The following is a 72,089-nucleotide window of genomic DNA, read 5'->3' on the forward strand; positions in this document are numbered from 1 at the left end:
CACAATAATACAAAAGCAGTTTGTTTTAATTGACTTCATATTTTTTACGTATTTTTCATGCTGCTTTATTTGCAATGCCCATATGCTATCGCTTATATTCAGAAAATAAACAATTTTTATTGAAAAAAAATAATTGGAAAATATTACTCAATTAGATTTTAAAAATATTATTCAATTACCCTTTAGATTTTCGATTTCAATACTTAATAAATTGCCTTCGTAACCACACTCTTTCAATAAGATTTCGGCTCTTTAACCCCATACCTGTAATGCATCATCCATATATGCATTCTAAAAGAATCATAAAACTTTAAATTGAAGTTTAAATTGAAAACTATAAAATATTCAATAAAAATACAATCATTTTATGTTATATAGGTATACTTACATTAATTTTACATGTGTACATAAATATTATATTCTGAATTGATGTATCAAATTAAATAATTAATTTCAATGTGATTATAATCTCAAAACATTCCCATAAACAATAATAATAATCCCAGAGTAACACATTCACATATAGTCAATAAAATTTCAAATAATTTCATTATTATATAAAATTTCTACACATACAAATTAAAAATTTGTTAGGGATTATAGAAGATAATCATATGTCGATAATCTGAATCAAATTTTTAAAATTTTATAAAATTTATTTTAAAATATTTTATGAATTAATAAAATATTATTATAAAATCCAAAGAAAACATAATTAAAATAGTTTCTTTAAAATATCATATTTGGTTAATCTAAATTTGATTTATAATTTAATGAAATAAAGACTTATTTTGTTTAAAATATGAAAGGAAGTATAAGGTTATTTATTTGAACATAATGGAAGGGTTATAAATATATTCGAATCATCCCAATGGCTTGTAAAGTAGCATTAATTTTGTCTTAAATATTGCAAACACTTTTTCCGAAAGACAATGTACAGCGTACCTTATTTTTAATTTACTTCCATTAGAATACCAAAATATATAAAATTATTGCATACATTTAGGATAACAAAAAAAAATTTAAAATGACACGTTACATAATGGTTGAATTCGACTATTAGTTGCGTGAGATAAATAATTTCTGAAAAGCCTACAGCTCCTCGAGATCATCGAAAACTCAAATTTTACCAATTTTGACAAGAAAATTTTCAGAAAACAAGTTGGTATCAAGAATTAATAACTAAATATGGAAATGAATATTACCTCATAGGCTAAAACATAACAATCTAATAGATTTAAGTGAGGCAGAACAAAAATGGGGAATTCATTAGCTTTCTTACATATATTAGAAATTTGATATATTTTTCAATTTCGTCCATTAGGCTGTTTAAAATTTTTAGCGCAATTCCTTTATTTTGAAATAATAATTGTTCTTATACAATAATATTAAAAACCACTTTCCTACGTAGCCGTAAATCAAATTTGACACTAATTATTTACGCCTAAATTCTCTATCAAACGAGAAGAAGAAGTTATTGGACGTATTTAAAATATCAAAAATTTTCCCACTTTTTTCAATGAAATTTAATTATCGTTTACTTATTTACTTACAACTCAATAGAAGCGTTATTTTTACAAAAGACAATTATAAAGATAATTTTTAATTGTTGAAATTTTTCAATTAAAATAAAATTCAAAAATAAATTTATAATAAAAGGCTCTTGACTCTTTAAACTAATTAAATGAATCCGGTTAAAAAATATTGGTAACATAAAGTAAAAGATAAACAAGAGAAAGAACTAAAGGAAAATAAATTGACATAACAGTAACAAATGCCGTTATTATTATAAAAGTAAATAAATAAAATATATTTACCTACATATATAAAAATCTATATAGAAATGTATGTAAAAATGTTAGATAATTTTACTATTTTATTAATAGTGCACAATATTTCAAAAGAACTTTTTTGAGTTAGATGTTTGATGAAGTTTTGTAAAACATTTTTGAGAATTTCAATTTTATCCGTCTACTTCTGTTACTGTTATTGCAGCTATTATCAACTCAGATTTCTTTATAATTTATTCAAAAGAAGAAGAAGATAACACTTTCAAACTTTTCTGGGTGCATTCAAAATACTATATGCAATCTTATATTATTTGTATAGAATTGTCGCTCTTTTGATCAGAGTACAAAAAAATTAAAAATAAAAGTTTTATTTGCCTTTAAAGTGAATCGATTCTGCTTGACGAATAACTAATTTGTACTCTTATTTTTGTTCTTCATCAGCTTAAAGTGATACGTTTTCCGATTTTTTCATTTATAAAATCATAAGAGAGACGCTCCTCAATTATACAATAGTGCCCCATCTATAATGAGAAGTTTAAGTAAAAATATATAAAATTAAATCAAACCCTTGTTTTGTAAAGTAACAAGTTTCCCTTGAAGAATTCAAATGTACTTACTTTTTTAAAATGCAAGCAGACTACTTAAATCATTAAAGCTATAATTACTATATAAATGATACTACGAAAAAGTTTTCATCTAACAAAATTAGTTACAAATTGGTGTCAAGAAGTTGCTTAAATTTCAGAGAAGTAGAAGCCCGTTGGCACTTTTCTTCACGTAATCCAATAAATTATCGAAGTTTGGTATTTTTAGGCCTTTGGGGGGTCATAACTTTTAAAGGGAGTGAGACAGGTAAAGATTTTTTTCAAGAGAAAGAGATTTTTTTTTTAAGAATCTAAACCGCTAAAAATTTTTTTTTCGAATGTTGTTGGAAAAGTGCTGAAAGGGATATCGGAAAGACCAAGTATAACATTTTGTGTGTTTGTTCAAGTTCGTTGTTTTTTATTTCGATAAAAGAAAGTTGGCTAATATTTGCAGTTTGTATAAGGATTAATAGAAGAGTTATTGTCATCATTTTATGTAAATATAAATTCAAATACAAATACAAAGACGGCAGCATAAAAAAAAAACAAGAACACAAAAACAATACAAAAAATTGAAAAACAAAAAAATCAAAAATTAAAAGAGCCTGAAAACAGGATGAAAAATATTGTTTTTTTTTTCCATTTTGTTTCATTTTCGTTCGTTTTTTAGTTTATGTTTTTTAGACTATCAGAAACATAAGATAAAAAAAAATTGTTATTTTGTTTTCTTTCTTTTTATTGTTGGTTGTTAGGTCAAGGATTAAATTGTTGTGTAAATAAGAATGAAAAACAGTTTCAAAAATTTTTTTATTTTTTTTTCATCCTTACTGTTTTATTTCATTTTTAAGTAAAATAATAAATAAATAAATAAGAAAAAACGAGAAAAGTAAACTCTTGGGTAAAATTTCAATAAAATCCCATTTTCATTGAGGAATTGATAGAAAGCAATAACCACAATAATAATAAATAAAAACACCAGTAAAAGAAAACAATAATTTTTTTTTTTATTTTTCATTTTTATTCGAATTCGTTTCATGAAAATCATCGGCACTCTTATATTTCTCTATATACCTATGGGTATGTGCATACATAAAGAGTTTTTATCCTTTTTATGGTCCTTTCATTTTCATTTTTGCAACGAATTTCTATTGTTTCTTCTCGTTCTTTTTTTTTTTTTTTTTTGGATTATCAAGAGAGTAATAGAAATATCAATAGAGAACGATTCGTAAACTTAGAATTTTTCATTTGGGGTTTTGTATTATCGTATTTCATTACATAATTTAAGTCAAAACGATACAAGAGTATATTAATTTTCTTTTATAAATTATGAAAAGGAAAAAAAATATGTCCTGATAGAAATTGGAATTTATTTTTTCATAATAAGATTTTTTTAATTAATTTGTTAATGAAGTTTTTGTTATTTTAAAATTAATAAGATTGAATTCAAAGAATATTTTTATTGTTATCGCTTGACAAATATAAAGAAGGTTACCTTCTTTAGCATTTTGGCCACTGGATACTTCGAATTTAATTCACGAAATATCGAAAGAAGGAATAAAAATATTAACTTCAGTTAAATTGATTTCGAATAATGACTAATTTGAAATTATTCATTATATTTTAAGGTATTAAATTAAAGGAATTTCCTCAATTTTCGTCTTTGACAACTTATTACAGAGGATTTAGTGGGAGCAAAATGGGAGAAAAAGCACTAGTTTTCAGCTACAAAATTCGTTCACAATTACTTCTGGTCAGTAAATATAGATATTGAGAAAAACCCAACTAATTAATTGTTCTCTACGATATATTTTTACAAACTGTTTTGCTTTCCTTTTACAGTTGAGAGTTTGTAAAGGTAATAGCTATGTTGTTGAACACAAAATAATTATTTTTCCATGCAAAAATGTTAAATCGTCTATCGAAGTTATGTATATGTACGTACTCTTTACAGTGCTATATACCTTTATGTGCAACGCTATAATACATTATATTTTCTCAAAACAAATTTTCTTAATTCTTAAAAGAAAACTTCAAGATGAATGCACATAGAGTTAGTTTAATTTTTTAAATTATAATTTTATTTCCATATTATCTATATGCGAGTATAATATGAAATAAGAATAATATTTTCGTAAAATAATATATTAAGGATAAATTTAAAATTTGAGTGTATTTCAAGAAAAAATAAAAAAACAAAATAAGTTACTAAAAATGAAAACAACCAATTAAAAAAGATTAAACATAACAATAATTTTAAAATCAAACTTTTAACATTAAAACACCAAGTAAGTTCCTTATATAATATTAAGCATATTCAAGCATAAGAAAATTAAAATGTCTATGAGTGTTTGTTTGCGTATATATAATATAGGCAGCGGCGGATTTACCATATATGCAAAGTAAGCATTTGCAATGGGCGTCAGAAAACAGGGGCTCCATACGAAAATTAATAAAATAACTAGATTTTAACAACAAAAGTTCCAAAAAAAAATTCTTCTTTGCATCTGAGGCGAAAATAACATAATAACATATATCTACAAACAAACAAAACCAATCTAATTCAAAACTTGTGATGAAATGACTCGAAAGTAATTTATTATGTACAATTGACTATATGGGGGAAGGAGGGAAGCGGACTGTTTAAAACCCGCTTAGGGCGCTACACAAAGTAGACCCGGCCCTGTATATAGCATACAATTATACTAAAAATAAATTTGTTTTATTATTAGATATACGTTAGTGTTATTAGAAATAGCTAATATTTATATTAGTTTTTAGAAATAAAAAATATATACATTGTACACACATATGTACATTTAAAGCTATAATAATATTAAGGATAATATAAGGAAAAGAAAAATATGTATGTAAAGTACATTTAATTAGAAATTTGTTTATTAGCAACAATTTTAATAACATAATAAATTTTTAAAGTGTTTTCTTTAATTTCTTTCCTAAATATTATTACTTTATTATTCTATATTATGTTCTTATGTATATATAATGTATATAGAGATATGTATACACATAAATAAACTTATAAAATAAAAGTTTACTTTTATAATGTTTATAATGTGTATATTATGTAAAATTTTGTTATTATAATATTAAATGAAATTTATATTAAATGCAAACTCCATAAATCATAAATTTTAAAAGATAATATCGAACATTATAACAATAAAATAACAATAAATGCAGACTCACATATACATTATTTATATAATATTGTGTGTACACTTATATTATAAAATGTATACATAAATACATATTGTATATCTAAAATAATTTAAAATATTGCAATAGATGATTTTAAATATAGTTATTTTGTTGCAATTATAACAATATTATTATATCCTTTTTGAAAAGCAAAATAAATTACACAACATAATATACAATATTATATATAAAATAATATATTAACTATAATAACAACAACAACAATTATTATCTTAGTGTTTAAGTGTTTTTATATCCTTTCGTTCTATATACGTAAATTGCAAAAATAACAATAACAGAAATATTGTAATAAAAATGTTTATCAGTTCTCTTTAAAAAAAAAAATAAAAAAAAAACATTTATTCCTAATATTTATCTTAATATTGTGTGAGCTATGAAATTCAACATTAAGTAACAAGTATGGTCCAAAAATATTCGAGAAGTACAATATTCTATAATTATTTAAAAATTTCACGAAATCAAACGTAATTGAAAGAATTGTATTATTTGCAAACCCTAATTCCTAAGTTATCCTAATGTCATTAAATTATGTGAAATGCATGATTGATTTGTAAAGTTTGTCCCTGACTCCCACTTCTCATGCTCCATCACGATCTACCAATCAATCAATTCGACTATTTTGTGGGAGTCGATTTCTCTCGGCACTTTAATTGTGGGGACATAACTACACAGGGACTCCTCTCTTTTGTGGATAAACTCTCCATATATTCATTGAGAAGGTGCATCGAAGTCTCCTCCATATTAAAAGCACACAATTATATTTTCAATTGAATTAAATAACGTTATTGAGCATTATCGTGGCTATTGAGCAATTGAGTTATTAAGTAAAACAGGAAAATTATTTGAACGATAATGTTCGTATTTCGAAACAGTTAGAATCAAAATATGTGACCTTAATGCTATAGTAACAGAAACATTTTAGTTTTTAAAATTTAACGAAGTGAAAAATCTTCCAAAGCTTTGAGACAAACGATTGATTTTAAGTTTATATTTTAGAGAATACCAAATTGTAAATTCTTATACAAAAGTAACACTAGCACAAAAATAAAATTGGATTTTTCGTCCAAAATTAAAAAAATTTAAAATTTCAACATTGTCCGCCTACAATTCTATCTTAAATAAAATTTTCATTAAACATTCGCACAATTAGAAACTTATCGACCTTCATTGTTATTGCAATAAATTATTTTGAAAAATTAAAAATATTTGGAAAAATAAACATTGTACTTTCTGTCTAAACTCTATTTAACTTTTTGTATGTATTTTCCAAATAATATTCAAAAAGTAAAGAAAATAAAAAAATTATATTTTAAAATGATAATCTCAAAAACCATAAAACTTTCTTCAATTCCCTAAAATTTTCTCTTTTTCTTGATATTATAAATGAAACTTTCTTATGAAATTTTCAACTTTTGGCATTTATTGTTAAATAATAAAATATAAAATATCCTTTTTCTTAATTTTTTAATTCCAAAATTGAACTTAAGAAATGAAAAATTCTTCTTTTACAAGAAAAATGGAAATATGAGAAAAATAAAGATAAAAATATTTTTGTAAACTGCATGCATTTGAAATATCATGACTGGAATAATGAAAATTAATCCCACATTGCACGTGTTCAGCCGGATGATACGTGAAAATGCGTGGTATAATAAAATTGTTCACTATGAACGTTTTTGAGAAAATAATTTTTAACAAATTATTTCATAAATAAATTTACAATGTCTGCGAAATGAAATTTTAATTATTTTTGAAGAAAATTTTTTGGTTTCTTCGAAAACCGAGTATTCTAAAAACTATAAAAGAATTTAGTTTTATGAATTTAATTTATGAGGTGCGGATTTTATAATCGATAGTTTCAAATGTTTTTGAAATTCAGAATGTAAATTGAAAGTTAATTACAGGACTGCAATATTGAAACGTTTTCAAAACTGAGCTTCAGTAAATAATTCACCTAATTCAACTAGAAGATGACACTACTGCATCCCTAGATTGGAACTTGACAAAACGTTTCGTGTTAAGTTTCTGTATTGAGAAACAAATCGGTGATAGCTCAGGTCGTCTTTAGATGTTCTAAAACAATTTTTATATTTTCACACAAACAAGACAAGCTCATTAAATTTTTTGATATTTTCATTCGACCATATTATACAAGCTGTTTAATGATTCCTTGATCAATTTTCATTTGTATATCTTGTTATTAAATTCCATTAAATTCTTCACTTTTGAAGGGTACCTTTCTACAACATCACATAGATACATACCTACATAAAGCTATATGAAATATAATGTGTTAAAATAAAAAACCTCAAATTAATTTTCAACTTTTATCGTCCATTTCATTTTATTTTTCACAAAACATTAACAAATACTATTAAACATTTTAATTTCGAAACTACAAATTAAGTATCATAAAATTGTATTCAATTGAATTTACAATTGAATTCTTTGTTACAAATTTAGATGTACAATATAGGATCAGGTGTAAACAATTCTAAAAATTACTTTTATTGCAAATTCAATTTCTTTTTTATTTTTTATTCTCAATAATTTAATTAAAATGTGGAGGGGGGGGAAGCAGCGGGGCGACAACAGAAAAAATTATTTTGCCAAAAGAAGTAATAGAACACTTAATCAATGTTCAATTGATCTCTCTGTTGTTCTCAATTCAAAATACCATTTTTCTTTAAATTGTCTACTTATATAACTTATTTAATACATGAGGCACATATGTATGTATATATAAATAATGTACATATAAGAATAAATATTCAAACTATATTTTATTGTCATTTGGCACAATTAAAGAGCATGTATTTTTACACCTGTATAACATTAGGTACCTACTTTGTAATGGTCATTGATTTGTTGAAATGTTTAAAATAAAGGAAAAAGGAAAACTTTTTTTAATAAAATGAATGTGTAAAAATTTCTGAATAGTGAAATTACTTTTATTTTATTCCTTATTTTTGCCTTTTTCTATGTCCTTTCGCTTTTATCTTTTACTTTCTATATTTAATATTGTCTTGATTTAATCTTTTGATACTATACGTTAAATAAGTAGATTTTTAACTATATGTTCTTGCACTCATATAATATAAAACACAAACTTATACATTACGTAATTTATAGTATAGAAACTATAAAGTGCTTTGGAAATAAATAACATGAAAAGAGTCATGAACAGAAAATTTTATTTATACTGTGTGCATATGGTGAGCACTTTTTGTATGCCCAGTAAACTTAAAATATAAAAATTTGCGGGAATTTCATTGTTAATTTTTGGAACTAAAATTTAAGGAACCTGATATTAATCATTGAATTTTTCGCTCTCAAATTTTAGTTAGACACTAGATTTCCTACAGAAATACTTAGAATTAATTCTATTACTATTTAGAATTAATTTTAAATTAATCTCAAACTCTTTTTATTAACAATATTGTTTGATTACTATAAAATCGGAAGGATGTGGTAACACTTTTCCGTGAACTAGTTTGCTGAATATTAAAATCGCATGCAAAGCATACAAAATGGTGTAGTACTTAACAGTACAGACCTTTATGAATTATTATTACATTGGGCAAGAACTGCAAATTAAAAATAAACCAATTCTACTAACAAAATAATAACAATGATTAATAATTTCTTTAGTGTGGTGCTTTAAAACGCATTCTTGAAAATTTGATTGTCGCACATTGTACACACCAATAAAATAATCGAATTGAAATTAATTTTCACCCTTTGATAAAAATAAACACATTTTAGTTTTTTTCTTCCTGGGTGGATATAAGCAGTATGATACAAAGAACAAATAATAAAGAAACCAAAATTCACACAATAGGATCCTAAACCATTTATAGCCTTTTATATACATACATAATTATTATGTTATAGGGTAAAAGTATATGTGTATATCGTAAAAATTTATTAAGAGTTGTGAAAATAATTATTATACAAGTATATAATGTTATAATATTGTGCACACAATATTTATGTGTGATTTTAATAATATATTGCATATATGTAGGCTAATCATACATACATATACAAAACAATAAGCACCTATATTACATTTACAATTTATAATAAAATAAATTACACCCTGTATGTGTATATACATGTATATATATATATATATATTATATGTTTAAAAATTTCTTATGAAAATTGGTGTAAACGGATTTATATTATGTAGAATGTTATATAATACGGATCTAATATTGTGACCACAATCCAGGTCAATTAAAAATATGTATCTCTTCTTTCTGTGATTGGAAAATTTATAATCTTGTTATACAAAGAGAAAAAGTATGAGAGTTTTGTTATTTAATTGATATAATCGTAGTAATATTGAAGAAATTAAATTATAGAAATAAAAGGATATTGTTTTCGACTTTTGATATTTAATTATTAAAATATATATATATGTTTATGTGAAAGTGTTATATATCAAGTATATGTACATATTTATGCATAACGAGTCTAATTATATATTGAATTAGGTTATGATGTCTTGATGAACAATAAAGCCGGACAAAATACAAAATTTTAATTGCAACAAATAAAATTAAATGGAACATTGATCAATTGTGAAAATAAATAGAAATGATAGGAAATAATCTTTTAAATAAAATGTTATTGAATAGATAGGAAATTGCATGGGTTGCTTATTGAGGAAGCGTGCATCATTGTGTTTATTTTAGAAAACAAAAAACTTTTTCTTTTTAATAGGATTTCAATATTAAATTTTATTTAATTTAGGCAATGGTTTTTAAAAATTTTTAAATATTTAATGCGACTGATGGTGCCAATTTGTCTTTATTGAAAAAATTTTTAAATTGAAAACATACAAATTATTTATATGTAGTTTTACGCAGGAAATTAATTTTTAATTACAATGAAAATAGTGTGCCTTCTACTGTATATAATGCATTACAAATATTAAGTACAGAGACCAGACTCAATTTGTTAACACTTTCTCTTTACGAAATTGCAGGAGTCCAAAGATCACACAAAGTATAACTTTTTAAAAATTTACTAAAATATTTTTATTTATCAAATACAAAATGTAAAAATTCATGACTACATTTAATTAATAGTGTATTTTCAAATTTAATTGGTTTCCCATTTTCTCAGTCGAATCAACAAGTCACTATTCTAATTTAACAAGTTAGTCTGAGTAATTAAATTTAGATAAAAGACAATTTTTCAACGGTAACACCAGTTTCTATATCATAAATTAAAATTTACGTTCTTTTCATCGTTTTTCCTCCCCTCCATTCTATATACAATTATATAACTACCAGCTATTTCTATAATACTGAATTATCAATTCTCAATCTTTAGAAAAAAAAAAGAAAAACTTTTGACAACACTGAATGGTTTGTATAGTGTGATATCTGATTATAAATTCTGTGTCTCTTTATAAATCTCTTAGGAATCGTTTAGGTCAATTTCAAAGAATAGTTTAAATTTTATTAATTAAATTCTTATTTATACATTTTGTTTGTCCGTCCGTTTGCCTACAAATATGCGTTTTCGAAAATTCATATAGAAAAATAATTATTTTTTGTATATTCTATTTGAATTTTTATACCCAACACTTCAGTGAAGAGTTTATTAACTTCGGTATGGAGTTTCTAATCCATTGAATGACAACTGTGAACATGTATTGTCATATTCTTGTTCATAGTTATATTCTGCGTTGATCTAGACAATGTTCGATCGGCCATTCGTATACGATACATTAAAAACGAAATGAGAAACCCCACAAAATTATTAAAAAATTGTTTCTTTTGTATCAAAAACGAATTGTTGAGTATTATAATTGTATCATTTTGAACCGCTTAGGACCATTTTATGGAATATTTGAATTAGCAAACTAATATAAAATCAATTATATAGTTCAAATTTATCATTAAAATTTTAGTGGAATACCTTGACAAGTTCAGGTAGCTGCCATACCATTCTGAGAACTAAACTTAACGGTACAAACGGGACCTTACATAAATGGTAAGAGAGTTCCGATTTATACACGTCTAGAAGCTATGACATGGCATATACTGTATATGATTCGGCTAAGGTCGACTATAAAAGGTTTTAATTTGTTTTATTGATACTTGATATACCAAGTTTACTTGGGAGTTGAAACACTGGTTTTTGTTGAACAAAATTACTATTGGTTATGAAGGATGAAATAAATTCAAATGAATAATAAGAGAATTCAACAAAATATTAAAAGCTTGGAGCCTCAGTTAATACAACCCAGAGTCTGGAATATTTAATTTAAATTTATATTCAATATTTCCTAATATTGTATACTCACCTACTATCCAGAATTTCTCCATGACATATAGGTATTAAATATAAATATTTCTTACTCATCTACCTATCTTATATTAAAGACCAAGTATAGAAATTAAAAAAATTTCATAAAATTGAAAATTAAAAAATTATATTTATAATCATTGTTATGGTATTTTATTGCAAGTAAAATTACAATTTTCTTATATTAAACTAATTCAACTTACGCTCTTACATTGGTCGTTTTAATAATAATATTTTCCATATAATGTTCACTTTGGAGCAGAGGAGTAAACTTTCATATCGTAAGGATAACACAAAAAAAAAAAAATGAAAACAAGCAAAAAATATTTTGTTGTTAAATACTTGTAAAAGTTTAGATCATAATTTTTGAAGTGTCTCTCTTGGGGTGTACTAGAAATCATACATATACAATAACTATATATATATATATATATGTAGTACCAGAATATAAGGGTAATATTATTATACAAGGACGCATATACACGTTTCATTTTCAAAATTTTTTTTTATTTTTTACATTTTTTTTTGTGTAGACAAAGACAAGTTTCTGTAAAGATGCGACTTGTAATTTCTGATTGTATTTATATAGAGTATACAAAAAAAAAAAAAACGAAAAGTGTACATAATTTTACTGTTTCCTATAATTACTTTTATATTAACTGAACTTGTGCTTGTGATATTTACTCTAAAGTGAGTTCAAAATAAAATAAAAAATTTTTATCATCAAAATTTATGTCCCGAAGGAATGTAAATTAAACAAAATAAAGGTAAAAAGTTTAGTAGTATACAAATGAAGAAAATTAAGAACTTGATTTTTTTTCTTTTTGGATTTTGTTCTTTTGCTGCTGTTACCACTGGTTTTTCTTGTTGTTGTTTGCTATTTTTGTTGGTTGAACTCGTGTTTTTACTTTCATATTTCATTATACTGTCGTTGTAATGAAAACTTCACTTTAACCTCTGCGCTATATAACAATATTGTATATAAAAGTTTGGGAATAAGAAAACTCTAGTGGTTACTTTTTTTTTTAATCTATACATACCTACACCTATACATGCGTACATGTAAATCTATTCCGTTTTTTTTTAATAATATTATTTAATATAACTATATGTAAGTATTTAAGTTAAAAAAAAAGCGTACGCATATAGTTAGGGCAAAAAAAATAAGTAAATACAAGATTTTGGAATAGTTAAAATGCTGAAAGAATAGAAGAAATAAACTAAATACATAAAAATGAACGAAGGGAGGAAAAAGAATTTTTATTTTTTTGTTTTCTTTTTCTTTAAATCACATGATTCTCATGAAATTCTGCTGAAAATGTCTTGAAAAACCACAACAGGATTTTCCATAACCAAATTCTGTATATAATTTTACATATACATAAGTTTTTGGGGGGACAATATTGAAAAACGAGAGTCTCTTGATGATATTTAATGCATGCAACAACAAATATTAAAATTTGTAATGCAAATGTTATAGCAAGAATATATTCAGAAAAGAGAAGAGAGCAAAAGTAAACAAACGTATAGTTTACGGCAAATATGAGAGGTACATTACTTCTTATACATACTAATAGATGTAGCTGTATCCACTCTGATATTATTATACAAAAACTTATTAACAGATAATTTAAATAAACAGAATTTAAATAGTGTTATTTTATTATAACTTGTCTTTTGATATAATCTTTAGGGAACTATATAAAAAATGTATGTAAGCACGTTTATATTTATTTGAGTTTAATAAAAAAATCAGCAAAAACAAACTGTTTCACCTTACTGTAACTGTAATTGTGTTTTATAAAGTATGCAAAATTTTATACCATAAAATCAGATTGTATACATTAGCCATTATATTTCACACAATAAACCAAAGATATATAGTCGATTGTTTTAAAAGTAAAATCTTAAAGATTTCACTAATTAACACTGTAACAAAAGGCAGACATGACAATCTGAAAGAAATCTAAAGAATTTCTGAAACTTTTTTATTATACTATAAAAGTCAAATTTTTGTGTATTTACTTTTGTATGTATGTATATATAATAAGTATAATAACATTTATTATTAAACGTTATAAACGACCAAGTAAGTTGAATATACAATTAGATTGTGTAATTGTACTGTTATATAATGTATATAGAAAAGTTTATAACAGAAATAAATATAATAATAATATAAATTGTAAGTGAATGTCCTTTTTGTTTTGTGCTCGTTTTTTTTTTTTTTGCTTTAATAATTAAAAACTTTAAATATGGGAAACATTTAAATTAAGTTTGAAATTTATTTTATTTTTTGACTTAGTTCTTGAATTTTTGTTTGAATTCTTGTGGTTGATGTTATAAAAGTTAAGAAAAAAAAAATTATTTTTTTTTTTTTACTTAATTAAGAATTTATAATGAAAGTTTTTAGTATAAGAAAAGAAAATTCTTAAAATTTGTGTAAAAGTTTTTGTTACACTGTACATGAGTAGAATTTTTGTGTTTTTAATTAATTAGAGAAAATGTTAGCGACTTTTTTCGTTTTCTTAAATTAATTTAAAATTTGTTATTTAGAGTAAATATGAAATTTTCGAGTTCTGCGGGAGGGGAGGGGTTCTGTATACAAAAATAAAGTTGTGTCAAACTAATGGTTTGTAAAATAGCACTTTTCCCTTCAATATGTGAAAATGCTGCTTTTAAAATCAGTCTACTACAATATTAAAATTACTTTCATTTATTTAACAAAAAATTTCAAAGATTGCATACCTTTAGGATGAATAATATATGCAATAAAACAAAAAAATTTTAAACAGGATTTAACGTAACGGGTTAATTGGGTGAGTTAAGAAGAATAATATTATATTTTTTATAATGGCATGGCATATGCCATTAGTCTTCAGCATTTATAGAAATTTGAAAATGCTTGCAATTTCGGAAACATAAGGTACTTGAAATTCAAATTTTACAAATTTTAAGAGGCGATAACTTAAAAGGAGGCCGCGGTAAAAGAAGCCATCCACTATTTTTCTGCATTAGCAAAATTTTAGAAAAGGTTTTGCTACAGTAAATATAAGGTCAGTATAAGTTCTGTATATATGAAATTTCGGATTTCTATTTTCAAGGGAGTAGAAGTTTTATAAACATGTCCACGGACAGACGGACAGAGTAAAACTACTAAGCACTTTTTTTCAAGTTTTTTTTGGAAAATCGTAAAATATATATATAAAATATAAATATTTTGATTTTTAATTTAAAATCAATGTAAAATTTTGTTTCAAAAGTACTTTGTACAAAATGAAGTACTCAGATTTGATATGGGAATTTTCATAAATTAAGTTATTTAATTAAGCATAGTTAATATTATTTTGTTCAAAAATAGTTTTCATATATGTGGCGCACTTGAACAAAATATTCACAAAACTAGGTAAAATACTTTCTTATTAATTATTTTAATTGAGTTTAAGATATTTTCTTATATAAACACAATGTTTCTATGATTTTCAGGAAAAAAATATTCTCATGTCAAAAAATTGATTTTCAAGAAAGAGGTGCAGCAAAGCTTAGACTCTGAGCACTATTGTACCAAACACTTTTTAATTTTTTGGAAAAAAATTAACAAAGTATGGTAACAAAACAAACACCTTTTAAAAAAATTGGTTGCACGTAAAAAATTTTGCTTTTTGTTCATAATTTATTCATAACTCCCGAATTAAATGGGGTTTTTAAAGCAAATTACAGTATAGAAACAATAGAAATTTGAATTGGTCTGAGATTTTTTGTAAAAATTAAAATTATTCGTAATTGAAAGTTGTAATAAGCCCGACTTTAGATGAGATTTCCTTTAGAAACACAAGCCACTTTTATTATTGGATGAAATGGAAAGACTTCTCTTTAAGAGCACTTCTTGATGTTTAAAATATTTTAGTACGATACGTTCAACAGCCATAATATGGCAGCAAATGATTTAATCCTTTTTTATATTGTGTTATTAAAGTCTTAAGTATCGGACAATAGTCAACCGAATTTCTTGAGAATTTTCAGTTTAAATTTTTTGCGAAAGCCGGTTGCCAGAAACGAAAACTCTTGTTCAGATAGCTGAAACTTTAATTTTTTATTTAATATTAAGCTATAAATTCGATTAAAAATTGTAAAAGTAAACGAATCAAATCTTAACAAAATGTTACACGTGCAGAAAAATCAATTCGATCTATTTTTCACTTTATATATTTGTTTATATCATATTTTCATATGTACATATTTTATGTACATATTATACTCGTATTTTCTTACCTACTTAGATTTTTTTGGCGTTGAATTTTATTAAATTGTTTTCCGTATTTTCTTTTTGAATTTCGTGTCCCTGTAAAATGAAAATCTATTTTAGCAATGAAGACGAAGGAATGCATATTCTCACTTCAATATGCTGCAATCCCACGTAATAACAATAAAATATACAATGTTTAAAAACAAAACAAAAACAATTTCACTTTTGATAGTATATGAGAAAATATTACACTTAAAATGTTACGACTCTTGAAAATTGCATCCTTGAATTTGTATTTGATGGTTTTCTTTTTATTTGGACAACATCTGGTTGTTTATTTTGATGAAAATTAAAGTGGTCAGTTAACCAAAGTTTTTGGAAAAATAAACTTACATTTTAGCAGCATTAATCAATATTTCAAAGTAGTTGCAACTGCAGTTCTTCAAAATATGTTAAAATTTTGATAGTTCAAATGGAAAATGTGAAATTCATCCTTAAGTGAGCAACATTTTAAATTATTACGCAGCAGTTTTATTGTTATTGATTTCTGATAGTTGGGCTGTTCTATTTTTCAATTACGGTAAACTTCAGAGAACTCGCACTAGACTTTATTTTCTTATTATACTTGTTATGTAATTTGTATTTTGGATTTCAGCTTTAAAATTTCACGGTACTTGAAACCACTCCATTTGATTTTCAAAATTAATATTGTGTTTATTGCATGAATTTGTTTTAATATGCATGCAATATATTTTTCTTAATGTTAGTTATATAACGTGTTAGTTTCCTTAAAGAAACTACTGGAATCCGATGCTGGATACAGCTATACTTATGCACATATGTATTTTATTCAACTATTTTGTAATGTGTTGATTCCCACTGTGATGAGACTGAAAAATAAAAAAATTTATTATTTCGTCTAAACTGTTGTCTACATAGTGAGAGTCCAAGATTATGGTATACTTTGATACTTGTAACAATTATACTGAAAAAGGAAAATAAAATTAAAAAGGATCTTTTAAATTTAAAACTATAAAAATTAAACGTAATTTTTTTTTTGTTAAATCTTGAGGGGTGATAATTTGCAAGGTTTTTTAAAAGTTCAAAATCCTGGAAAACTTAAATGAGGCACACAATATTGAAAAGTACAAAGCTTACATGATACTCTTTGGGCGCAACATTTATATTAAAATGCAAAATTTAAATTGATATTGACTAATGGGAAAGGCCCTCTTCCGCAACCTATATAAGTGTTGTTAAGCCAAAAATCAGGCGGTTCAGCATTCAGGCGGCGTATTGAAAATATTTTGTATAATGGTCTACTATAAGCTATATTTTCTTCCCTGTCGCAAATCCTATAGTATTGCTCGTATTCTTTAGTGAATTGCCTTGAAAATTGTATCTGAAAGGAAATATTATGACTTTAAATAAGAAAGAATTATTTTGTAAGTCTACACTGAAAAAATTTTCACTATTATTTTAATAAAATTGATATCAAATTAATAAAAATGTCATTAAAATACATCCAATAATGAATAACTATCAAATTAATAGCGAATTATTAAAATAATAACATTTTAGAAAAGAGAGAATAAAAAATGAGAGAGAATTAAGTTAAGAGTTGTTGTTGTAAATTAATTACAATGATTATTAATTTAATGAATAAAACTTTTATTTTAATACTTTATATTGTTAATTTAACAATAAAAACAATTTTTTTGATAATTGATGCTGTCTATTTAATAGCACCTATTATAGATTCAATAATAAGATTACTAACATCAATAACGAAATTTATTAAATTGATCGGTCGATTTTTCAATTTAATAAAAAAGGATTATTTGTTTAACAGCAGTATTTGTTAATTTAACAAAACTTACTATTAAACTAAATACAAGTTTGGGTAATTTTAATAGTAAAAATTATTGATTTAATAAGAGAAATTAAGACTGTTAATTAAATAATTCGGTTATTATATTAACGATACTTATTATTTTCAAATTAAATTGTTGTTGTTCCTGGTAAATATGAAAATTGACAATAATTTAAAATTGATAACTAAACATTTTAAAATTAAAACATTATTTTGAAAGTTATAAATTAATTTTAAAAGATTTAATTACCAATTTCAAATTATTGTCTTGGCAAAATCTTTCTTACCATAAAAAAAGTTTACCAAGAACAGTTTAGTTTGAAAATAATAAGTATCGTTAATATAATAATCGAACTACTAACTTTACAATAACAATTCCTCTTATTAAATAAATAATTTTACAATAACGTTTTAATTTGGAAAATAAAACATATATATATCTAGATATTAAAATTTTGAGTTAACATACTTTTATTTCTTACACTTTGATTTTTGGAAGTAACACTAATAAAAAGACTTACATTTGCATAATATTATTTAAATACAAATACTCCGACAATGAATCAAAATTTTATACAAAAATTAATACAAACTATTACAATATCTACTTTAAAAATTGCTGAGACTTAATTATAGTTTCTGTAATTAACAAAAGCAGACGTTTAGGATGATTTCCTCCTAGCACATTTTGTAGTAAAAAAATCTTGTTAGAACCACCTACGTAAAACAAAAATAAATTTAATTATATCTGTGGATATGTTTATATTTTATAATTTATAAGTTTGAGTTGTACAATATAACCTTATGGCATAAGCAAATAACTTACCGTGTGTAACATAGATTTGGATGATGACTCTTTGATTTTCATTTTCTTAATTTCCATGAATTTATTGAGAAACTCTTCTACGATTCTTTGATTTCATTCAAAGGAAGCATGCTGTTATTTCCATTTATGTATTTTCGCATAAGTACAGTTTAAATAATCTAGAAATTAAAGTTAATAATTAAAAGTACAAATAACTTTCCTAATTAATTTATCCTTGGTTAAAAAACAAATTTAAACTTACTTTTAATTTTTTGCTAAAGCAAAATGCGTTCCTCCAATAGCTCTTGAATTCTTAAATCACTATTTCACACTAATTCAACACTTTGATGTACAGTCGAACTCGCTTAATTGCAACACGCATATAAGCAAAACTCCTTTATGCGCACAGCATATTTTGCCCACATGCAATTTCTATAATTCTTCATACTATTTATAACGCTTAACTGCAACTCGCTTAATAACACAAAACTCTTATAAGCATACAATTTTTTGACAGTTTTGTAATTTTTTCATACAAAAGTTTTCGCTTATAAGCACAAATTTTTTTTTTACAATTAAATAATAAAAAAATGTTGGTGTGAGCCATCTGGTGTAAGACATAGAAAATAAAGTTTAGTATTCAATATATCCCTAATACACTGTCATCCCTAGTACAAACTTGACATAAAAATTTAACTTTGAAATTTATTGAAGTGTCAAAAAGGCGGGTGAATACGAACGTAATATTTAAAATTTATACGGATTGAATTACATTTATGCAATGTAAATAAATTTTATAAAACCCTATGTAAGTAAACTATTCTAAACAGATTTATTATTTCTAATATATCTATATGTATTAGCATGGCGTCGTATCAACTTAAAAAAAGAACCAGCTTGAACGTAAAAGAAAAACTTAAAATTGTAGAAGAAATAAAAGAAAATAATTGTGATATGTACATACTATACATGCACATGTGTACATGTATGTCTAAAGTAGTTCCAATGCAATTCTGTACGTACAATTCTGTTAGTCATTTTTACTTTTTTTTTATAACACGTACAAAACGTAAACAGATCTATATGTTAACTATGCAATTCCTTAAAATGCTTTTTTTTACAAACAAATTTAATTTTTATTTTGTTTTATATTCAAACTAATGAATTGTTAACCATTATAATTTTATTTTTTAATAAAACTTACAAATAGATTTACATAATACATACGTGTATTAATATGAATAAACAATTTTTATGTGGGACTAACAATTTTCGAAAAAAGGTTTAACGCATAATTGCAATTTTTTTGCATATAGCCGTCAAACGCATATATGCAATTTTTTTGCAATTAAGCGTGAAGTGGATAATTGCACAATATGGATATATGCACAAAAAAGTTTGCCAAAATGGGTGTGCATATAAGCGAGTTCGACTGTAATATGTTATTTGTTACCTTCTAAATGATTAATAAATGAAAAATTTGCAAAATTCTCTCTCTCTACTTTTACTTTAATAAATATTATTATTAAAGTTATAATATATCATCAAAATAATAAATTTGTTATTAGAATAATAAGCGTTGTTTTTATTTAAATAACTTGAAATTTATATCTTAACAAAATCCGTTATAAAAATATAGACGATTGTCTCCACTCTCAAAAAATTTTAAAATTTTGTAAGAAATAATATTTTAGTAATAATATTTCATTGAAAATAATAAATTTGTTATTTAAATAATAAGTGGTGTTATTATTTTAATGACTTGAAATGTACATTACTTAAAACATTCAAAAGATCTCTTGTTAATAATTTATATTATTCTCTCACTCTCAAAAATTTCGAAAATTTTATAGCAAAAATTATTAAACGAACAAATTGATTATTATTTTAAAAATCGATTCTAATTTTGACAATGTGTTACATTATATTGATAATATCCACTATTAATTTCATTATTTCCATTTGAAATCACAAAACATATTATCAAAATAATAACAAATATTTTCCTTTTAATAACAAATTTTAACAATTTTTGTTATTATTTTAAAAGTAAAATTTTGAGAAAATATTTAAGAGAATGTTATATATTTGACAATTTTTTACATAGTTTTAATAATAACACTTATTATTTCAAAAGTTTTGCCGATTATTTTGAAAATTTTGTTTTTTAAAAGTAAGTTTAACAGGGCGATTATAAAAAAGATAATCTTTTGCAGTATAAATAATAACAAATGACATTACTTTCATAATAAATGATATCATTTTAATAAAAATTACTGTTAAGGTTTTTAACAAACTTTTTAATAATCGATTTATTAAAAAAATAGCGAAATTTTTTTGAGTGTATATAGGATGCATAAAAAATCTCCAAAAGAGAAATTCAAGAAATTCATCGATGTGAGAAATTATTATTTATTAATTTCTTGAGGCCTCAAAACAGAAGGTTAACAAAAAATGCTAATAACAAAATTCCGAAAACTCCACTTTAATAGCTAGATTTAAATGCACTCCAACCAATCCATTTTGAACGTTCATAAATGAAGAAGTTTATTTTGATTGAATGCAGATCTACTTGAATACTAAAAATCTTTCTTTAGATTTTAATATTTTTATTTAAGTGTTAATAATATTTTTAATTTTAAAGAGAAAGTTTAAACAATGCAATAATAATAATAGAATTCCTCCACACCATACACAAAGTATACATTTTATACAATTGTGTATGTACGTACATAATTTTTAAGTAACAATTTTTAATATAATTTTATTATGATGTGCATCATAATTTCATCCTGCTCCTGTATACTTTTATATACAAAATATCTACATAAATCTCATGTTTATCTGCTTATTATACACTTTTACTTCTGTCCTTCAAAACTTTTTCAATAAAACCATGAATTAAAATAATAAGGCCATTAACAGCGTATGATGGCCATTTTATATAAAAAATAAAAGTTGTTGTTAACTTTTATTATTTGTTTATTGCAATAATTGACTACGGCATTTAAACGTTATGAAACGCTTACCATTATACAAGTATAATGTACTTTAAGAGGAGAAAAATACATTATTATACAATATTTTTTTATTTGTATATTTTTATAAAGATTTTATATATTTTAAACTTTTTTATTTCATTAACATTTTTTTCTGTAATGTACAGACAGAGTATGATTTAAAAGGAAAATCAAATAAAATTCTTTGTTTCAAAATGATGCATTTTTAAATTTGATATTATTTTTTTGTATAATTGTTATAATTAAAGTTGTTATTGTTATATGAGGTAATTGAATTTTTTTAAGTGCTTATGGTTTTGATATTGAACTAAGGAAGAGCTTCGAAATTTGTATATCAGCTTAATTTAAAAATTTTTAACAATCTTTCTAATTAATTTAGAAATTTTGACAATATTTTCAAGTAATGGACCATAATAAATTGAAAAGTGCCACAAAATTTTAGAAAATAATAGAGAGCGAATTTAATAATAAAATATTGAAGACTGAAAAATGAAAAGCGAAACACTTAATTTTGAATGTCATTGAAGTGCTAAGTCAAATACTCAAATCAAATACCTATCCGGTAATAATTAATTTTTACTATTGAAGTTTGGAATATCTTAGATTTAATATTTTGAGTACATCGCCGACAATTGAATGTAAATTTGTTATTTAAATTTTAAAATAATGTAGATATGAGATCGATAATAAATTTAGTTTCCCTTTATTAATTCAAACGTGCATAGAAGAAACTTCTAGTTATTTCAGTTAATTAAAATTATTAATTAAAATTTTTTAAACACAAAATTAATTACCAATAATCTGAAATCAATAAGTACCATTATTTTTCTGATAAAATCCTGAAATCAGGATTAAATTTTATGTGTTGTACAAGGAAATCTCTAATGTACGGTCATTACTGATTTAAATTTATATGGAATTTCCATTTTACATAATTATTATGTAATTTTATAAAAAATGCAATATTTCCCACACTTATAATGTAAATTTTTTCAATCACTGTACGTCACAAAGTATTATTAAATTTGTTTTTTTTTGTTGCAAAATAAAAAATTTAAGATGATTATTATATTTTATTCAAATTGCAGTTCAGAAAAAAAAATAAATATTTCGTGCCCAAACACGTACAACCAGAATAAATGCAATTCCATTGACTTTCAATTAAACCAAGTCAGTAAATGACGCCTTCATTTTATAAATTAATATCAAAAGCAACAAAGCAGCATAAAAAGAAAAAGATTAACAAAAAAAAAAGCAAAAAATAAAAAAGTACTAAAAATTAAAATTGACTAACTACTGCTGTAAAAAAAAAGGCACTTAACATGAAAAATAAAATCACAATTCATAGCACGTACACAAATTTTAAATACCCTAGTGATTCGAAAATTCCAAAAACTATATAATGAATTTCGAAAAATTTACACACAAAAAAAAGAGGCAAAAAAACAGAACATAAAAAGAATAAAGAACAAAAATAAAGTCCAGTGATTGAGTTTAAACCAACTTAATTAGCATAAATGAGTGAAGATATAAAATAACACTTTCGAATAACATAGTTAAGTTAGGTGTAGCTCTGACGATTATAATATTATATAGGTAAAGTTGTATAAATATAAAACACATACATACATACACAATGTACAGGTTGTAAATTTAAATTTATCGGTGGTAAATAGACAAGGATATAAAGTCTTTCAACACTTTGTACAGTTATTTAATTTTAAGCTTTTAAAATCCAAAAGTCAACCACATCCTCCCACATTTTTGTGCTTAATTATTTCACTTTGATAATAATTTGGAAAGTGATGTGAGATGGCAGAATAACTACAGATCTTTATTTAATGTCTTTTATGTTTTCATAAATTCAAGTGCTTTTACACGGATTTTGTAAAAATAATTGCTTTGCAACTAAAATATTCTTATTTTGTTTTAATAATCGTTAATCTTTTGGTAATCGTTATATTTTATTGCTCTATCTTACATATTTTCATTTAAACATTTAACTTCGATTTGAGACTGGTACTTATTGGTATTCTTATAAAATATATAATGAATCCTTTAACATTATTTTCTAAAAACAATTACTGAACATTCCAAATTTATGAACAAACTTTTGCATTACTAACATTCTGCGTTTTAAGCTGAATGCAGTAAAAGTTTTTCCATCAATATTTTTCAATTGTAGATTTTTGTGTAGGGACCAAAGCATATACTTAATTATTGCTGTCTATCGAAGAATAACAAATAACTTTTCTAAAAAATTTTTATAGCAATTTTCATATTATACTTGGGAGCTTTAGTACAAAATTTACTGCTTTCTTACTAAAAACTTTCAAGATTTTAATATTTTGCGCGGTATGCAATGAAGCTTGCGCTGCAGAACTTAGAAATTCTGACGATTCTGTAGATTATTGACTAAGGAAATGTCAAAAAAGTTTTTAGCTATTTTTTAATTAAAAGATAAATCTCATGTGTATATTTTCGCGAATGTTAAGACTCTAATTTCATTCTTGAAATATTGATAATTAAATATCTTATCAAACGTATTGTGTATACCATATGCACATATACAATTATCCTTGTACATATTATGCATTTATTTACCATAAAATTTTTCAATAATACCTGCAATATTTTGAAGAAGACCCCATCCTGCATATTCTATAGAAGACTATTCCTTTTTCTCATTTATAAATTTTTGAATATTTTCTTTGATTCTTTTTTTCTCATTCTTATTCTTTTTCATTTCAATAATAAAATAATTTCAACGTTGTCTCTGATAGGGAGAAAAGAATAAATCTCATTGAAATTCTGCTCATAATTTTTCATCCCAAAATGTTTGAAAATTTTTCGTTTTGTCCATTACTTTACAAAAAGAACATGTTATTAATTTAAAAATTTCATGCCAAAAATTTATTGTCCTTTTTTCAATGGAGGTTTTTTCTTAAATTAAATATTATTCCCAAAATATTCAAGTTCGAATTGCAAACCTCAAAGAAAATTAATGCTTTATTTATTGGTCTCATTAATTGAGTTTTCGGAAGCAATTCAATGTGCTTATTATATTTATGATTTTTCTTTGTAATGCATATTTTTTTCAATCCATACCAAATGATCGAGTATTTTTCGAGTGAAAATGCTCTTAAAGTTGTTGCCAGTTCATAAAAGGCTTCTTTTATGTTATTTTTCATAGTGAGTGTATATAGATACTACAAAGTTTTAAGGAAAAAAATTTAAGCACTGAAAATTATAATAATCTTGATTGTTTTCTCATTAAATTCTTGTTAATTATAGAGCATGCATCCTTATATTTCACTATATTATGATTTTCATCTCAGAATACTCTATTATTACCATTGTCAGTATTTTCCCAAAAAATTCTCTATATTTCCGTAGTTTTTGGAGGACGATATCGCTTACAAAACAGGTGTCTTGTTGAAGGGAGACATAAATTTAGATTTGAGCATACACTCTGTAGATTGAAATAATTGTGATCAGAATTTATAATAGTGGATGTGGCGTATAGACACCATTTGTCTTGCCACATGACAAGCATATTACCGTGTCACCTTAATGATTCTGAACGTCTCCTTCTCTTGTTAAATTAAAAAAATTTATGAGATATTGAAAATTATACTTATTGTATTCTTAGAATTTGCACATTGTGTATTTCTTTCAATCCTTGACAATCGAAGTATAGTTTCCTTATAAAAATTATGCGCCTGCAAATTGCGAATAGTTTTGAATTTGTAAGCGTTCATTGTGATTAATTGACTCGGATAAAAATTGATTTGATATTTTTAATTGTATAACTTTAAAGATTCATCATTGTGAATTTCAATTTTTTAAATGCTTACATGAGGTAAAAATCTATTTAATTATTTTACGTTTTTTATTTACATAGGTAAGGGATTTTTGTTTTTAAATAAAAAATAAATTCTTTTTTGTACAAAAGTACTTGTAACAGACTATTTATTTGAAATAAAAACTAAAAATGAATGCTCTGTGCAATACAAAGTACGCATTCATTCACAATATTACATTTTTATTACATTTCGGTAATATTTTGAAAGTTTGTGTCTATATTATGAGTTCAAAGTGAATTTAAAGTGGGTTAAATATTTCTGCGATATTAAAAGTTTATGAAGTTGAAATCGAAATTTTAATTGGATTTTATATGTAAAAATAAAAAAAAAATTTCTCAATTTTTCTATTTTTGATTTTTTTTTGTGTTTTGATTGGTTATGTCCTCATTATTCAACATTCGGCAAAAAAATAATAAAAGCAAAAAAAAAATTTTTTTTTTTAAATTTGAAAAAAAAATACCATTAAATTTTGATTTATTACAAAATAATTGAACAAGAATCAAGATGTAAATTGTTCCTATAGCACAATTTTGCAAAAACATACCTTGGAATATGATTTGGTTTCATATATAGGCACGGTACATACAAACATGGTTATTATATAAACTTGGTTTTATTAAAAATTTTCCCTTTAGGTATAGGTTATTGATCTGGTTCAGCAGATTTTTTGTCTTGTTTTACTCTTTTTTGTTCTTTATTTAAAAATGAAACCAATTATTGCAGGAAAAATGAACTATACTAAGTGCATATCTATACTAAAAAAAGTAAATTTTACATATCAATAAATGTGTGAATAAATCCTTGGTTTGCATACACTAAAATCATTCTAGAGATCATGGTGTTTTAAGTGTTCAATATTTGAAAATTATATTTGCAGTAGAATAAGCTCGATGTAAGAAAAATTTCAATAATTTTCTGAAGGGCAAATCACATATTAGCTATAAACTTAGTGGAAAAGTAAATATAAGGGGATGCATGCTCTCCTATTCTATTAGTTGAAGTTCTGTGTGAATAAACATAATAGTTTTATAAAACCTTCAGTACTTGTTAGTCAAATAATAAATTTTTTAAACATGATACCGAATTTTTAATTTATTTTTTCAAAAAAAAAACCCTTAACTGGGAGTATCGTCAGTGGGAATATTTTAAATTAGTAAAATAAACAAATATATTTTTTTTTGAAGAGCTTACGAACTTCAAGCCTTATATGTAAAAATTTCAACATTTCTAAGCTCATATTAGATTTTCGGGAAAACGATTTTATCTTGCGTTTCAAATTTATTTGAAAATAATGTTCGTTGAAGTTTCATTCCCAACTTAAACACAACTTGAAATTTATTGAATTTTCCTGTGGAAAAACAAAAAAAGAAAAACAAGAAATTTTAATTTTGCACATTCCTATTTTCGAGTACCCTTTTTTAACAACAACAACCAAAAAAACAAAATCAGAAAAATAAAAGCAGAGGTAAAAAATATGTTTTGCTCATCCTGTCTGGGTTCTACCTTTGTTCATCTGTAATTCCGCATTTTATGCTTAAACTTAAGTCAATTTTTGAATTTTTTCTTTTTTTTTTACATTTTTTAAATATTTTTGTTTTGTTCTCTTTTCATTTCTTGTTGTTATTCTAAATATGCCGACCTTTTTTTTTTTTTGCTGGTGTTTTTCATGCATAAAAAATTAGTGGCAAAACAACAACCTAACAAAATATTTTTTATGAAAAATAACAATTCCATAGACAATTCCATAATTATTCATACAAACTTGTTAACAAATTTTCTTCTTGTTGAAATTATCCTCCGTTCAAGGGTATAAAAATCGCATAGGCGAAGTATAAAATATAAGGAAAATTTCTCATGTATTTCTCATATATACTTGTATTCACACCCACACATACATATTACATATAAAATTAAAAAAATTTTGTTAAAAGTTAAAAACAAAAGCAAAATAGCATAACCCTGATGATAACAAAGAAGGAATAAAAACATATGTAAATTTTTTTCATAGCAAGTACAAAAATTCAAGGAGTTGCAAGTTGCAAGTAATAAAATTCAGTTTAAATTCAATTCTGGCAAGCATCTTCAAGTACAGTATCTTTGTATTGGATGCGACTTAATTTAAAAGGATTTTTTTTAATGTTCGGATTAAATTTCGCTTGATATGCTCGATTTATTTTGTCCCGTAACCCGATACTCATAATTGGTGTAAGAAGAAAAGTAAAACTTTCTTGAAGTTGAAGTTTAAAACTATTAAACGTACGAAGTGTGTAGTTTCCTTGTCCCTTCCCCAATGCATTCTGAAAACAAAATTTTGTCAAATACTACTCTGTTGGTTCATATATTTTGGCGCTCTTTCGACGCCTGTGTGTTTGCTGAAATAAAAATTTTTGAGAAATTTGGCAATTCCAAAAGTTCTTCATTCGCATTTTATACAGAAAAAATAAATTATTCAAACTTTCATTTGTTTATGATTTTTTCTTTCAGTAAAATTTTCTTAGAAAGAAAAAAAAATCAAAAAACAAAAAAAAATTGAATTTTCAGAAATTGAATCCTTTTTTTTTCAAAACTTTTTTTTAACTCGCTTTTATTTTCTTAGCTCCTTGATAAACTATAGTTGCTTTTTTTTCATTTTGCCTTCATGTGATTTTTTTTTCGTATTTCATTTTTAACCCTTTTTCACTTTATTTTCTTATAAGAAATATGTACCTACATATTTCTTATATTTTTTTGACCACAACAACACTGGTTCGTAATAATAAAACAAAACAAAAATGAAAGCAAGAAAATTGAAACAATTTTGCAGATTCTTTTAAGAGCAGATCACGTCGTAACCCAAAAACGTGATGTGTTTTCCGTTTTTGTTTCGGAACCAGACAAGAAAAGTAAAAGAAAAAAAAAATTCCTCTATACTTTTTAAAAAATAAACAAAATAAGAAAAATGTTATGTATAAAATGTTAAGTTCGTATTTTTCTTTTGTGTCCTTTTTACGATTTACCATTTACAACCAACCCCAAAGGTAACATTTATACCTTTTTATTTGCATTACTTAAAATGCCGCGTAAAAATGAATGAAGAGAATGAGTATGAATGCAAAATACGTGTAAGTCGCAGAGTTTCTCAAATTAAATATTTAACATTCAATTATGTTCGAATTTACTTAACGACTTCACAACTTAAAAATACCGAAAATATTTACGAATCATTGCTATCATTTAAATTTTGTATAATGTAGAAAGCCATAAAAAAGCATGATTGAAAAAGGTTGCAATTATTATTGAAAGATTTTATTTAAATTGTTATTTTTATAAATATCCGAAATGAAATTAAAGAAAGGATGCTTAATAGAAAGGAACCGTTGTAAAAATGTTAATAAAGAGATTGTGTTATTTATTTTTACATTTGGTTTTAGAGCTGAAGCGTGACACTCTTGTATTTTATATGATTTTCATAATTTATTTCAATTCTAAATTAAAATTCCCTTATTCAATTCAGAAATAGATCTGAAATTTCTGAAATTTCAAAGTGTATAGGGTTTGTTTTTAGTGTAATAAAATAATGGTATAGTTTCCAAAGGGTATTTTCTATGTAGAATAAAAAATATTGTATTTTGGATGTTTACAGACTACCACAGTTGTTAAGACTGTGCATTTTACTTTCAATGTATATCCAGACAGCCCCGGATTTATCATACATGCAAAGTATGCATTTGCAATGGGCGATAAAAAATAGGAGCGCCATTGAAAACTTAAAAAACCCCTAAATTTAAAAAAAAATTTTCACCCAAAAAAAGGATTCCAAGTTTTTTTTATACATCAATTTATAGCGAAATTAACTTAATAAAATCTACCTACATGCAAACATAATATTTTGTTCCTACACATATTTTCTATTTGCATCATATAACAAAAAATGTTCATAGAATTAAAATTACTCATACATTTCTTTACTCTACACTACTCTTTCATTCTTATTTTTTATGTATTGTATATGCCTATAAACACAGAGTATTATTTCACACAGCTGTATACATTCAATCGTTCATATATATAAGTGAAATCGTCTCATATAATATACATACATATATAGAATCAATGTACGCAACAAATAAAAATATTCAAAAATACACATGTACACATAATTTATATTGCCTAATATGTATAAGATCAACATTCATGCGTACACATATAATTATCTCATAAAGCAAGATTTTTATTTTGCTGAGATTGCTCCCTATCAACACTCGCTCGTACACATATAATTATATCACAAAGCAAAATTTTTATTATGCTTAGTGATCTCCCTGGCTACACTCGTTCGTACACATTATATTTAAATTGTTTCATACATGCAAAATTTTATTTTTGCTTAGTTGGCGCCCACTCACCAAACAAACAAACACATTATTATAATGTATTACATTTTCTGTATACTATTGCATTAGTAAACTACAAGAACAAAAAAGAAAAAAAAACAAAAATTAAGAATGAGAATAGAAAGAAATTAGAAAAAGAGAATGAGAGCAATATTCTTAAATAATGGAATGCATAGCTTGATATTGAGATTGTGTATATACCAATATTTTCTTTTTGTTTAACAACAAAAATTTTGAATGAATTTCAAAATTACATGATCGTTATGAATTTCTACTACTATGTTTTGGTTTCGTTTTTGAAAAAACTGTTATCAATCACAGCATTAAATATTAATTGGTAATATCTACTACTTATATTGAATTGGAAAAATGTTGTTTAATAATCAAGCGAATGTGTAGAACCTTTTACAATAAGTTTCACTTGTACGTCAAAAAGTAAATTTTTTGGTTGTTAAAATCAAAAAATCAAGTTTAAATAATTGATATAAATCTGATCATAACTTCATAAAAAAACGTACATACAGTTAAATAAATTAGCTTGTTTTTGAATTTATAAAACAAAATATTGAAAGTTTAGTTCCAGACTTTAATTCTATAATTCAGCATAATAAGGTTACAAGAAAGTGCTTTATGATGCACAATGTGCAATGCCTATTAAATTTTGTTCACAGTAATAAAATAGGTGAAACGGTTGAAGGGGGGGCGCACTTTTTAGGAACCGCTTAGGGCGACGAATACATCAGGACCGCGCCTGTATCCAGATATAATGTGTAAAAAGAAAATTGCTTTTAACATTTGTAACAAACTGCGTTTTACAAGAAGTTTGCAAAAAAAAAATCCGATCAAAATTTTATTCATAGATCTTGTATATACTAATGACAATTTTTTGGTATATCTTTGTTTAAGAAAAATTGAGCACTATGTAAACTACGTTGGACCTAAACTTAAGTCAACGAAATCAAGATTATTCATAAGAAATGTGACTGAAAATCTTTTCGATTAAAAAATTTCATAGAACGAAATCACTTACATAATATGTAAATTTCGACATGTTACAAGCGACTATTAGCCGTAATAACTCAAAAGAAACAATAGTTTCAATTCTAAAATTCTCTGAGTCACTTTCTGAATCACTTTGTTTCTAACAACACAATTACATTTAAGGAGTAATGAAAAGAAAGGAAAAGGAAATGTAAATCATTACAGCTGAGAAGAAAAAACAAAAGAGAAAATATAAGAAAATAATAAAAATCATAATGATAAAAAAGGAGAGGAAAAGTTAAAAAAAAACAACAATAAGAACAAAAAAAAAATATTTAGCTCTACAAACTTTCATATACACAAACACACAAACTCATTTACATAATGAATGTAATCACATAAATTTTTTTTTCAGCCTTTTGTTAAGACTGCATGATAAATAGAAGTAATGAAACCTCAGTACTAATTAAAAACAAAAAGTTTTATGATATATTATCTTTGAAATATCCTGAATATTACAGCAACAATAACAATAACAGAAGGAAGATAAGCATTTCATTAAATTCAATTTTTATACAGACCCATACCATGTACATAACTATGGTAAAGAGAACAGTTGTATGTATGTAACGCGTATGCAGATATAATTTTATGTGTGCCGACTTATTATTTTCGTATCCAAAATTATTATGTTCGAGAGATGTTATAAATTTGATACTCTACTCGGAGAACTTAAAAATTGAGGAATATCTCCGCACCCGTTCGTTATAAATAATGGGTATTAAAAAATATTTGCGGAAATTTCATAAAATATACTACATTTTCAGCTGATTCCAATAAGTATAAGAAGCAGTTTGTAAACTATGGTGTATTTTTTGGGTTTAACTTGCAAGTTTTTACGGAACCAGGTAAGACTGGCTGAAAAAGTTCATGTTATTGATAAGACAAAGTGAAAAAAAATGATTTAAACTGAAGACTCTTCAGATTTTAAGTTGCTTTTTAAGGTTCACACATAGCTTGCAATGTCATAAAGGGGTGAAAAATACCAAAAAAAGATCAACCTAAGTCTCAATTAAACTGTACTTCTATTTTCATTACTTTCATTTTAACATCAACTATCCTGCAAATAAATTTTCTTCTAAGAATTTCTTCATGCTTTCATTATAATTCTTCCTTCTGACTCCTGCCCAGTGAACGAAAAAAAGAATGGTAACCGAGTGTTGCTCGGATCAACTGTTTTTCCTTAGAAGAATAAAATTGAGTGAAGCAGAATAACTTTTCTTTTTAACTCCTTACAGCCTTAGGGTATTTACCGTTATATGTATGTGTTTACTGTACGGCAGCGGTGACCAAGAGGGAAGGTGTTCTTGTTTATATTTTTCTAATTTCTGCGGAATTTTGAAATTTTTACGTTTTATTTTCTTTAGATATTACAAATTATTACACTCCGAATACTTTAATGAAAAGAAATTATGGTTAAATCGCTTAAATTTTAGCATTTCTGAGGCACATCACTTGCCTAAAATTTGAATCCATCTTTGGATTAGTAGTTTGCCATTACATATTACTCTTTAGCAGTAATAGTAGAGTTTATTTCTTAGTAAAAATTTAAAAAATTGAAGTGAACACAAATAGATTTCCGGGAATTTTCATAATTCTGGAATTAGTAAAAAAAAAATTGATTATAAAAGTAATGTCAAAACCATAATAACAAGACCGTATTTTTTTGCATGTCATCGGTCAGAAGGAATTTTCTTTATTATCATGAAGGTAAAAGTTTACGTTCTTTTTATTGTTCTATGTTTTTAGTTTAGATTTAAATTCAAAGGCTTTTCTTCTTAAAGAAATGTGTATACATTTTTTATGTTTTAAGTCATAAACTAAACTTTGGTTTAATTTGAGGAATTTTGGAAAAACAAAAGAAAATAAGAGAATAAAGTTAAATTCTTTTAATAAAATCCTCCATACTCCTATTAAAATAAAAAGGTATACCGGCTTTAACAGTATTAGAAATTGTTCTGGTTTTTAAATGCAGAACAATTTTTTTTTGGTTATTTTTTATTTACTAGGTTTATTTTTTAGTGGTTAAATGCAGATGAAATGAAATTTTGTTTTTCATTGCTTTAATGTTTTTAGTTCTGTGTATCCAACAGAGGGCATTGTCATAACTTCCTTTTTATATGCTACTGTATACAATATTAAACAATGGACGTCATAATAAAATTTCAAATTTACGCACAGAATTTTGTGATTATGTTAAAAAGAATGATATGTGGTCGAGTGGATACTAAAGAAAATTCAAAATGCGATGTTTTCAATTTTAGATTATGTTTTTAAAGAAGTGAAAATAATGTATAATGAAATCGAGGATTTTTTGTGATAAATTCCACAGATTGCTTTAGATTTTAAATGTTTTCGTTTCAGTCTATAAGAGCAAAAAGTGCCAGTTTCTTAAATTTACATTTACTAAAAGAAATAATGAATCAGTAACATTTCTATCTCTAAGAAACTATTCTAGCAGTGTTAAAAATTAAATCTAATTTTGGGGGGGGGGGGGCGAGATTTCCAATTCAGTGTTTGTTAATTTCTGAAATGATCAAAAAGTTTTTCAATACCAGTGTGAGAAAGGCTTAAAATTTTGAATCCCTTTCCTGAATTCATACAAAAATGCAAAGGTTAAAATCCGAATACCCGTTTCTAAAGAATTATTGCAAAAGCAGTGATTTATTAAAAAAAAATTTCCTAATATTTCACTCAAATTTTTTGTTGAAAGTATGTAACACCTATCACATGATATTCTAAGATTTCTTTATTAGATTAAATCAATCATTTTATATGCAACTCCACCCTTCAGTTCTTAGAATAAAAAATTAAAAAGGAAGAACAGACAAAAGTTTTTCTTAAGAAAAACTGTTTTATTAAATCAAAATGAATAATTTATTGTATAAGTACATTTTTGTCTTTATATGAGTTGAGTATAAAGTTCTTATGAGAATGTTAAGAACAAGGATTTCACTCTTTTTGTGGAAATTGCAATTATACGTATGGAAGTGTTATGAAAAAATCGAGTATAGACATTTTAAATATGAAAAATTAGCTTTTAGATTTGTTGTTAAACCACTGGACACAGGACTGGCAAATTCCATGCGGCTATATCGAAATAACAATTTTGAGCTGTACGGTAATTGTATACGAACCCGCTGTTAATATCAACTTAACTAAGTTGTAAGGCTAGTACAGAACTAAGAGACTAAGAGGGTTTTCCTATAGCGAACAAGTATTGTTCTATATGTTACTCCCGAAATGAAATTTACAAAAATTACTTTCGTGATAAAAAATGGAAATTTTCATATTTTTCCAAAAATTTTTGAAAATCTTTTACAAATTTTACATAGCAAGTTGGGCAAACAGTTTTATTTCGTTAATTTCGTATTTTAAATATTCATAATATAAAAATGCATTTAAGTTAATAGCGCTGGCGTTCTATTTAAGGGTATGTTACACTCCAAACTATGTACTCTCACAGTATACGTAAAAATTCTTTGCAGGTGAAACGCATTTTCATCTAACGTTTGTTGGAAATCTTGTTATGTGGGAGTAAAAAACAACAGAAATTGTTTTCAACACTGATTTTCTCAACACATTTCAACACTGATTTTCCATCTTTCGAATTACACGTGCGTAACTGCTCCTTTTAACTTAAGATTTGTACATGATATTGTAGCTCGTATTATTAAATACTCTTAAATAGAGCGCAAACAATATTAATTTCAATTTCATTCCATCTTTTTTATAGGAAGATAAGTACAATTCCAATATAATTTTTTTTTCAGAAAAACCAATAAAATCATCTTAAATTAAAATGCACTGCGAAGGCATTTCGATATTAGGTTTTGTAATTCTTTTAAAAATGATTTTCATACACATACTTAACATAAGTATATATAGAAAATATATACGTAGGTCTTATATATTACATAACTCCTTTGAAGAATATTGGGATTCCTCCAGATTATTTTATCATTTTTATATTTTTTGATCATAAATTCAATGGAAAGGGAAGTCTTAAAAAAGACCTCAATAAAATGATTGCCTCCAGTTATCAATAAAAAAAAAAATAAAGAGAAAATAAATGAGAAATTTCCAATGATTTTACTGTCTTTTCTTTTGTTTGTTTTATGTACATCGGTATGTGTGTGTATACTCTTTTACTCTACTTGAATTTTTTCCTTTTTTCTTTTTTGACATGTCAAAAAGAAAAGAAAACGTTTATCTTTTATCACATAAAGTAAAAAAGGCAAAATGTTATAATTCTCCTTTTAGCAATAATACCAAGGATAAGACATTCTTATGCTACTTAGATACATACATACACTTATATGTACGTAAATTATTGCATATCTAATGTACACAATATAAGTCTGTACGTATGTGTGCACATTGAATGTTCATTTTTTTTTATTTTTAAAATATTTTCTTTTTGAAAATTATTATTGAGATGACAGGTCTAATGTTTTATGGGAATGGAGTGAAAAAAACGGAAAAAAAAATTTTTTATTTTATGTACAAAAATATCCTTATACATACAAATGTACTCACATCTATGTATATAACAGGAGTGGCCAAGCACTATGATAGTTCGAGCCTTTTTTTTCAAATTTGAAATTTTTCGAGACCATATTAAAAACTTGTCCAAATTCCAGATAACAAATTATATACGTACTTTAGCAATAGTGGCAAAAATTGCTTCGTTGAATTAATGCGGTTTGCAAAATTCTAATGAAGTCTAAATTTAAAATTCGTCTAAAGTCAATCGGTTACCGTCGTCCAACCCATTGTTCATCTTAATTGGCGCTGTTTTCGATTATCTTCATTTGCACCGTCTTCGTTGGATCACTTGTAATTTATTTAAAAGACAGTTTAAAATCCATACGTAACGATGATAATTTTTTAATATATCGGGTACATTTATCGAGTACCGTAAAAAATTCTTCAAAGAGTTCGCGGTTTGTCCAACCCTGATTTATAATTTTTTTTTTTATTTTTTGTCATGGAAAATAATTTAAAATTAAATTCCCTACTTTTGGGTCTTTTGTTTTTTTTTGTTGTTTCTTTGCTAAAAATATAAAAATTTGCTTTTGTACAATATCAAAATGCTAAGAACACACAAAATAATGCGATTTATTATTTTAGTCATTTCTATAATGTGTAACAAAAATTCAAATATAAGTCCAAATTTATTTTTGATTTTCTCATAGATTATTTCAGTCTAGTTTGTTGTCTGTTCGAATTTATTACACAAAAACATAAAATGAGTTTTACTCAGAGTCTTTATTATTATAGCAAATCTTTTTTCTTTATGTTGATAAGCCCAACACCTACATGAATATTGGTTCAAAAAATCCATAATTTTGCCATAATGTTTCTAAAGTTATTTTTATAACCTAGCTTAACAAAATCAATATTTTATAAAATTTATTAATTATAAAATTTATGTTACGCATTTAAAATAACAATGCGATTGTACACTTGAGCATTTTGACTAATAAATAAGTATTAATTTTTATATCAAACCCCAATTTTTATATCAAACCCCGTTCACAACCTCTTGAAGTAAAGATCCTTAAACCCGCTAATGTCAATAATAATTCAAGTCTGTGTGAATTGGGAAAAATATTAAAATTTCGAAGAACAAACCAATTGTCTTCTAACTATACTTTAATGGGAATAAATCTCATTCTTGATTTTTCCCATATTGCTTGAACTTAAGAGAAATCTAAGCAATCCTAGTGAAATAATTATAAGAGGTTTGAAAATATTTTACCCTTCTTTTAAAGAAACATTTCAGATTTTTCTCAGAAATATTCATTATTTCCTAAGCTTTTAATTGTAATTTTATAGCTTTATTGTACAAATTTCTATAAAATTTATAACATTTTCAAGAAAATATTAATTAGTTTCAGTTCGAATATGTTATCACCTACCAAAACTAAAATTTAACCCTCAATATTCTTTGTAACTTACTATAAACTGCTCCATCTATAATAGAATTATTATTATACACGAACTTGATCTAATTTTATATTTGACATTCTTACCTGTGTTATCATTTCAAAAGGATATAGGATGATAATTATAATATACAAACACTTATGCATACCTACATACATTGTACATGAATCATATAATTTATGAACTCATTTCATTTCGAAACCATTCAATTTGTTTTTTCATCCTTTTTCCTTAAAAGAAAATTTTATGAAAAAGAAAAAAATATGCTTTACAAAGATTTTTCATCTTGTTTACAAATACAAAGGCAAAACAAAAAAAAAAAACCTAAAACGAAATTCGAGAACCACTTAGAAATGATGAAAATCCAAATAGATTAGTAGTAGAGTTGATTATTTTTTAAGTATGGAAAACTCAAGAGAAAATATGTTTTCTATTCTCTACCTTTTTAAGTTTTACTTATATGGTGCTTTTGGTTTTCATCTTCAAACAGCTATGAATGGCATAATGTATGCATTTTTCTTAAAATATTTTGTTAAGACGCTATTCTTTTATGATGATAACGTTAAAGTAAAAGGGAAAAAGTAATTTTCTTTTTAGTTTAGTTCTTCTTTAGCGAAAATTACTGTGGGGTTTCTTTAATTACTTATTCTATATTGTGAAAATGTATTTAAGAGAACGTTAACGTGTGCACTTTATATTGAGAATAACGTAATTAGTTATTTTAAGTTTTTAATTTTCAAGGTAACAAATGGGATGGAGAGAACATTGCGGCGTGTTAGTTATAGTAAGAAAATTACTTAAATTTAGTTACAAGCGTTTAAAGATTTTCCAGTAAAGTTTTCCGTTCATATTTTGTGTATGAATATTAATTTCTGTTTGAACTTGATTATTTAATTTTTATGATTTGTGATTTAATCATAAAAACAAATTGTGACAATTAGTGTAGAATAAAGAGCTCTAACTAGCAAAGCGACATTGAATTGAATTTATCAATAAGCAACCAACAGAATTCAATAGAAGAATTTTGTTCAATTTTTTTCCAATAAAATGTGTGCATGCTCAAATTTTTTGTGATCTAATATTGATGTGCATTATAAGATTTTATTCTACTTGCAGAAAAGAAATATGAAAAATTTTAAGAAATTATAGGAAATTTATTGCTAGAATATGTTATCCTTATCGTGGAGTTCTAAATAGACCAGTCAATTAAAAAACTTCTTATACATAAATTCGAGTGTTGAATTAAAATTAGTTTTATGAAATAAAGACTGCCGTTTTATTTTTATTAGAAATTATTGAATCAAAATTCATCAAGCATGGTTTGTTCAGCCTAAATAAGGATAATGATGGTTAAAACGACAACAATGAAAAGTATCAAAATTGTTGACAATGTAGACAATTAATTTATAAAAAATAAAATAAAAGTATTTTGAAAAATAAAATGTAAATGGCTATGTCAAACTCAGAACAAAAATAACAATTTGCAGATATCCTAAAAAGGAATCATTATAATATGCAAATGACTTAAGCCCCAACATATTACATTCAAGACTATTCATTCATGCAAGTATAAGAAATATGTATTTGAAATATTTTATACACCTTGACATGTAGAAATTTTCAAAAGAAACTATCAAAGATCGATAACTCTCCCAAAGGATTTAAAAAGACGGATACTTGGAACAATATAAAGGATATTTTGCTCATTTACATAAAATATAATATGAGAAAATAAAAACAAAATAAAAATCGGATACAATCATGTCATACATATGTAAATTTTCAAAATCTTTTATGAATAAAATGAGTTGAATAGAGGAGTAAGTATTCGAAATTTTTCTTCATCATCCATAAAACGACACAATGCATAGATTGTGTCGTTTTACGGATGATGAAGAAGATTATGTGTCACAAAATTGTTATATCTAAGAAAGTGAACACAGTGTCGTCCTTAAGATTTTGATTTGTATTCTTGAGAAAATGAGCATACTTAAACAATGTGATGAAGGTCTGTTTTTGTGCGACATTCAATTGGTTATCAATATTCATCACAAATCACAAAATATTTAGATCCAAACTGAATTAAACAAACTTGGTTAAAAAATGGTTTGATAAGTTCCTTATTTTCTTCGAACAAGCCAAATAGTTTAAAAAAAAAAAATCTTTTATACTTGAGCTTTGTTGTCATTAATATCACTAAACTATTTCATAATTATTGCATGACTTCAGGCTGTTCATAATTTATGTACGGCAACTGCCGTAATTGCTTCCTCGATCGAAAATTCAAAATCCACTGATTTTTTAGTTATCACAGGAACTGGTAAATCTAAATTGTAGTAATTAACGGTATATATAACCGTAAATTTTATAAATTTATGATATTAAATATACAAACTTACGGTATTAAAAACTTATTTACGGTATAAATTTTTCTTTAAATCGTACTCTTTAATAAAAACATTCTTTGGGGTTTATTAATCTAATTTCTAATTAAAAAAGCGTTTTTGGTCATTTGCAATTATGATTTGACATATTGATTTATTTGAACTAGGGAATAGCCAAACCAATAGCGTTTTTAAATAAAAACGCACAAAAACGTTATTCTCAACTTATTTCGAAACTAATATTGAATGTCTCTTATAAACAATGGAATTTTTATAAAATTTCCACTAAAAACTTTAAGAGAATGTTTTTGAAACAACAACGATTTTAAATAATTATTAAAATCTTCTTAACTTCTCCGCTCTTAAACATTAAAATTTTATTAAAGAAAATTAAATTTTGCTTCTCCAAAAATTATTTATTCATGTACAAGTAAAGTATGTATTTTGTTTGTTATACTAAGTAAATCCCACTAAAACTCTGTGTAAATAACGATTAAGTTGCATTGTGATAAATTTGATAAAGCAAAGAAAACAATACTCTGTTATCTCAAATATGCACGCGACATATAAAATTCGATACAATATTTGCTTATTTTAAGAAATTTTTTATCAATATTTTCTTAAGTGCATTTTCCATATTAACCCAATATGATAGTGTGATGGTGTTTTACAATAAAGAACACGTCGAATATTTATGGTTTTATTTCGCAAATAAATTGTATTGTACTTTAAAAAATATTTATGTTGATATACATATGTATACATACATATTGATGTTAAGATATAATTATGTGAGACTGTATACATTTATTATATGTGTACGAATATTTTACAATGTAATGATAAAATATAAGACAATATAAGACAAAAATAACTAAAAACAAGGATAGAACAATTTAAAATATGAGTTCCTTTCTTTCCAGAAACGTGTTACTATAGTTAAAATAATATAATAAATTTCCTTATACTTTTGTAATGTTGTTAAGAACCTTAATGTTTCCGGCATAAGACTTCAATAATATATAAGCAACATAACGAAGTCGTAGATTCCTTGTTGCAACAATATCATGGAATAACATGATAATGAAAATTATTTTGATAGAACAAAATGTTTGTTTATTGCTAACCATATATTCATATCTATCTCTTTCATCTATCCCTGACTGCAATATTGCGTTTCATTCTTAATTGAATCTTAGTGTTCTAAATGATTGTTACAATATTTTTGTTTGTTACTCACACCAATTATTACTGATTCTGAAATAATATTATCATTAACCCTCGCCATTGTATTCGAAATTCAATACCCAATAGTTTTATGAACAAAACCATGCATTCATTTCGTATTATTTTAAATATTTAAAAAATGTTAAAAGTTACTGTTATGCTAGCAAATATGTATAGGAAAAATTCTAAAAGCTTAAGACAATAAAATTCCCACAGAAAATAAAAAGCAAAAAAAAAAATTAAAAACATTGTAACAACAACAATAAATTTTATCCTATAAATACAATTATGTATTTTTTATCTGCATTCATATATGTAATATACTGACATACATAAAAATAAACAAATATAAGATATTTATGTATGAGTTAAAATAATGTATTTTATTTCTTAAGAGCCGCAAGGACGACCATATTTCGTTTTTAATATATTATGTGGTTTGTTTAGGTTTTTGGTTTTTGTTGTTTTAACCAGTTAAAAAATTGCTAAATTTATGTTTAAAGACAATAACTGGAAAACTGAGAAAAAATGTCAAATGACAGAGGGAGACAGAGAGAGAGAATATCATCTAGTTTCTCATCTGTTATATTTTACTTATATATAAAATATCCTGTAAAAATTAAATTTACTGTATACTCTGAGAATTTTTAAAACGTTTTTCGAATATTAAATGGCATAAAAGAATATGAATAAAAAAAATTGTATTTATTTTATTTTTTTTGTGTTGTATACTAAGAAAATTATTCCATTGGATTTATAAAATAAAAAAAAGAAACCTTCTAAAAAAAAATATGAATATAAAAAACTCACGGTATTTTCCTTGCCGCGAAATTTTTTATTATTCAAAACAATTCTGAAAAGTAGACCGCAAAGTATTGTGATATTGGTGTAACAGTCATAATGCATGCTAGATTTTCTACATCCAGGGTAATAAGTCTATATCTATAGTTTACATCCCGATTCGTTAAGAACTATGCTAAATTTCATAGATTAGTAGGTTCATTGCTAAATTTTAAAAACTTTTTATGTTATAAAGTCAAGAATTTTTTTAATTACAGCATTATGCGACTAAAACCATGGAAATTGTGTTTTTTTTTAAAGTTCTGGTGCATTTATTTTATACAAAATTGAATTTCAAATGTGATGGGAATAACGCAATTGTTGTCAGTTCTTCTATAGCAAATGAGATTTTCCATCATAACGCTTCAAAGTTATTATAAGATTTAATGAAAAATTAAATTAGACAAAAAATAGTTAACATTGAATTTTTAATTTTGCTGTTATAGTCGCGTTTATCTTGCTCTGCGAAAAAGAATATTGGCATCCTTATAAGATAATTATTATTAATTTTCAAATTCTTGTAAAATACTCATTTTATTAGACTGCAGATTTAAATATTCAAATTAATTGACTCAAAGAAAATGCTCTATAATGACGACATCACCACTTCTAATTTATCCAAATCTAATAATTTGCCACAGATTCAAATTCAATAATTTCCCGATTTTCTCAAGCAATGTTGCAATAGCACAATAATTTCGAAGGTATTAATAACAATTAGTGTTGGTTAAGACTTTTGTACCCTCCAATTCTAGTAAACGCTTTGAATAGCAAAAGAGCGAGTCATAAAAATTTGTAACTATGTTCCAAATCATATTCCTCAATGTTGAAATACCCTATAGATTAAATATTCTAAATTTTAAGTATTTCCTTTTCAGTTTTTACCAGAGATCTTCAACTTACCATAGATACGGAATATCAATATATTTATTACAAATATATTTACATATTTTTATACGCAAAAATTTCTGTATGCAAAACGATGAGAATGTATGGGATTTTATTTTTTTCGTACAGAGTAAATTATTTTACTTGTTTAAATTCTTGTGCACTAATGTTTTGACTTTATAGGTTATGCCGACAAACAAATCTTATGATAATACCATGTAAATTTGTTCGTTTTACAAAAGGATTTTGATGCCATTTTTAAATTGTATCAGAAGAGATAAAGAAGAAGAAGTAGGAGAACAGAAAGGCAAAAATTCTTATTAGAATGAAAAAAAAATAATAAAATAAACAAACAAAAAAATGAAAAACCCAACAGCAATAAAGAAAATTGTTTTTGACGCTGTAAATATTTCTTCCCGTTTATACCCAAAAAGCACCATCGTTCGAATTAAACGTCATACTTATGCAAATATTCTAAAAGAGGATATCATTCTGTTATACATAGGATATAAATTTTATTTTAATATAAAGGTAAATTTAATGATTTTATTGATACTAAAAATTTGAAGTTTATAAGCGTATTTTGTTTTTTTTTTTTGTTTATTTGTTATTGTTTTGGGGAAAAAATGAACGTTATTGCAAGATAAGGCGGAAAATTTTGTTTTTTTTTTTTATTGTAATTCCACTTAAAGTTATCCGGAAGGTTATTTAATTTTTTTTCATATTTGAATACCTTTTTCTCGTAGGTATTTTGAAGGATGAGGAGGGCGGCTTAAATAAATATTTGATCGGAAAAAAGGAAATTTTACTTAATATTATATGGGTGTGAAAGAAATCAATGAATTATGTGGCTGCGATATATGAAAAAATATTAAATAAAATGTACTCCTTGTTACACTTACTACAATATGAGCAATAAATATTGTATTTTATATTTTAAAGTGAGGCGTTATAGTAATGGTAAAACGTTTTATTAAAAAAAGGAACTGAAACGAGAAAGGAAAATTAAAATTAAATAAACCTGTGCAGTATAAAATTTTTTATTGGTCGAAGCACAATTGTTTAAGTAAACTAAATCGATAGATTTAAAATCAAAAAATATTCTTAAAAGTTGTATGCAACGTTGACCAATCTATTCTCCAAAGTTATTTTCTCCATAAAACAAAATATCACTATTATGTCGAAAGTTGTAATCGTAATTTATGTTTGCTGTTTATCAAACAAAACAAATAAATCAAACAAAAACTTACGGAAATTGCGTTTGCTTTAGGAAGGGGGAGGGGTATGGTTGTATTGTATTATATTTTATTCAACATTTGTGTTGCTTTATTATTTTTGGGACAACAGCACATTGGTAATAATATCTTAAACTAAAATCTGATCTTAATCATTACATGGAGATTCGTTGTCGAAACCGATATAAGTTGAGAGCCACTACAAGCAAAAAGAAACACTTTTTCGTTGTTAGTTCACAGCATTTTCAATTAAGAAGGAATTCATGACAAGATACTCCAGCTACATAGTGTATTACTGTTCATATGTGACTTTACTTATTTGATATAAAATCATTTATTTTTTTTTCATAAAAGTTGCCATAAATTTACAAATACTTGTTTAAAAAAACTTTAAAATTCACATACAAAATTCACATATAGTTAATGTAAAAATTTTTAAAAAACTTCTTTAATGCATACTTATTAAATATGCATAAACACATACAGATGCACGAACATCATCTGAAAATGAAAAACTTCATAATTTCACTGAATTTATTCGTAAAAATTTTCTTTTGTGACTTCCTTTTCAACACAATTTATGGTATTGTAGGAATATTAACTTTCATTTTTGTATTTTTAAAACTGGTTTTTTAAATTTTAATTTAATTTTATTGCAATTACCAATTATTTTGTAAATTTAAGAAATTTTTTTAGAAAATTACCTTAAACCTTTGGAATATCAGCACAAAAATAAATTGTTAGTAATAAAATCTTAAAACAATATAATTTAAAAATTGCATACTTTCAGGGATTCACGGTACAAAATAATATTATTAAGTAAGAAACAATTAAAATTTTTTTGATAGATTTCTCATGCAATGCATATTATGACCCTCATACATAATATATTTAAGGCAGCAATATTATACGTGTATTTCAAACCGAAGTATGGAATTAAAAATTTTAATATTGAACCTTAATACATGAAAACAAATTAAAACTAGCTGCAAAATTATTTAAGAATATAAATTCCTAGAATACGATTTTAAAATTTTTCTCATAAGTGAAAAACTTCAAGGGTCATTAATATTATTAACAAATATATTAACCTTAAAAAGTTCAAAAATCATTCGTTATTTTCTCAACAACAAAAATTAATTTTCTCTCAGAATTAAGAGAAGAACAGAAACTTTACTATTAAATTTTAATTTAATTTAATCCTTTCTAAGTAACTACAATTTTCTTTCATTCTATTTTTATTAATATGCGTAACTTTTATCCACTATATTCTTAGAAAAAAAAAATAAAGTTTCAATATCACGATTACAAAGGGATGATTTTATTTCTTCTATCCCTAAACAATTTATATTGACCACCAATTATTTATTGGTCTATACGCAAAAGTATAATTTACGAAATATTTTTTTATTTTATTTCGATTTAATATTAATTTAGCTTTTCATTTTCATTTTCTCGTTTTTTTTATTTCTAAAAACTTCCATAATAAAATTTTCTCATCTTAATACTTTTTTAGTTTGTTCTTTTGAACTTATAAATAATAACAATACCAACAAAAAAATATATTGAATAATAAAGAAAAAAAAACTTTAGCAGATGATGACGACCTCGATTGGTATTAAAACGTGCCCCATTAATATTTAGGAAAATGGAAAATTCTTTTTCATAAGATAGATTAAACTGATCCTTGAGATTCTTTTTTTTTTTTGTTTTCTTTATTCCTTGTTTTTAACTGTTTTCTTAATTACAATGTGAGAAAAAAATGGAAGAATTTCATGAGAATTTAATTTTATTGCAATCATAAGATTTCATTTCGAATTTGTGTTAAAAAAATTTAAGGCCTTATTTTTAACTTCATAATTTTCATAAAAGCTTAGTAATCTTTTTTTAAGGCGAAATTTTGCTTTCAAATCAAAGGACTCTCAAACTGCAGAAATTTGGCACAATTACAAGAGAAAAGTTACATTTCATAAATTATTTCTAAGTTTCTCTACTAAAATTCATAATTTTCAAAACAAATCCAGTATAAAAAATTCTGTGCAAAATGCAAAATGGTCTAATTTCAGTATTCCGAAATTCACTTTACTTAACTGAAATTCCAATTTCATGGGATTGCATTTTAATATCGCATATTCAGAACGTTATTTTGAGTACTAAAAACACCATTTCGATTACAAAATTTTTTCAATAACAACAAAATATTTAGAGTCTTCAAAAAGAAAAAAGAAAAAATATGAAAAACTGAAAAAAAAAATGCAAAACAAATAGAGAAAAAATGGCAAATATTTTTTTCTTCTTAAAGATCTTCAACCGCAAGGATATTTCTGAACACTTAAAAAAGTTCTTAAAAGTAAGCAAAAGCTGAAAAAAAAGAATTGAAAAAAAGAAATAAAAAGAACAAATAGAAAACTTTTTTTTTAAAGGACTTAACTTATTTCACATCAAACTGAATGATTTTTTATATTCATACTTACACTAATTATCTACATACATGCTTTACATAGTATATTATACTTGTAATATATTTTTTTCATAATATGCACACGGAAGTTCTGGGATATGGTTTCAAAGTGTCCCGTTCATTATTGGATATTTTCCAAAAATGTTTGTTAAAGAATCACCTTTCAAACATTTTATATTCAGTTTGATATCAAACCTTTGGTCTATGATAAAATATTATTTCATGTGCAACATGTTGGAAAGTTGTTTTTCTCACAGAATTAGAAATACTAAAGGAATGAGCATCTTAGCAAAACAATCATTTGAAGAAGTTTTTTTTCAAGATGCGACTTTTTAGGGAGAGGGAGAGTAAGCGAGATAGAAACAAAGATGCTCCTTCCTTTAGTATTTCTAATATGACGTTCTTTAATATATCATTATTAAAATGAGAATAACAAAGACACAAGGCATAAAAATAACACAACATACGAGTTTAAATTTACATAAAAATACATAATTATTTTAGAACTATTTCAAAGTCCTCCATTTTAATTTTTCGTATCAAAGTCACTTGTGTCTTATTAATGTTTTAACATATTCTTTGTATTGCTCCAGGATTCAATTTCTTGAATGAAAATCCTGGAGCAAGTCGAGAGAAAAAACTAACTTTGCTAATATCAAAATCTTAATTTTTTTTTTGAATTTCTAAAAATTTCATTCAACAACATTTAAAAATTAATATTTCGTTCATGCACTGAATTGAGCCAAAGATATTTTTCCAGATTTTAAAAATTATGCTTCTAGATATTGCACATTTAGCCTGTACATTGTTTAATTTTATAATTTGTTTTCACTGTTTGAGACACTCGTTTTCTATATTAACTGATGTAAAATTTAATTTTGTATGATTGAGAGTTACAAAAACCATTTTATAATTACTTTTTTGTAATCTAACGAATGTTATACATAGTGTTTATTAATAAATGTATGAGTGTTGTGTATGAGTGTATACATACATACGCATTAATACTCATACTACACTATAATATGTGTATACTCATATAAGTTTCACAATGAAAATGAATTTTACTTACTGAATAATTCTCAAAGAACAAGAAAATGAAAAAGAGGCAAAAAAAAATAAAACAAAACAAAGTTAAAATTAAGAGCGAAAGGAACTCTTCGTGATTTCCTTTTTCATAACATACATTAACTCTAGAAACATTTTTGAGAAAGAAAATGAAAAAGTTTTTCAATTACTCATCACTTTTATTTTTGTTTCACTCGTTTTTACTCTTCTTCCCCCAAAACTTTTCCCTCATTACCATCATTTTTACTTCTTCAAATTTCTAATTATCGCTGTATATTTTCTTATAATCTGAAATAATTTTCTTATTATCCTCCGATTTTCTCATTTTGTTTTGTTTTTTTTTTTGTTTTCTTCTTTTGTGAAAATAAATGTGTATAATTCTATGTGTTATTTTATGACAAATGGTTTATAAAAGAAAAGGGTTTTATAGGGTGATTTATATAGTAAAATGTCTTAAATTACTTCATTATGTAAAATTAAGTTAATAAACTTCAGCATAGAAAACATTCTGTTAGGGTAAAAAAAAAAAAATAGTGTAAATTATTTTTATTAATCATGCAAACGAACACAATGCAAATACTTTCAAAGTCAAAGGAATTTTATCTCATGATTATTAAACACACAACAAAATCATGAGAAAAATTTTGTACAAATTAATTTCAAAGCATTTTGTTCATCCTCATATACGAATCTCAGCGGATAAGTATAAATTCAATTTGAAATTTTGAGAAATCACTGCGAAATACAACAATGGCTCTTATTATAGTGTGGAGAATTATGAAATTTTTATGTTCCTTAAAATACTGTTTATAAATCTAATCCTGTTGTGGTAGATATTCTCGTATGTGTTGCAAAATTTTGGGTTTTTCTCCAGTGGCACGAATTTTCTATCACAGAAGGTAAGATATATTAGAATTTTAGATTGCAATTTGATAATATGATAATGATAATGCCGTATATCAAAAAGTTTACCTTAAGGCTAATAAGTAATACGATTCAAGCATTATATTAATAAAATTTTTTTAAAAATACATTGTCTCGTGTTGAAAGCTATGCGAATCCATTGTCAAATAAACTGAAATCAGTTCATTTTTCCCTATAAATTTAAATAATCTTGCCAAGGAAACATCAGATGATTCTCAATCGCATCGAATAAAAAATTCACCCAGAATGCGGTTTCGTCTTCCCATCAAGAACAGAGAACGTGATTCACATTCTCCACCTTATCCGAAAACCTTATGCGCAACTCCCTACTTTCCTTACCAGTAGACCGAAACCTCTCCTACTGTGTGAAAGTAGGAGGGTTTTGGGTAACGACCGCACCCCTACATCACTACTGCATGGCTAGACAATCCTAGTAAGCCTGTCTTCACGTGTGTGAGTTCCCGCTTTCCGGGATCGTTCTATTAAGTCAATTCCCTAGCACGCGTTTTCATTACTTACAGTTAAAATTACATTTAAATTGTTTAGTGATATTTATCGTAAATGGTTTCATTTAAATATCAAGTCTAATATAAAAAATGTGACTGACATAAATTTTTTTTATTATTATGTTTCTTTTCCTAGCTGCAACAGGTTAAGAATAAAAAAATTCACATAAATTATTTAAATTTTTAATTTTATCGCCATTTTTTTTAGATTGGCGTTTTTTGAAATGAAAATTAAAAATTTACGCACTCTCTTTTTGTTACTCTCTTTTTTAAACCTTAAAAATTTTTTGCAATATTTTTTCCGAATAAAAATAAGAGACGCATGATATATTGAAAGACATTATGAGAGAAATAACAATTCCCAAAGGACCAAAGAATAACATAACAGCTTTCGTTTTTTTTCTCTCTAATGTAGATATCTTATGTTTGAATTTATTTTGTTTCACACCTTCACATTTTCATTAAATATTTTATTACAGAAAGGAAGCAGTTCGGTGAAAAACGAAGGCTAAATAATGAAATTGCGTCAGTCATTAATGCAAAACAATAAGTCAAATTTTGACAAATTTTACACGTCACAAATGTTAATAATTTCAAAGAAAATACACACATGTTGTTCAAACGAAAGAAACACGAAATTCCCAACAACCAAATTTAATGCCATATTCCATAATCACTTTTGTTAATATAATAAGATAAGTATTTTGATTTAGTATAAGTTCAGTTATAATAGCAACATTAATATTCAAAGTAATACACAACAATTGATTAGAACTAGCGCGAGTCGACTTCTAAAAGCAAATGCACCAAATATACGAACATGTACGAATTTCAAAAGAGAAGAAAAAGGATTGCTTACTTTGAAAGTGACCTAAATGAATTGGCAGCTGTTTTAAAATTCTTTTATTTTTCCAGCAATAATAATGAGCGATATGTGATTGTTAGGAATTTTTATAGAGGAATTATTACGTTATGCCTCATTATGCAAATCCCTCAATTAAATCAAAATATTTCAACATTTTGAAGGCTAATGTTCAAATCATTTGAATTGAAAGTGGACTTATGTTACTTTTAAAATATTCGACCTGAAAAATTTCTTAGTGCTTGGTTTTTCTTGTTCCTTGTCGACTCAATTGAGTTTCATTTTAAATGGTGGATAATATGGCAGAAATCTGGGTACGTAAATGAACGCTATACCGTTTTGTTCCCATACATATTTTTGAAACGAGTCTTTTGTTTAATCTTACCGTTTCTTAATCGTTTAACAAAACTGATACAAGGTGTTGTCAAAGCCCTACTATAATTAAATTTTTTGATTTTTCACTATAGAACAATAAAATATATTAAGCAAAATGCTATTTATGTGAATTTATTTTTTCGTCTTAAATATTGATTCAAGAAGGATTCTTCCTTTTTTATTTACGAAATTATCCTTTGCTTATATTTACTACAAAAATTCTCTTTTTTTTTTATTTTTCTATGTAATATGAATTTAAAGTAAAATTGCTACTTAGTGGCGGCATACTGTATTTAAATGCTTAAGAGGAACAAAAGAAAAATCATTTGAATTTGTTGTATTTCTAAATCTTTTTGTATTCTATAACTCGAAGACTATTAAAATTAAAGTCAAATAGTGAATTTATATGATAATTTACTTCAATTAAACTATAGATAAGAAAATAGAAGACAAGAAGTAGAAGCAAATTGTTCCTCTTTGGAGGAAAACTTTGAGATTTTCAGACTCATTTATATTCCATAAATTAAATTTGGTGCATAAACAAATGAAAATTAAAAGAATAATATTGGATGTGATTATTTTTGTTTTGAATTAAATCCAATATAATATTAAGAAGATAATCCAATAGTATATAGATAATTGGAGAATCTATTAAGAAAATTATTTGAAGCTTGCAACTTTTCATAAGAAGTACGCAAAGATATACTGGGAGCAAATTTTAATTTAAATATGTGATTTGAAATTTGAATTTTTGGGTTTTTGAACTATTTTAACAATATTACTTAAAAAACGCTGCAAAAATTTCGTAATTTTCAATTTTCTATATTCTTTATCTTTAAAATCTTCCAATACAATTACAAAAATAGTAGAAGACAATCCAGCCAACGAAATTATTGGTTTCTTTAATATTTTAAAATTACAAATTTGTATGTCTACCCAGACAAAATCATTTTAAAATAAAACAAAGTAATTGACTAAGAAATATAAAAATAAATTTCTAAATTTCTATTTCTAATTTAAATTACTGACTATACTGCTCTATTTAAAAAGGAAATAGGGTTTTGGTTAGCTGGTTAAAGTACTCATAAAAGAACCAATTTATATTTATCTTTATTTTTTTATTTTTTTATCTTTTATTTTTTACTTAATACTCTGCTCTCAATTTCTTATTTATTTTTTTGTTGTTATTATTATTGACTTAAGATGAGGTTTTCTTGGTTAAATTAGTCTCATCCAATCCAATTGAAGTCGTGGTATGAATTTTAAAAAACAATTTACAATTTATTGTAAGTTCTTAAGTAAACCATTCATTTTGAGTTTCTTTTTTTTTTATTTTTATTGCCTTTCTCTATTTTTATTTTCTTTATTATTCCAAGGATAATAGAGCAGAAGAATTTTGTTAATTGTTATACAGTTTAATTGTTAAAATAAATTTTATTTTAAGATTCTTAAATCGTAGATGGAAAATTGTTAATTTTGTTTTTTTTTTTTTGTATTTTTATTTTGTATAAGAAAATTCTGTTGTTTTTGTTTTCTTTAAAGCAATTAAATAAGAAATGAGATAATAATATGTACACTTGTACAGATTGGTAATGTTTTTCAAGAAAAAAGAACTTTAATTTGGCTTTAGTTTTTAAAAATAGTATACAAACTGCTCAAATACAATTTATTAATTGATATTTTTAACTGTACTCAATACCATGTAGCAATTTTAATTTTAAATTTGAAATAAAAGTTGAACAATTTAAGATTTTTTTTGGGCAAAAATACGGTTGTTTCTAATTGTTTTACTCAAGTGGGTATCTTCTTAGAATATTCTTATACCAGAAAATATTTTAAAATTAAATGCTTGCTCAGATATTGTATTATTTAAGGTAATAAAAGTAATATTTAATAAAGAAAAATATGCAGTGTTCAGCTTAATTATTTACTTCGAATTTCCATAATATTATACAGAGGGCAAGTATTCTGACAATCTAATTTGAAGAGATTAATCGTGTAATTTTTTTGAATTGATATTGGTGTTAGAAATCTAATTTGAAAAAAAAAAATATTTAAATTTGAATGAGAAATGTATAAAGTATACCGGAAATTCAGTATTTTTCTAAAAAAAAAAGAAAAAAAGAACACACATACGCACACACAAAATGTAAAACAAATAAATTATTTGTAATATCCTTAATATTTTAATATTTTTGTTTAGATCTCAATATTAATATTTTGAAACACTAGGTATAATTTCAATTTCCGGTATAAAATATTATTTTGCCTCATTCCTTTATATATATAAATTAAATATTTAAAATTACTTAGCTTTAGCAAATCATTTCAATATTCTATTAAAAAAGGATATCCGCTCACAAGTCCCTATACTTTCTATTTTCTTTTTATGTACATATAAATATAATTTTCTACCATATAGCAAAGCTACTTCATACATTATAATTTTGTTAGGGAAATGAAATCTGACAAAAACAAAATTTTTATATTAAATACGGTGTTTTGTATAAGAATTATAAATTATATTTATTTATAAAATGTTATTGAAAGTTGAAATTCTAATTTTTTGCGAAATAAAATTTGTTTAATTTTCCTATTCTACGAATGAGATTAATCAATTGAAATGAATTGGAAAAGTTTTTGGAATTTAAAACAATAGTTGAAAGTCAACTAACAACATTGCATTTCCATATCTTTATTTTGTGTACGCCTCTCATTTTCGAGTTCCTTTATGTACTGTAATTGTAATATGTGTCATTTTTTAAAGGAACTCATCATTTCGACCTTGATTTCAAAATATTCTAAGCAAAAAATTAATTTTATTGGTTTAAGTTAGGAATTCCAATAAAATTGTACTGATTTGCCATTTGTAAAAAACTTTGAATTTGAGATAGGGCCCACTAAAATTGAACTGAAAGAAAATTAGAATTTTCTTGGAAGACACAGAATTAACAACTTGTTTTCCGAAAATTGAACTAATTAATTTTAAGCGAATATTGAGTTAGCTTTGAAAGCAATATCTAAAAAAATTTTATTTTTTCTAAAACTTTTTTTGTAAAATTTATTAAAAATAATATTTTTTATAAACACAGTCGGAGAACAATGATTATAGGATGGCTATTTCTAATAATTTTTAAGAAATTTACTACAAACTATGCAAAAACTCACAAGTTTATATGTTTGTGTATGCAAATAAAAAACAGTGCAGCAGATTTTATTTTAGTTTTCTTACAATTTCTTATGAATTGAATCACATTCCCCCTATTATAATATTGCAATAAATAAAATAGATTTTATACAAAACATTCTCTGCCATCATTGCAAGATTTGGTCATTTAATGAGATTTTCTATTTAAATTATATAATTTTAAGGAAAATGACAACATATATTTGACTATTTGAAATATTAATTAAGGAAAACAAGAATTCAATTAATTGATTGTCTATCAATAATAATGAAATTTATAGGTTTAAAAATGGAGTCCTTAATTACAACGAAAATCACTTTAAGAAAAATTTTTTATTACACTAAAATAATTACCCAAAATTCAGATTTATTAAATAATTTTTTATGTATAAAAATCTAAAATAATTATAATATTAAATTTAATTTTACTATACTGAAATTAAGATTTTATAAATTTTATACCAATACATAAATTTGATAGCAATTATTCAAAAAAAAAAAAAGAAATAACAAAATTCGTAATAAATTAATTTTTAATATAAACCCAAAAACCCTATACATTTTATGTTGTAGAAAACTACTATGTAAGCAATAATTTCTTACTGATCGATATTATAAGAGCATGGATGCCTGAATAACAACTTTAGGTTTCTTAATGGTTACGAATCTCTCTATATATTATAAGGAAAATGTGTATCAACCTGTATGTCTGTACACATACATGTTCTAATCAATATTGTAGTTTTGAATTCTTAAGGGAGCAATTTCCTTGAAACTTAATAGGATGAAATTTTTAATTTTCTGCTTGAATTAATTTTTATCGATTTGAATATTTAAAACGACCCTAAATTTATTTTATTTAATTTTTTTTTTTCTCTTCATTCTATATCATACGGAAATAAACATCAGTCTTCTTTTGACTTGAGCAGAAATTGATGATTTTTTGTTCACAAAATAAATATTTTTATGTAGTAGTATTAAATTTATAAAATAATATATTTTATGTGGTGGTATTTGTAAGAAAAATTTATTCAAAATATAGAACGAAAGAAATTTTATAGAAAACTCAAAATAAAATTAAGAATAAAAGTGCAAGAATATTTTAGAGATCAATTTGGTTCGATAGCATCTTGCAATTTAAAAACAAAGCCATCGTGAAGTTTATAAAAATCTTGATACAGATTTTATTTGTACAGTACATAGCGAATTACACAAAAGGTCTCAACAACTGGCTGATTTGTACTTGAAAACTTTAAGATGCTGAAACTGGTCTGATATAGAGGTTAATCTGAGCATACTCTGATTTATATTTAGTTTGAGAACCATGCCAAATTGTAAAGCAATTAGGGCTTACTAAATTTGGATAATTAAAACTGTTATATAATTTAGTTTAATAATTTGTTTAGCTTTTAACAAGATTTGTTCGAAATAGATTTCAAAAATAGTTCAATTTCAATTATTGCAAATTAAGATTTTTGAAAAGCAGTTACCACAAACATTTGTCGATTATGCATTTGCCCTATAGCTTATATTCTATAAAAGAATGTGTAATATATTGTATTGGTAGAATGTATATAGGTAAGTAAGCCAATTTTTTTGTACAACAATATTTTATGTATAAGTATGTATATAGGTACTATTTTTATTTATTAATATGTAAATAAATCAAATGCATTTAATTTAAGAATTTGTTAACATGTAAATCTCTGAAGAAAATAATTATATTTCCTTATAGGTGTCAAATTTTAATTCAGATATGAAATAATAATTAAATTAAATTTAAATATTTTATAAATTATTATTATATTACTTAAGGTTTATACTGCTCTTGAGACCATAAAAATAAAGTTATCAATGTTGGAATTCGTAGTTAAAATCAAGGTATAAAGGAATAATTAACTATGCTCAACGACCAGCTAACAAATTGAGAGGAGCTACACCAATTTGATTGCAAATAAAATTGAAGAGTAAGAGTAGGATAAGTGTTATACCTCCTACAATTTATTTTATTTTAAATTTTAATTATACATATTAAAGTGTACCGAAATATGTACCAGAATTTATTATTTTGAAAACAACCAAATAGAACTTGCAAAATTTTAAATAATCTGAGGAAATATCGGCCTTGTTAATAAATTATGTTTGTTCGCATGTACACATTTATGTAAATTTTAAAATATTGGCTGTAATTTTAATTAATTATTAAAAAAAAACACTAAAACCCTAATAATAGTTAGGAGCATGTACTTGTAATACACTACTGAGTTGCAGTTACATAATTTTTGGTTTAAAATGTAGATAACCTGAATTCAGAAGAGAAGAGGTTCAAATACATTGAAGTTAAGTGTCACTATGGCGATCTCAGCATTTGACTTGTTTGAATTATAACTTGACTATTTAAGTCGATTTGCAGAAATGGAACGTTTCAATTGGCTTTCAAAGTAACATAATATGCCACCTGTCAATTATTTCCAAAATCATTATGGTTTATGCTGGTAAATTGGAAACATTTCAAGCTCTTATAAACCTACATTGTGCATGTTATTCAAGATGTTTTTTAAACTTTCGAAAAGGGATCCAAAATTTATTGCTCAGTATTACTTTCTACAACAATATAGTTGAGGCGTTTGAATTTTCAATAATTCTTATATCGTAGTCATAATAAGAATAAGAATAAATCATGCGCGATTGATAAAATTTTAGTTTTATTATATTTTTCACAATTTCTAATTCGATCCGGCTCAAAAAGGTCCACAACTATGTTTGTAAGTAGTTCGTTTGCTCTTGTTATAACATTATTCATTAGAATCGAATAGTAATTTTATTTAAAGAGCTATTGTAATGACAACGAATATAATTTTAATTTCTTCTCTACAAAAAATCTTTTTACGCAGATTTTGACCAAAAAAACTGAACACTAACAATAACCGTAATAAGTGAAATTAAAATATTTTGATAAAATTATGAAAAAAAAAAAAATTATCCCGTCATTTACAACAACAGTATAACAGACAGTATTATGAGCAACAGTATAACAATTTAGAAATGTTCTTATATATCTAAAATAATTGTGGTGCCTTTACATGCTTCGAATTTAATATCTAAGGATATACGAATAGAATAAATAGTGAAAATATTAACAAAATCTGAAATAAGTAACAAAAAGAGAAATAAATAAGCAGAAATGAGGCAGAAAAGATGCAAGGAATAAGCCTGTCACAACGGCAAGCAAAAGGAGTAGCAAAATAATGTATTTTAGTTTATTGTTTACTCAGATTGAAAACTTTTTTTCATTCTTAATATTTTTGAGTGAAAATACGACAGACTCTCCATATTTTCACAATTGTATCATATACCTTGAAATTACAGTTTTTTTAATACCTTTGCTATGCATTCATACAACCGTACATTATCTACCTTTGTTATTATGATGATTATAACAGTCTTGTGTTTTTCATTCGTTGATTTTTAATTTTTTTTTTTCAGTTTTTCTTTTTTTCTTTTGTATTGTATTGAAATAATTGTAAAATGTCCTTTGTGATTCATTTCTTGGACAAACAATATTCCTGACTTGCATTTTAATCAGAAAAGATATGAATCCGGCGACATTGGTCGATGACTTTTACAAAGATATTTCAAAAATTGTAACAAAAATTTTACAAAATTTTTGTCTGCTTTTCGGTTTTTTTTCTCTCTTTTTTAGTTTCGTGTTCTTGAAAATCTTAAAGAAAGATCAGAAATGTCCTTTTCATAAAGAATATGAAAAACAGAAAAAAAAATCAGAAAATTTCACAAGAAATGATAATACGAAGAGACAGAAAAAATTATTGTTGAAAAGAATATTTTTTTTTATTTTTCCATAGTGATGATAGTTGAGTCGCGTTGTTCTACAATCAAAAATTCTTGCATTAAAATCTTTTATGACAAAATTTCTGTGTCATACGTTTTGTTCGCGGGCCGTGTTATAGTTGTATACAATTTAATATAACTCTGAATTTAGAATTTGGGAAATAACTTAGAAGATATTATGCTACATTACCTCAAGTATACAGTGATTGTAGATAAATCTAGTTAATAGAAAATTTGTTATTTACAGGAATTTCGTTGTTTACTCAACTATCGAGCATTAGAATTTTAGTTAGCAAAGTTAACACTTAAGTTAATTTTGTTTCAATTTATGCGAATAAATGACTGAGCCATTACTGAGCATACAAAAATTATGAAAAAAAAAATTTCGCACACGACAGCAAATAGGTCAGAAAAAGTTGATCGCTTCTGCTTTTTTCCGATTTGTGTATGAATTTATGAAGAATGTATGTACTCATATAAATTCATATAAAATATTTACTATAAAAATTTGTATATATTTCTATATGTAGTCAAATATTCCCAAACTATTTCAGTATAAAGTCGGACAATAGAGATCATCTTTCAGGGATTTGCAACTTAGCAAAAAGAAAACCTGACTTGCATAGTTAAATAATACGAAAAAGAAAATTTTATTAAATTGTTTTGCTTTCTTTTTCTTTTTGTTTTCATGACATAAGACGGGATTCTGTTATTGTAAATGTCACTTTTTCTAGCAATCGTAAAAAATATGACTCAAAATCATTGTAGTCATATAGTTGGGAGCAGTCTAAGAAAACAATTGATTTTTACTAAAAGATAACAGGTTTATGTTTTTTTTTTTAAAAGAAGGTATTTGAACTAATAAAAAAAACAATAGAACAGGGCGAATATAATAATATGGAATAATAAAGTGGAGAACCAAGAAAATAGTAAAACTTTTGTATATTTTTTCCCTCTGATGAAAACTTAAATGTTATTTTAAATAAAAATCTTTATTCTTTTCAGCTCATATTTTCATTTTTCGTTTTCATTTTCCTCATTTTGTTTGCTTTTTTTTTGGCACTGGAATGAATTATCAACAGGATTGAAAAAATTGTCTTCGATTCATATCACATATCCAGTTTACATGTCATTTACTTTTTGAATTTACTCTTAGCTCTCTATATAAACAACTTTGCATTTTATTGTTTCATTATGCTTTTGTTATTGCTTTACTTTGCTCTATAGTTTTTCATTCTTTATTTTAACATTTTGTTGTTTAACTTTAAGGAAAAACTATCAAATGATATAGCAATTTTATCCGGAAATAGAAAAATTCTTAAATGTTATCCTTGAAATTATTGAAACAGTCAGCATTAATGTTGTATTTATGTTTAAAGTGTTTCCAAATAGTTAAAAGAAGCAGAAGAAAATCTTTTAAAAACTAAACATTAGGCACTTTTTAATTTCTTTGCTCGTTAAAAAATTTTCGAACTAAGTTTATAGAAGTACGAGTACCTCTACATAGGATTTTTTATAATGATATTGACATTGGGAGCAAATATAAAAATTTAAAATATTGTTGAGGCTATTCAGGTCTTATATTAGACAAAGTGTAATGTAAATTTTTCAGAGAAATTTTATTCAATTGAATAAAATTTTTAGAAATACAGAAATTTCTTCAACAATAATTTGAGGGTTTTATCTTTTTTAAATAAATAAGAGGGAGTGCTTGTTGTGCTTTTTATGTGTATATTCTATTTAGACTATAAAAGTACGTTTGCACTTAAAAAGAACTAAATTGGCTTAGCAAACATTTGATCTTTTTGGGATTTTTAGAATCATTTAATTTTTGTCAAAAATCCTTTAAGCAATTTTTATTTTGGATTTAATAAAAAAAAGATCGAGAATAGTTTTTTGATCGTCTTCTAGGTCAATTCGAATGTCTCCATTTCTGTTTTCCGTCTCAACGTTGTATAATTCCAAAATATAATTTTAATAAGACCACATGTCCTTAACATCTAAGTAAGTAAATATTACTACAATAGTGAATTATGTATATTGAAATTATATTTAAAAATTACTTTTCTTCTTTCACTTCTTTCTTTAGCTCATTAAGAAGATACTGTACTGAAATAAAAAAATACTCCATTTTTTTATTTTAAAGGGAAAATACATAGGTTTTAAAATAGTGTTTAATTAATTCCCAAGTTTTAAAAGGTGAGAAGATATTCTTGTCATGCACATAAACTCACAGATATGTGGATGACAAGAATATTTTCCTTTATAATAACGTTTATTATGAAACTTTGTGTATGATCAAATAACTCGATACTTGATAATAAATTTTCTAGTTGAAAAGAACCATGGAAAGTTTTGAATCATCTTCAGTATTTTACTCTGTAAAATTTATACTTTATGACAATTCGTTGCCTTATCCCAAATGGGAGCAGCTTAAAATAAAAGTACCTTTAGAATTAAAGTTTCCTTTTGCACACTTGTGAATATTATTACACTTGTGAATATTTTCCATTAATTTAATGGGGACTATAAAGTCGTAATTAGTTTAATTATTTTGACAATACTGTTTTCATTATGATTCTAGAACCTTATCTTTTCATTTCGAATTTATTCATGGTATTTGCCATTATTGAGTTTTACTTTCGTATGAAGTCTTGTGGGTTTGAGAAAAATCGGCTTTCCTCATAACTTGTACGAATAAATCTATTGGTAGAAACTTTTCACTTGGTTAGAGAATCATTTACTATTGTCACGTTAACTTGTATAAGAATGTACTCGGACGAAATACCTGTACTTAAGTAGCTGTATCCTTCCAAAAGTGGAAGAACAATTTTTTACGAATTCCGCAATATTGAATCACAACCAATGTGGAACAGATGTATTAGGCACAGCGTTCATTCGGAAAATTGTCGTCATCTAGACTTCTATTTCTTTCTATAACATTTTTGTGAAAATTTTAAAAAAGCTATGTAAATTTCAGAGAAATATCCATAATAACTGACCTTACGAACATGTTAACAAATAGTGTGTTAGAAAAAAAATGTTAAATAAAAAAATTTTTTTAATTATGCCAATTTAATTTTTGTACTAAATCATTTTGACTTTCAGTAATTATTTAAGTTCCTTCTTTGGCATAAAGTATTCAAGAAATTTTTCAATTAAATATACAAGTGACACATATTAATGTCACATAAAAGCCCATTAAAAAACCATTTCACTTTTCAAATTCACATACACACATATTTAGCTCACATGTATATACATACGTGCTTACTACATGTACACTTCATACCTAAATATTCCCATAGCAGAAGTATTAAATTACTCTCACTGAATTCTTAATCAATTTAGTTTTTTGTTTTGTAGACAATGGAGAAATTATAACTTTTTTAATAAAAATAACTTATAAGTCCGTTAGGATTGGAAAAAAAAAAGGAATTATAAAACTTAATAACTTCAAAAATGAAAAGTTTGTTTTACCTCATTTCTCTTGTGTTTTTCAGTACAGTTCCAATTTTTCTTTTTGTTTTATGAAAATTATTCACCCTTCCATCAGAAGTTGTCAAATCAAGTTTCAAGTTTTAAGAATGACAAGGCCAAACAACCATAAATTGTTTTCTTTTTTTTTGTCTTTAATTTTAATGTTCTTTGTTGTTTTCTTTTTAACAGAAGGTGAGAACTGTGACGCTGTCAAGTTGATTTTCTCTTTAATTTTTAAATTTTTGATTGCAAGATAAGAGAAGGTAGGAATGACAAAAAGAAAAGAAAAATAAAAATAAATAATAAAAATTATAGTGACACAATTTAATGTCATTGTATATCATTGTGACATTGAGTTTTTCAACATTTTATAATAATAAGGTACACGTGTATGTGTGGGCATATAAATTTATTAATATTTTTTTCTTCTATTGCATTTATTATTAAAATTTATTTTTGTAAACAAAATAAGAATAATGATTGCGATTAAGCAACACGCCTCATTGGTTTTTTTCTCTTTCAGTTTTTTTTATATAAAAGGACCATGTACGAAAAGAACAATCTAAACCCAAAAAAAAAATACAGAAAATTCAGAACAAACAAAAAGGTTTGGTTCGCGATTGGATCGTAAAAATGTACAAAATAAAAAAAAATAGAAAATGTGTGAGTTCTGATATGAAAAAGAAATTTTTGCATTAATAATTCATATAATATGAAAACACTGATGTTATTATATTTGCTACAATTGTAGATATGAACATATTCTTAGACATAGGTGTACATTTTCTATATATTTATATTTGTATACATGCACATATTATAATGTTTATAAAATATTTCTATTCCAATGTATTTATTTTTATTTACAGCCATCATAAAGGACATAAACATTTTCCCATATAAATTCTCATATTTTTATTATTTTATGATTTTTCTCTTATTATTACTCCTTTTAATTTTGTAAGAAATTCATCCCAGTCTACCATTTTAGTATATACTGTTGGCAGAAATTTAATTTCTTTATTAATAAAAAGGAGGGCCATTAAAGCTTATCAGAGGAAATTTATCAATTTTAGAGGGCTGTAAGTTATTTAAAGCAGCAGCTCAGAAAGTCAGTATAACATTTTTTTTACAAAATAATTCTTATTCATAAAATTAATCAAAATCTTTCTAGAGTTGATTCCGTCTTACTTTATTATAAATAAAAGTTCTTGTTAATTAATTGCTATTATTTGTCTGTATGCTCAAGTCTGTCTGTGGATCAAATGCTAAATTAATTTTAAAGAATTGCATCAACCTTCAATATTTTTGCATATTTCGGATTAAGTTGGAAGAACTCGCGTTAAACTAGTTACCTCAATTTTCTATATATGCAAAAATTCTTATTTTATTTTATTCATATATTAAAATGAAGCTTTGTCTACTATATTTAATATTACAATTTTTTATCATACATGCTTGTAGATGTTGCAATCTTGTAATATTAAAATATATTTTATTTTTGATATAGAACAACCATAATATTATAAACAGCGTTCGTTACAACTGCTCCGGCTTTTAATATTTATGTGCAATGAATTTTAGCTTATAAAAATTCATTTTTGTTTCTTCTTCATTTTACTTAAAATTGAAAGAAGAATCTCCTTAAGCAACAAAAAAAAACAAAAAAAAATACAAAATTTTCATGAAAAAATAACGCCAAAAAAATATTCACCAAAAAAATTGGAAATAAAAAAATTCCATAAAAAAAAATTAAAATATAATACACTTATATACATGTTATACGTACTCATGTATCATCTATACACATAATGTATGAAGGACGAATATTGGTATATTAAACAAGTCTTATATGTTATGTGTTATACACGAAATCATATATTATTATACATATGTATTAAAGAGTTTTTAGGTTAGGATTGTAAATAACAAATAACGATGTTCGGAACATAAACATAAAGAGAATTATTATTCTCCTGAGCCCAATGGGGTGTCGGATTAAAATTACTGTCCAATATTATACTGCCATCATTATCATACATGTGTATAACATAAAATATATTGTATTAGTACGAAAAGTAAAAAAAAAATGTGTATAATTTTCTACATTTTACACTATTCTTATACAAGTGTATTAAATATAAATTTTCGTTTATTATGAAAAAAATATTAAGTACATGCGTATGTGTCTGTATGTACGTAATTATGTATATTAAAAAAACAGAATTTAATATATAAAATTATTTCTAGTTATGTTGTAGTGAATATTATTATATTTTTTTTACATAGAATTGTTTATTAGTAGACAGAAAATTTTATTCTTAAGAAAACTAATTCAAAAAACAATCAACAGCGAATTAAGGAAAATTCGGTACTTTTTTAAATTGAGAGAGATTCTGTTTAATCATTTGCTCCTTGCTTATATAGTTCTTAAGATAAATTGGCGAAAAAACTAGTTTTTACCTCTATAGCTGTCTTCTTCTTTTCTAACCCGAACTAGAAGATATAGATGTGATTGTATTGTAATATGCTGGTGGAATTCAAATGTCTAATGATCGGTGAATCTAGTTTAAAGTTTTCGGAAGATAATGTAGATAATAACAATGTTACAGATTTCTTTATTGTTCACATTCTATTCTTTCAAAATAGTTTCTACCTAATGAGTTTCTACTAAATTCATAATTTCACTAGACTCCTTATATTAGAGCCATTTTGTTGACACTTTCATACACCTCTGCGACTTAATGGAAAAATTATACAAATTTGTGGTCTTACTTTGCATTTTCTTTATTTTATTGAATTCCAAAGCAATTTTTAGTAGTTTGCTTAAACCTTACCAAATTCCAACCAACATCCTCAAGAAAGAGTTCAGAAAACCTGCAGATCTTATAGTTATCCTTGTGTAAGTCGGACTTCGGTCTTCACTGTTTCCGTTCTATTTGTCTTGAATTGCGTATTTATTTAAATATTTTTGCTAAATGTTCTAAACTTCTTATTAGTGTTTGTTGAGTGCTGAACACAATTACTTTACAATTAAAAATTATAAAGCAATTGTTATTTCTTTGGGACAATTTTCCATGTCCAAATCAGCTATACTGTAATTGCAAAATGTTTAAATCAAGTGTATTATATAATCATTATTCCTTTATTATTTAGGTACTGAGTTTTTTTTTCCTTTTTTTTTTGTGTAAAAATTCACCATTGTGGCTTCTGACGTGTGAACAATTTTTTATATAAAATTTTCGACATACGTCAATAATTTATTATATAATATAAGTGTATATAAATTAATATTGTATATAATACATTTTGTTTTATTTATTTATTTTCTTTTTAAGTGTAAAACATGTACAATTTATTTTTCGTGTAAAAAAAATGTTATTTATATTATGTATTTATTTAGAATAAAATTAATAATGGAAAATATGCGTACTCGACTTCAGAAATATCTACACATATAGAAAATTTATAAATATTTGGTGAACAGTACAGCGAAATGTTCGTTTGTGTATTTTAAAGACAATTTTTTTGCAATGTACTATAATAATGGATGTATGTGCTTTCGTAAATAAAATATATGATTATTTATAAGTAAGTCATTACATTGAAAAAGTTTTACTTCTTACATATTTGGTCAACTGGGACCATCCATACAAAAAAAACACAAAAAAAAAACATGAAACACCAATCTATATCGCCATAAAATGAAAAAAAAAACTTAATAAATAATATTATTTTCACATAATGGTACATACATTCATATACTGTACAGACATAATATTAAACATCGTATATTATTAACATGATGTAAATACATTTTTATGCAAATATGTACACACATTTATATATTTTGCTTGTTTTATAAACTAGATAGAAAACGCTTGCAGAAAATTTTCCCTATAGTAATGTTTATTTATTATCATATTTTACATTATTATTTTTTGCTAAATATTTCATATACATACATACATACAAACAATATATGGACATGTTATTATACTTAATATTTATATATAAAAGTTGATGAACAGGAATTTTTACGAAAAATTATGAAACTTTATTATAAAAACATTTTTCTTTATTATACGCAGTCTTTTTTTTTCAGTTTTTCAGGGTGTCCTTTTTGTAATATTGACGTAGATATTGGTTTTATTTCATACAGAATGGAATTATTGCAAAAATAGTAACATTAATAGAAATTTTCAAATTACTTATATTCTTTATCAATTGAAAGAATGAACTACTCCCAATTTCAGCAATTTTCTTTCCGAAATTTAAAAGTAAAATTTATTAGAATTGAACAATTTATAATTTTGAATAGTTATAAGTTTTTAAGCAAGTGTCGCAATACAAAAGTAAGTTTGATCATACTACATACGGTATGACGTAAGCGGGCGTGTACTACATACATATTGACGTAAGCGGTCAATAAGAAAATAATACGAATGCGTGCGAACCAGTTGAAAATGCTAACGGAACACTGTTGTGTCAGCGGCCACATGAAGTGGTTTGGTCTGTAAGGCGGAATTACTTGCAGGTTCTGTGATGCAATGTTGAAAACCTCGATGCACTTTCTTGGTGAGTACTCGTATGAAGCATTGATCCAAAGCTAAAGAGAGCCTCTAAGTTTTCCTGTTCGGAAACTGAATTTTTCTTTGTTTCAACATTGATTAATATTATGCACATGAATTGTAAAATGTAATTTTCAAGTCCAAATAAAACTATATTATTTGGCTACTATAAAATCCATAAGTTCCTGTACGAAATTCATGTGATAATGTACTTACATTCGTTATATCTGATATACCCTGTATAGATTTAAAATATATAATAATATTATAAATATTTGTATAAAATACAAGAATATCAGAATAAAATACAAAATGAATGTAATAAAAATCATGAATTGCATAAATTTTTATATTAAAGTTCAAAGAAATAAAAAATTATTAATGATATGTGAAATTTTTATATGAGTTTTTGTTTCTTTAAGAGTTTACATGCTTCTATTAGTACACTTTAAAAAATAATATTTCATTTATTTATAATAAAAGTTTATATTATATAGTGAAGTAAATTTTGTTGAAGTTTTCCAAATAAACTGCGTGAACATGTTTATTTGTATTTTAACAATTTTTAAATGTCATTTAAAAAAGAACAATTTATAATATTCTTCTAGGTCTTATTTCTATTTTAAAGGAAAGAGAAAATCATGATGATGGGAGCATTTTATTTTATTAACAAAAGACGCTTGTTCTTATAAATAATAAGAAATTGGTAAAACTTTGGTGAAGAAACATTTTTTCGCTGATCGAAAAAGCCCCCGAAGTGAACATAAATAGTTGGGAGAAGGGGTGTTATATCTATATTATAGCTACTTTTTCTAAATTGTTATTACTGTCTCAAAAAATTTTGAAAATATAAGGACATAGAACTAGAATTATAAGTTTTCGTTTACAATATTTGCCCTTATCAGGTTTGGTCCGCTTTTTAAAATGTTGATATAGATCGTATTGAGGCTGTGAAGAGGCACTTCCTTCGTTTTGTTTTTCGTGGTATCGATTGATTTGACCCATTTAGATTTTTCACTTATGAAAATAAGCTTCAGCTTTTGGACTTGAGGTCGCTTTGTTACCGCTTACTCACCAGTCGTTATATCGTTACTGATATAGCTTCCATTCTATAACCTGATTCCCGTTGTGGGTAATGTGGTTGTTCCAGTTTTATTGGGATTCGAATTTCTTACAGGGAAAACCCCAGTAAATTAAGGTTGGCGAGATTTTTGATGTCCCGCGTTATAGGACGAACTACGAGATTCATAAGCCAATGACGTGTATGTTGGTAAAAATTAACTTGTATTCCTCGGCCCTTTGTACGGACATATCTTACCCTCCCCTTGCCCTTTTCATCTACAAAATGATAACAATATTAATAATAGTCACCGATAGCCACGTTTCTTGGGTATCTGGCGTTTATTTTGCTATACTAATTGTTTACTTGACAAAGCAGTCGTCTGATACATGCTCTCTGTTCAACACTCTACATGCTCTCAAATCCGAATTAATTGAATTTTTCCCAAATAATGCGAAATTTTTTTTTGTGGTACTTATTTAAAAATAATAATATTTTTATTAAAATATTTCGCCTAATTTCAGATCCCATTGTCTTTGTGTTTTTAACTCCTGTGCTTTCTATTGGTAGCTATACACAATGTTAAAAATTTTCTGCTTCATAAATTTTCTTCACGTTTTCATTTTTTGTTTTTTGATTTATTGTCGAATTCCTGTTAAACACATATTTCAATAGAATAACTAAAAAGCAGTGAATTGTATCCTTTTTATTTTGTATTCTCTATAGTTCCACTAAATGGCATAGATATTAAGAAGTTAATTTTATTTTTTAACCTCTTTTCTCCAACATTATTCAAATATAAACCTTTTTTTATTGCCTATTACTCACTATATTAAAAAATCTTTATATTCTGTTATTGAACTTTTATAATGCCAACATACATTCATAGAACCATTATATTGTTATGGCAAGTTTATAAGAATGGGTAGCATAATTTATAATAACACTATTTTTGCAACTATAAAACAATTTACATGATTCAAACTAATAAAAAATCCCTTTCAAATCTCAAAAGCTTAAAAAGTGAATTTAATTTTTCGATGTTAATTCAATGTACATGTATATGTATATGCACTATCATTTTTATATGTAATATTATATTTATTATGTAATTTTATGTGCGGGTATTAAGTCACATACATGAATACATTTTTAATTCTATGATCACGCTCATATGTATGCTAAAGATGAGAGCAATTTATTGTGTCAATCTAACAATATTTATCGTTCCCAAAAGAACCTTTGCTACTAACATAGAAAATGTTAAAATAGCAATGTAACCAACAAAATAAAAATGAATAACCCAACTTAGTAAAAAAAAATAAAAGAAAAATATTGAAAAATATTAGCTCTCTAAATGTACTCGTGTATCGAATAGATTTTTAGCGTACATGTACGAAAAAAACTATAGACAGCAATATTTTCTGCTCTAAATAATATGGAACCTGAGTAAAATAAACAAACTAATTGTGAATATGAAAAAAAAAATGGAATAAAATCCAGAAAACCAATTTGCGTTCTACATTCACTATTTCCTACGCGCCATTATAAAAACACTGAAATGAACAGTTATCATACGAATTCAAAAAACGGAGCAAAAAATTTTATAAATTAAACAAGTTGGCAAATACTACCAAAGGATCCCACTATATACAGTACAAAAAAAAATACCAAACAAACAAGGCCAACCAGCTATCTCTTCCATTCATTCGCATTGAATATGATAACGACAACTAAATCTAAATTTCTTTCCCATTCTTTATATTGTACTTTTTTTTCTTTTTCTCTTTATTGCTACTGCCTTTAATACTTTGAACTCTTCTCTCTTAATTACATTTGAAATTGTCTCCATCCTCACTTTTTCTCTACTGTTTTTAATTCCACTGAAATATGAAAATAAAAATAAAATAAGAAGAAATATAACAGTTTAATATTTTTATACCGTTATTCATTTTGAATCAATTAGTACAAATGAACAAATAAATAAAAAAAAAAATACAAATACATAGATATAAAAAATTAAAAAGTAAAAATAAGATAAACAAATAAAACAAACAAACGTAACTGTAAAATAAAACGCGACATAGACAACAAAACGAAAATAGTCTGATAAACGTGAATTATTAAAAAAATAGTGGAAATGTTCAGTAGGGAAAATTGTTGTGTGTACTTTAAGAGAATTGGGTAAAATAAATTTCAAAGCGAAAGATTTTGAAAGAATTCTAACAAATAAATTTTATTAGGGCAACTAGTAAAGACATAAACACATTGTCATTTGAAAACTTGAAAATAATTACCCCATATTAACATGAACTTAGTCAAAGTAAAACTTTTGAAATTTGCATAAAATTTTTACATTTTTACAGTTTTTCACACTATGCATGACTCTGTTAGCCATGGTTAGAAATATTTTAAAAGTTCCATTAAAACATTTATTTCCAAATTATATATTTTAAATGATCACAAATATGCTTGGGCCGAATATAAGAAAATCAATTTTGCAATAATTAACAACATTGTATGCAATAAGAGAAGTTATGTAATGGCACTAAATTTCGAATGTCGAGTTTTTGGCACGACCGCATTCTTTCATAGTATTTAATTTCGGTTGATATGGCACGGATTGATCAACTTTTTGGATATATCAGACCTCGAGAATAGGACCTTTTTGCGGGCCAATTTTACATTTTTGCGTATATAAAAAGAAATAATCAAGCAGTTTCCTTGAGATTTAATATTTATAATCGGGGTGTTAAGTAATGAATGTGTAAATTTTTTGGAAAACAAACTGGAGGCAGATTTTACATTTTTTACTTTATCTATGGAATGGAATTCGGGTGTCATAAAGGGTTCTACTAAGAGCCAAATTTAGACTTTTCTAGGTATATCAATTAAAGGCTTGCTAACTTCCTTTAATTTGAAAGGAAGTAATTAAAAATTATTTTCATAATTCTCTGGAGCACTTTCACTAAATTAGGCAATACACTTTGCGGCCGGTTATCTATGTACGTCAGATTTTTTTTCATATTTTTTTAAAAATTCATGATTATCGAGCCGAATTATATTCATTTTATATAACCAATGTAAATTCAGCTTTACCTTGACTAAGAGAAAACATTACGTGAAACATTTATAAATACTTTTTTGCAAAATGTTAACACAAAAAGGGGCGAAATTAAAAGAATAAAAAAAGAGAATAAAAGAAAAAAATTAATTCTCAAAACTAAAATAATAATAATAAATCATATTTTTCCTTAATTAATCTACAATAAATAATATTTAATAATCATTTCTAATACAATACACAAACACACATGTAAAAATTTTGAAGTTTTTATATTTTACTCACTTTATGTAATCTAATTTTTCTTTGTTATGCTCATATTTCGCATTTTTATACACCGTTTGAATTTTATTTACTCCATCTATTTTTTATTTAAGAACCCTGCCATTTCACTTTGGTATTGTTTTTGTTCTTTGCCTTTCATAACTTATTATTTCGAATTTATGCAAGAGATAGAAAAAAGCTATAAATTTTCCAATAATGATTTATATTTGATATTTTCTTATTTTTGTATTGTTCTTACCTTTTCCATATGTTACCCGTTTTCGCGCGTTAAATATAAACATTGAAACTTTAAATATGTTTTAAGCTCTGTGAAATTTTCTTCTAGTTTTTCTTTTATATTTTTGTTTCTTTCCATAAAAAAAGTTAAAAAGGAATTGTTGCTCTTTTTATTTCCGAATGAAATTGATATGGCCATAAATAAAGTGTTAAGTTTTTTTTCCTTTTTTTCATATAATATGATACTTTAACCTAATGAAATTTCATGCACCTGTTTACTTTTTTCGATTATTTAGAACAAATTATTGTGAACGAATGCTAAAGGAAATTGCTCAATATAATTTAATAGAATTCAAATTTTTTTACAATCAATTATCGTATATTCTTCTTATTTAATTTTCAAAAAAAATCATTTTAGGAACTGTCATAAAATTTCACGCACATTAGAGAACGTTTGTTAAAACGTGTAAATTGACGAAATTGTAGTATAAGTTCATTTTTATAGCAAATTCTGTAAAATTAATAATTTATTTCACATAATAGCACGCATAAAAATAAAATAGTTTCAAATAAATTCATGAAATTTGGTAAATTTTTTTCTAAATATTTTTCGAGGGTTATGTATGTATGTATGTGTATAAATAAATTATATTGCTAAATAAAAACATTTAATAAGCGACGATTTTCTATAGGATTGAAAGGAAATTTTTTTGCTGTGCCACACTTGAACTGCTACACAGTCAAATGCAGCAACTTTACTTGCAAAAGTTTCCATTTTCCTCTCCATCTCTCGCTTTTTCTAGTCTATCGCACTCTCCAGCTCTCTTTCCTTTTCCATCACCTTTTCTTTATCTCTCCCTCTCTTCCTTCGTCTTTCCTTCTATCGCTCTCTTTTTTTTGCTGCCTTTCTATTTATCTTTTGACCCGCACTTTCCCCTACTCTTTTCGTCTCCTTTTCTTCCTCATCCACCATATCGTTCTATATCCCTCTATCACTATCCCTTCCTTTATCACCTTCTTCCTTTCTGAAATTTTAATAAGTATTTTAAATGTGTGCGAAATCTGAGTTAGAAAGTTTGATTCAAACAGACAAACATGAAAGCAAGGAAGAAGAATGTCGTGAAAAGACATACAAAAAATAAGAGTAAAGGACGTTCTTTTTATTTTCTTAAAATAATTTATTATCACACAGTCACAAGGAATTTTCAAATAATCTTTAAAAAACCGCACTGTCACCTCCTAGTGGTGGGCCCCGGTAATGGCGGAGGATAAAGGGTGATTGAAACGATAAAAGTTACGTTCGTGTCGTGGTCATGTCTCGCGGCGAACCTCTTGCTTTGTGAGTTTCAGCTCTATATCTATACGTCAGCTGACGACAGGCGCCCCAAGTCAAATTGGAACAGCATATGCCGATGACTGCCTGGCTAAGGGGGAGCTTAGTCGTTAATATGCGGACTCTTGATACCGGACGCCCTCCAGTTTAAACGAGCCTTCCTATGGCACGCCGGACTCTGCTATGGGTGACTATAATTTCCCGCGCTACTCGTGGGAACAAAATGGAGAATATAAACAATAACAACAAGAACAACAACTGCGACAAATACAACAACTGCAACAACAACAATAACAACAGTGACAATTACAACAACAACAACAACAACAATACTAAGGACAACACTGAAAAACACAGTTAGTGCTCTGCGGAACCAGAGCTCCTCTCGACTGACGCAGAGGAGGAACTCCTTTTCACGCCAGCAGGGGAAAAGGCAGCGCCTCCGATGGAGACGGATAATCAGGATCCTCTTGGACCTATTATCCAACAAACTGAAGAGGGACTGAAAAAGTTGGACGTCAGGAGAAAAAAACAATATTTCTCTGGTGCATCCAAGTGGCGTATCGCGGCTTATATCAGGGATGGCATGTCCCCAGAGGAAGCTCGCAGATATGAGAAGGAAAGGGCAGAAAAGCTGAGGGACTGCGGATCGGGAGTTGTGGCCGACCATCCCCAGAAGAGGGAAAGGTCAGAAAGAAACACTTGTGATGCAGGGCCTTCAAAAAAGAGGTCGATGAAGCGCAATGTTGAGGGAAAGGTCCCTGGGAACATTCTTCAACAAAACCCGAAAATGACTTCTTATCAAGGAGGCAGTAGCACAGGTCAAGGTGGCCATCACTGATAAACTGCATCCAGAGGAAAAGCTATCCGAAGTTCAGATGAGGAAAATCAAAGTAGCCATCATGGACGAAATGGATAAAGTTGTGGATTCTATTCCACAATTCACTGCAGCGTTGCAAAGGGATGGATGGATATCCGTAACATGCAATAATCAAAACACCAGGGAGTGGATAACCATTGTCTGCAGGAAGATAAAGCCTTGGGAAGGTTGCAACGTCGTGGTACTGGATGGCGACGACATGCCCAAACAGCATGTCTGCGTCACTTACCTGCCAAAGCACGAGACAACCGTCAGTCTCCCAAGGGACAAATTGCTA

The sequence above is a fragment of the Condylostylus longicornis genome, unplaced genomic scaffold (assembly GCF_029603195.1).
Source record: "Condylostylus longicornis isolate FDR11 unplaced genomic scaffold, ASM2960319v2 ptg000055l, whole genome shotgun sequence".
Taxonomy (NCBI): Eukaryota; Metazoa; Arthropoda; class Insecta; order Diptera; family Dolichopodidae; genus Condylostylus; species Condylostylus longicornis.